The sequence below is a fragment of the Tasmannia lanceolata genome, unplaced genomic scaffold (genome assembly GCF_043159265.1).
Source record: "Tasmannia lanceolata isolate RefF3 unplaced genomic scaffold, GAP_Taslan_0.1 ptg000023l, whole genome shotgun sequence".
Classification (NCBI taxonomy): Eukaryota; Viridiplantae; Streptophyta; class Magnoliopsida; order Canellales; family Winteraceae; genus Tasmannia; species Tasmannia lanceolata.
The window spans coordinates 36736854-36808942 of record NW_027518700.1 but is presented as its reverse complement, the minus strand read 5'-3'; the positions used below and the strand labels follow the sequence as shown (position 1 = coordinate 36808942).

At 40.6% G+C, this 72089-nt stretch overlaps 1 long non-coding RNA gene across 1 annotated transcript; it reads right to left on the bottom strand.

Moving 5' to 3' along the window:
• Positions 1-39463: 39463 nt before the first annotated feature.
• LOC143856454 (uncharacterized) lies at positions 39464-43987 on the bottom strand. Its single transcript, XR_013238209.1, has 2 exons — positions 43342-43987; positions 39464-39861 (listed from the first exon to the last, which is right to left on the bottom strand). It is a non-coding gene; the product is annotated as an uncharacterized LOC143856454 (long non-coding RNA).
• Between the last annotated feature and the right edge of the window lie 28102 nt (positions 43988-72089).

The following is a 72089-nucleotide window of genomic DNA, read 5'->3' as shown; positions in this document are numbered from 1 at the left end:
CCCAATTTTCACCAATACCGATTAAATCACACAAAAATTAAGCTAGTTAATATTTAACCACCCCACAAAACTACTAATATTCATAAAAATATGATAAAAATATTTTTTTAACATGTAAGAAATTAGTATAACAAATTTTGTGCGAAAACGAAATCATTTGATTAAGAAAATAGCAAAACATTCATGTACCGGGGACAACCGGATAGCATAATCATCTGATTAATCTAAGTGAGAGAGGATTATTCGGATGACTAATTAATGTTATGATCATTCTATAATCATACCAAATCAATGTTTGAAAGGTGTACACTGGTCTATAAACTTTTCAAACAAGTTTGGGATGAAATGGAAAACATCCGTTCATTCCCAAAATTAAAAAAACTGCATAATTGACACAACTTGAGCAATTTACATCTCCCAATCCGCTTATCGGATTTTGATGATTTTTATTGTGTTGGACTTGTATTCGAGTCTACTTGCTAACCATCTGAAGAAATCAGATCAAAAAAATCCATTAAGTAGATTGTTTCCGCAGATCTTTAGAGAAGCCTATTGAACCCACAATAGGCTAGAAACCTCGGATAGCATCTGGGCTCACAACGGATGATCTATCCTTAGTTAGCCCCCTAAAATATTCCCTAGTTAGCTCTGATACCACTTGTTAGAAGGGTTTTAACCCCTAGGCAAAATTGCCATGCACAGTCGAACTAGAAATCACATAGTTTTAAATTTTAAAAAAAAATTTGCTTGTAACCCAGGAACCTAGGGTCTAGATGATCCGATGGTGATGAAAATAAATACACAAAGATCAGAACATTACCTTTTTACTTACTGAAGCTTAAATCCTCTGCTTGATCTACTCGTCGAACATGCTCAATCATTCTAAACACTGCGAACCCGCAAGTTGAACCGATGGATTCATTTTGTTGCACTAAGGGATATGGAATAAAAATTATTCCAAGATGGTACTGGTCTATATCAGTACTTTATAAAAATAAGAAGTAATTATTTTTTGGAGCCTTTTGTGTTCATGAAGTAGAATTAGTATTCGAAGAACATGAGGGAGAACAAGAGAGAAAGTGGACAAATTTTTTTTGGAGAAGGGTGGGGGAATTTTTCAGCTCTTATAGCTAGAAATTTCGTTCTCCCGTTATTATATAGACTACAGTATTTTGCATTTTTTATTTACGATTATTTCTCCTTCAGATTTTATCACAATTGGAAACCTAGTTGAATTGGGAGTCCAAAACAAGTGGGAGTGGTGGTGGATCAACTTGGACGTTTTCCCCTAGTAGGGAAACACATTTTTGGAACCTAATATGTCTCCCTTTCCATTTTTTAAACGAGTTTTTTTTGTGCATTCCAATTCCTATAATAACTCCTACTTTATCTCCTATTTTTTCTTCTACTCTGTCTCTAACTTTATCCACAGGTATTTCTGCTTCTATTCCAACTTGAAAACCACTAAAAGAAAACCTCTTGGGAGTCCTCACACAAGGGTGTGAGTGTGGTGGGGCCATCACACATTTTTTATTTGTTGGGAGACTTCCCACAACTTCTCCTTTATTTAATATTTATTTCTATAATTTATTTGAATTACAAAAAGCACAACAATGGTTGGACAAAATTTATGTATGTATGTGTCTCACCAAAAGCTTTAAATATAAAATTTGTAATTCAAATAAAAATATTTAATTCCCCAATAAAATAATTTAATCACTCCCATCCAATGGGAATTAAGGCTCCAATAAAATTTTAAAAATTCTCTATGTATTAATTGTTAGTTAACAGTCAACTAACATTAAATACATAGCATTATACAAATATATCTATATATTTATATATGTATATAATAATTATATCCCTTTATGATTAATCCAACGGATTAAATCTGTTTGTGCAATCCAATAAGCACCCCAATCCAAAATGATGTACTCGGGTCATTCGAGTTGTGAGTGGGATCATTGCAGGGATCCGACGGTCGATCCTACATAACCTATGGTGGGCCCCACTGCGATCTCGCTCCTTCACATTGGGTCAGCAGCCTCCATCAAGACATAATCCTGAAAAATGACTGTCAGATCATCATACCCGTAACCACGTCTAATATGTGCAATTCCTTTCTCACCTCTACGTCTACCGAGTTGAGTCCTACGGGGGTGGACTCCTCTTACCCCTTGGGCCCACTCATGGTATACAATTTCAGTCAAGTAGTTTAGGGCTCGCACATGCATTTGTAAAATCATTTATAAAACTCGCTAGTGTTTCGAAAAACCTTTGATAAACCGTTTACCAAATCTGCCCAGCCATGCTATTTAATAGGCTTACCGCTCTGACCGAAATCATAGATGTCTTTCCCTAAAATTTGGGGTGGAGATTTCCATGTTGGGTATCCCTATTGGCGTTGAGGGTTTGTCACAGGATCTAGCGTTATTCGAATGCGACTCTAAACAAGAACCACTATAAGATAGACCAAAACCCTAGAACGGGCCCACGGACCAATATGACCCCTCAGGTCAAAGGACATGTAAAGGGTTCTGTCTGGTAGAACAACCTTATCTCGACTTGTCCACGGGTTGCTCAAATGTCATCTTGTTCAGTGCGCGATCCGATTGTTACACCCACTCTTTTTTCTTAGGGTCCTCTACCCAGATGACTGAGATAAGTCACCTCATGACTCGTGCATGTAGGCAAGCATGGTGCTGGTTGTAAACAGGAAGACGTTGGAAACAATCCATGTTCTGGAGAAATTCGTTGCTATATTTATTAATGTTAAATGAAAAACAAGAAATGACACGTTTCCACTATGTCATGAATACAATATTATAACTTTCTCTCATCTCCCTTTTCTCTCTCTTAATTCTAGCTCCTATCTAAATGAATCAAATTAAAAACAATAATAGAAATTCATCAACTTGTAAATATCTCCTGTTGTTCTTCGAATACCTTCAATGTTCCCTTGCGTCGCTTCAGCTCCATGATTTTGACCATCAGGAACCTGTTCATTGCCAAGGGATATAGAGGAAGAGATGGGATCTCCAGAGGGATCCATTAGCACAATTATATATGAAATAAACTGAAACAAGAAAGTAAGACAAGATTGGATAACAATAATATGAGAATTCCTTGAATCAAATAGGTCCATTTACCAAACCAAATATGCATGAAAGCACCCTCTACGAATCATCCACAAGAGATTCACCTGCTCCGCTAACTTTGGAAGAGCTTGTGTAGGCGTCGCCGGTGAAACACGCAGGAGAGGATCAGAAGCTTAGTTGTCTCTCCAAAGCTTGAGCACCAAGTCTGCCTACGAAGCTTTAAGGGACAAGGGACTTAACTTGCTTGAGAAAACTAAAAAAAAACTCTTTTAAAAAACCTTGCTTGGAATCACTCAAGAACACTTAAAGAGAGAGTACCCGAGAGAGCACATGAAAACTTGTCTCAAATGAGACTTCGGGTGTGCTATTTATAGAGTTCCAATGTTTCTCTTGAGTTAAGAAACTATAAAGAAACTATAAATCCAATAAGTTAAGGGTAAAGAGAATGAACCATGCATATGTTCATGTATGCAATAAGTGCATTCAAATTTTCAACATGCACATGCATGCAATCAATGCACACATTGAACCAAATTTGCAACATGCGCATGTATGCAATAGATGCATACATTGAACATGAAACGCAATACATGGTTCACATGTGCCTAATTCTCCCAAAATAAATGCCATTGGTCAATTACCCTTTTACCCTTAACTTTTGTCATTTTTGCCCCTTATCTTGATTCTAATTCCCAAGTTTGCCCTCTTTATTAATTTTTGAAAAATTCAAACATGTTTGACTTTAAGAATATTAAATTATATATATACCATAATTCTAATCTTATATACTTTATATATATATATATATATATATATATATATATATATATAATCTTTTATATGAGGGCAACTTAGGATAAAATAAACATTTTTTAAATCAAATATTTTTTCAAAAATATGACTTTAATAACCATGGTCCCAGGACTTCTCAAGCTTGTCCGGTCCTATCCCAAAGTTCTTCACTAAGTCTTACTCATAGCATGCACACGGGGGTGCATCAAAAGCATGACAGCATCCTGATTCACACATGGGCTGCACTGACCTGTCACTAGCCACTAAGGGAGCTAACCCTATCACTCCCATAGGCCTGAGCTCATTTAGGACTATACCTAGTGTGTCCACATTTTGTCTTAGGATCTCTATCCTAGTGTGGACTCTAGTGTTTATTCCAATTTAAGATGATTATGAAATCAATTCTAACCAAGCATGAAAATGCTTGATGACAATAGAATCAAGTGTGTGTGTGTGTGTGTGTGTGTGTGTGTGTGTGTGTGTGCTACTTACCCTTGGAACACCTACCACAGGTCATGCATGTGTGTGTGCTACTTACCCTTGGAACACCTACCACAGAATTATCTATGACCTAGGGCTAATCCAATATCAGATAATTCTTATATCAATTCTCTTTAGGATTTGGATGTTTTTTTTCTTTTTACCCATCCCCAGGTCATGCATGTTTAGGTAGACGTTTTCTCGGGGATAATCGTTCCCATTTCACATATTTTTGCCCAAAACTCTTCAGGATTAATAAATAAATGGCACAAGAGACCGAGTGCTTGCACTCGGGCGGACGGATGGGGGTGCTCTTCAGACCTTCCTCATTCGTAATCAGGCACAGACCCATATATATTTTTGGTTATCCATTGCACAAAGGATTTATTTTTTGGGTTCCATGGCCTATCCATGGATTGCGACTCTGAGTTATTTTAGGTACGTCTTGGTTTCGAGCCTTGTCTCCGGATCAAGAGGTATCTCATTTATCGCCATAGGGCATTTTATTTCGAGAGTTCCTTGGTGGAGCTCTCTTTCATGTGGAGATCTTAAAGGACCGACGGGGACTCGTTCTCTCGCCGCTTCCTCAGGATCGGGGTCCACAGGCTAGAGACTCTGCTAGGGATCTTTCAAATCTATGCCTAACTCTGTTAAAAATGCCATTTTTATTAATTTTGAAGAAATTTGGGCTAAAATCATGTAAAATGGGAACCATTTTTATTAGAATCCAGGGACACCAAATAGGTGCGTAATAAAACAAGTGATCACTGTAGACACCCCATTTTGACTGAACCCTAATAGCGTCATTAGGATAGAAACCCTATCAAACTAGTGTTTTAGCGTCCCCAATTTGTTCCTAGAGTAGGTTAGGGTCTCATTTAAGTCCCCATCAAAATTTCATCTGAATTCGTAGTGATTTGCCTGGTAAACGGATGAATTTTGTAGTGTAGTGTAGTGTAGGAATAAGGGTGGTGATTTAGCCAGAAAAGGGGGTGTGCTGGATCCCGCAAAGCCAGTTCAAATTTACTGCGGTGGGGCTGTCCAGGAAGATATATAGGTGTGTAGATTAATGTGTAGCATAATTATGGGGTGCATTATCCGGGAGCAGGGCAGTTTAGTAAATAGAGAAGATTATTTTCTTCATTTTCAAGTGACAATTAGGCCTAATCATGAGCTAATGATGTTTAAGGCTAAGGTTAGTTAGGAAAGAATATTAGGAAGCTTCCTTGGAAGCTTCCTAGGAGGTTTAGAAGCTTTGGATCTCAGCCCTCTATTCATAAAGGTAATTTGAAGGGTTGGGATCAAAAGAGAGAAAGATATTTTGCAAAGTTTTTTTCCCCCTTGTTTTCTAATTGGACCCCCCTATAGGTTAGAAAATGTACAAAATGCATAGATAGGGGCTGTTCAAAGGAGAGGAAAAAGGCAGAATATATCATTTTTCTTAAGATTATTTCTTACCTGGGCCCCCCTATGTGTTAAAAAGGTATTTGCAATAAACTAGAGGTGGTTGTCCAAGGGAGGTTTGGGGGGTTAAATATGTCATCTCCATTAAAAAACGAGGAGGGTTTTCCTTTTTAGCGAAAAAAAAATGGTTCAAGAGGAGAAAAGGGAAGAGAGAAAATTGCAGAGGACAAGAAGAAGAAGGAGAATAACCTCTTCTTCGGCCTCATTACCCGCCGGAAATCCAACCAAACCTCCCCAAAAATCCGAAACCCTATCCTCATTCCTTTAGCCACTTCTTCTTCTCCAGACCCACCACCATGCCTTTGACCCAAACCCTTTTTCTAGCACTAACCTCCATTGATTCCGACGAGAACCTTGCCGGAATCTGTGGGACATGATCCCGCGAGAGGGGTGGGGCGCGAGCCGCCATGCACTCTCTCTTGGTCTCTCGTACCCACGCGATTGGCGTGTGCATTTTATTATTGATTCGTCTTTCCTGTGAACTTGGGATCACTAAGGCAATCCGAATTCCACACGAAAGAGACTGACAGAGTCGCCACCTAGATGTGGGATCTAGGACCCATAATTAACCAGAAATCTAGACTCGCTACCTGGTTACGAGAATGGAAGGTATGGGGAGTTATCCACCACATGCACCATTCTTGTCCGATAATCGGTCTTCGATTCCAAAAGCTAACTCTTTTAAATTTATTTTAAATGGCTCATTCAACTCTATGTTAATGTGCGAACTAAGTGACATGCATCCTAGAATCTAATTTCAATGTGAATCCTAGATGTGTATCTTGATTTATTAATTTGTCTGGATTCATTCTAAGTGAAAGTTCTCCTAGAATTCTAATTTCATGGAAAACCCTAACTGATTTGATTAAGTATTTACAAGAAAATTAATATACAAAACACCACAATTTGTTGTGGTGCCGACTCGCGGGTGGTATGCCGTCAGACATCCAAGCTGCCTACGTACCCAAGCCTCACTGGGATCAGAGTCGACGTAGTTCGGTGCACCTAAGCTAAGCTACATATGCCTAACTCAACTAGGACACCGACCTAGACAGAATTGACTGTTTCAACAGTTTTGAGAGAAGTTATTTAATTCAAGTTGAGGATTTTATTATCTTAGGATTTCATCTGAGATGCTATATGATTCTTATCTAAATGCAAATTGTTCCTTAGACTAATGCAGGTTTGCCTACATCCTAGGTTACTAGGCTCGTCTTAAGGAAAGATTGGGTGACTAGTGTGACTAGACCTATGGCACGGTTGTTATACATAACAAACGTCCGTGATGAGGCTGGACTCCTAACTCTAGGACTCCCTAAAACTTAGGACACGACACAACACTAGTGTTCCTAAATTGGGCTCTAATGGTTCTTAGATTGGAAACCATAATCCAATGGTTCCGGAAGACTCGAGACAAATCAATTCAAATTCTTGAAGTTAATTAATTTCAGATTTCATGGATTTTTGATTTATGGACACTTGAGGATTACCAATGGTTCTAGGGTTCACCAATTTCGGCCCAGAATAGCATCCAAGGAAGGGAATCGTGCGTTCTTTCCTTGCGCAATTTAATACTTAGGTTATAACATCTTATTGCCTGGCATATCTCAGGATTTCCGTGGACAGTAACCTCGGAGCCAACAACATGCTATAGCTTAAGTATTCAAATTGTCAAAGATCGGTTGCAATTGGGATACGATTATGGATGCACTGACCATTTTTCCAGGGAATTCTAATGATCCTAAGATTTCTGTTTCAATGGATTAAGGAGTTAATGTGTGACAGAGATTTAAGGTTCTTTAGAAATTTTCAGATGATTTTCAATTAATTTCGGATTTTCAATGAATTTTATCAATTTTAAACATATGAGTGATTTTACAAGTGAAATTGTAGCAAACGAATTCGAAATGAGTTGAAATTTCTACAGCAGCAAGATATGATGAAATGTAGCTTACGGAAAGAGTTTTACAGATTTTTACATTAAGTTCATATTTAATTTCGATTTAACAATTGATTGACCAGATTGCACAAATAACACAGAAACCACTAGAAATATGAATCTAAATTCAATGAAATTTCTACATTAATAAGATATAAGTAAAAATAATATACTCAGAAATTTTCATGAATTTTGGAAACCATTTACTATCAGTTTCAGATTTTTTAATTTTCAGACCAGATTATGAATTAACTCTACATCCCATATGAAAACAGATCCAAATCACTTGAAACTTTTACAGTAACTAGAAATGTGAGATTGAAGACTACTGTAAAAATTTTAAGAATTTTAGTTGTGATCGGATGTCAGTAACAATCCCTCCAAAAGCTGGTAAATTTCAAAGAAAGCATAAAATAATATACCAAACAAATTCTCAAAATTCTCAAAATTTCATGGTAAAATGTACTGGTATCATATTAGTTTCCCACGAAATTTCATTAATTTTGGAATTCATTTAGTATATATTTTATTTTCGAAACACTCATGGAGATCATGATTTTGAGCATACATATTTAATTTTCAACTAAATCCAATTAAATACTAAAAATCATGCAAATATACCAAATAATTCTAGAAAAATCTAAAAATTAAGTACCTACCTGTGATCGAAATCCTCGCCGAATCCGAGAGCCGAAAAATTCGAAAATCGCACCGCCGCTTGATCCGCTTCCGCTTTCTTTCTCTTTTTCTTTGTTTTATTTTCTTTTATATTTTTTTTTATATGGAACAAGGGAGAGAGATGGGGAGAAACAAATAAGGAGAGAAAGTAGATAATGATAGTGTGAGAGTGAGAGAGTGAGAGATATTGAGGGAGGGAGATATTGAGGGAGAGAAAGAGAAAACTATCCAAAAACAATGTGTTGTTTTTCTCCTTCTTTCTTCCTCTCATCACCTCTCTTTATATAGTGAAAAACTTAGTGGAGAGGTGGAAATAAAAAATGAGAATGGTGGGTGTGGTGGAGAATAATGGAATATATAATGGTAATGGTGGGAATGGTGGTGGGAATAATGGAATATATAATGGTAATGGTGGGAATGGTGGTGGGAATAATGGAATATATAATGGTAATGGTGGGAATGGTGGTGGGGATAATGGAATATATAATGGTAATGGTGGGAATGGTGGTGGGGATAATGGAATATATAATGGTAATGGAGATAATGGTGGTGGGGATAATGGAATATATAATGGTAATGGAGATAATGGTGTTATTTTAAAGGGAAAAATGAAGTTAGTGGAAATGGTAGAGAAAGTTAAGTCATGCTAATGGTGAGTCCCACTTTGTGGGTTCCGCACAAGCGGGCCCCACATCAGCGGGCCCTACACAAGCGGGTCCCACATCAGCGGGTCCCACACAAACGGGTCCCACATCAGCGGGTCCCACACAAACGGGTCCCACACTAGCAGGTCCCACACTAGCAGGTCCCACACCAGCGGGTCCCACACAAACGGGTCCCACACCAGCGGGTCCCACATTCTCTTTTGCTCGGATTCTCATGAATAACCCTTCTCAATACTCAACGGAAAAAAAAATCAGAACATTGCAGGAATGACCAGAAAGATTTGAGAAAGCGTAAGGGATGAACACGGGAATGGAAAATACTGAAAAATTGACAGCGAAACCCTAATTTCTTTGTTGATCAAAGCAGAGCAAAATGGGGGTGTCTACAGATGCCCCTCTTTGGTAAAGATGACGTAGTCATCAAATACCAAAGTTAAAATGACAGAACCATTTTGCGTAGCTTTAATCGACAAAAGACTCTACACAAAACGGAACTTAGACGCAAACATTTACTACCTAATGCAAGACCCTAAACGAAGTCCTAGAATTGGAATGCAATAATAATAAAAAACAAAATCCCGCTGCGGTGCCGCTCGACATCACATTTATATGATGTTCAAAGAGAAAAGACCATTTTTGAATGGACTCAGAATGAAATACCATATTTTTACGGTTTCCAAGGAAATGAAACATCACATTTGTATGATGCTCAAAGAGAGTAAGAAACCATAGTTGTATGGATTTGAAGAGAATGGAATACCGTATTTTTACGGAGTTCCAAGCAAATGAGGTATCATATTTGTATGATGCTCAAAGAGAATAAGAGAACGTAGTTGTATGGACTCGAAGAGAATGGAACACCGTATTTTTACGGAGTTCCAAGGAAATGAGGTATCATATTTGTATGATGCTCAAAGGGAATAAGAGAACATTTTTGAATGGACTCAGAATGAAATACCGTATTTTTACGGCTTCAATCTTCGGTTGAGATGAATTAATGAATTTGACAATGAAGAATTTGGAGATTTTTTCATGAATTTGAATTTGACGTAGAATTGGATTTGATGAATTTGGGGAATTTGAATTTGACGTAGAATTGGATTTGATGAATTTTGGGAATTTGAATTTGACGTAGAATTGGACTTGATGAATTTTGGGAATTTGAATTTAACGTAGAATTGGACTTGATGAATTTTGGGAATTTGAATTTGACGTAGAATTGGACTTGATGAATTTTGGGAATTTGAATTTAACGTAGAATTGGATTTGATGAATTACGGAATTCCAAGGAAATGAGGTATCATATTTGTATGATGCTCAAAGAGAACATTTTTGAATGGACTCAGAAGGGAATGGAATACCGTATTTTTATGGAGTTCCAAGGAAATGAGGTATCATATTTGTATGATGCTCAAAGAGAATAAGAGAACATTTTTGAATGGACTCAGAAGATAATGGAATACCGTATTTTTACGGAGTTCCAAGGAAATGAGGTATCCTATTTGTATGATGCTCAAAGAGAATAAGAGAACATTTTTGAATGGACTCAGAATGAATGAAATAACATATTTATACGGATTTCAAACAAATGAGACACCATATTTATATGATGCTCAAAGTTAACTCAAGGACAATGGACTATCGTATTTATACGAATTCCAAGAAATGAGACATCACATTTATATGATGCTTAAAGAGAAGAGACCATTTTCAAATGAATTCAGAGATAATTTGAGCTTTGACATAGATTATCAGAGAAAAGGAACTGAAATCTCTAATTAACAACTTTGGAAGCAAATGATTCCATACCACCATGCAGCAAAGGTCTTTCAAGGCTTGAACATGAGATGCCACTTCATTAGCAACCTGCCCCAGTTTAAGGCCTTCTAACCTTCTTCTATTCATTGACCAGAGATCATTCTTGCAACGATTTTTCACCATTCATGACAGTCGCACCTTTTCCAAGTTTCTCGGAATCTGTTAATGAACCTGCCTTCAGAGTGATTGCACCCTACAACAATTCTTTAAAATAGCATTTGTAAATTTTTCTAAAAATAGAACCACAGACATTGGTAATAAAAAGACAAAATAAGAAAGATTACTCAAGTGATCTCGTGATGCTTCTGACTTATCGGTATTTTCTTTTGGGTTAGGTTAGCCTCTTTTAAAGAATGTTTCTCCACTGATAAACATCTTAACTTATTTTTTAAGACAGTGATACTTCATATATCCTTCTATCAACTTTCGGATTGTTTTGAAATTAATGCCCTTAGTTTCGGGAATCATTGTTATTTTTGCCTGACCTACTGAGAGTTCAGAGGTCGATGTAATTCTTCTGGCGTGAACCCCATCTTACCACGACCAAGTATTCCTTTTTAGATTTTCAACTTGGCGGACCGTTCAACCTTAACTTTTGCCTGAATCGTCTTTTTAGGTTTTCGACTCAGCAGGCCACCCCTTAACTTTTGCCTAAGCCGCCTTTTCAGGTTTTCAACTTAGCAGGGGAATGATCCTAAATTCTGCCTAGATTGCCTTTTCAGGTTTTCAATCTAGCGGATCTTCAAGCTCCATTTTCTTTTTCTTTTTCTTTTTTTTTTTTACTTGAACACCAAAAGGACTTTAAGGTGAGGTAGGGCTTTTCAAAGAATGGCTTAAGGTTTTGCAAGAGTTTCGACCGAACCTGTGAACAGGTTGCCTACGTATCCCAGTGTAGGAATCAGGTCATGCGTAGTTTAGGGCGAATGCCCCTAGTATATTGGGTTTTGAAAGAAAATTTTATTTAGGCTCAAAAGGGTTTGCAAAATGTTATAAATTTTTTGATTTTAGGTTATGAATTTGGGATTTATTTGGCCAAAAGAAGGCCTTCTGGTGTTCAAGCATAGAACCTCTTGAGTTGATCAAGGTTTGTTGGTTCTGGTAATATTTCTCCATTTAAATTACGGAGCTTGACGGCTTTTCCGGGTAAGATTTGGTCCACAATGTATGGTCCTGACCAATTTGGTTTGAACTTGCCCCTTGGGTCAAACACTGGTGCTCGATTCTCTTTCAGAACCAGATTGCCTTCTTCTAAATCTCTGACCTTAACCTTTTTATTAAAAGCCCGGGCTATTCTGCGCTGGTAACCCTGTACATGGTAAAGTGCTTTTAACCTCTTTTCATCTAGCATGTTCAGCTCTTTATATCTGGCGTCTGCCCATTCATTTTCTGGCAACTTGACTTCAGTCAATACTCGGAGCGAAGGTACACGGATCTCCACAGGTAGCACTGCTTCCATACCATAAACAAGAGAGTAAGGGGTTGCCCCAGTTGAAGCTCTAATTGATGTTCTGTAAGCCCACAATGCGTACGGCAACTTATTCGACCAATCCTTATAAGTTTCTGACATCTTGCTAATGATAGTCTTGACATTTTTGTTTGCAGCTTCCACCGCTCCATTTGTCTGCGGCCGATAAGGTGAAGATTTATGATGCTTAATCTTGAACTCTTCGCAAAGAGTGATAACTTCTTTCTTGAAATGAGATCCGTTATCTGAGATAAGTTCATGGGGAATTCCATATCTGCATATGATGTTGGTTCGTATGAATTTAGCAACTGATGCGGATGTAAGCTTTGCATAAGAAGCGGCCTCAACCCACTTAGTGAAGTAGTCAATTGCAACGAGTATGTACTCGTGACCACTAGATGACTTAGGGGAAATCTTGCCAATTATGTCAATTCCCCATACCGAAAACGGCCAAGGAGAAGTAAGAGAATGCAATTCGGTAGGTGGTACATGAATGAGATTCGCATGTATCTGACATTTATAGCATTTCTTCACAAATGTGTGACAATCTGCTTCCAATGTTGGCCAATAGTACCCCAGACGTAGGATCTTCTTTGACAACATCCTCCCATTCATATGAGGTCCACACACCCCTTCATGAACATCTGCGAGAATTTCTTCTGCCTGATCTTCAGTGACACATAAGAGTTGGATTCCGTCGAAGGACCGTCGATACAGCTCTCCTCCACAAATGACAAAGTTAACTGCCAATCTCTGCAAAGTCCTTATCTCCTTATTCGACGCCTCATTGGGATGCCCCTGGCCCGAGATGTAGTTCTTTATGTCCGTATACCATGGTTTACCATCGGGACATCTTGCAGCTATCTCTATAGCATCAACATATGCAGGAGCCCATTGCTCTTGAACCGTGATGGGCCTCATCTTCATATTGTGAGGTATGTCAATCATAGAAGCTAACGTCGCTAAGGCATCGGCGAATCTATTCTTCAACCTTGGCAAATAACTGAAAGTGATGTGCTGGAATTGCTTAGCGAGAACATCCAAGTATTCATGATATGGCAGCAACTTTTCTTCTTTGGTTCTCCATTCTCCTTGGGTTTGGCAAATGATTAACATTGAATCTCCATATACGTCAAGATTCTCTATGCCTAAGGCCAACGCAGCCTCAAGCCCAACAATGCATGCTTCATACTCTGCCATATTGTTGGTGCAATTGAATTGTAACTTAACGGCAAGGGGAACATGCTCATTTCGAGGTGACACAAGCAATGCCCCTACTCCCTGTCCTGTTTGATTTGCTGCTCCATCAAAATAGAGGGTCCAACCAGTTTCTGGATATTCATCTTCTACCATCATGATCTCTTCATCTGGGAACATCGTCTTGAAAGGCTGATTTTCTTCTTGGGGTGCTTCTGCCAATTGTTCAGCAATGGCTCGGCCCTTTACTGATTTTTGGGTTACATGGGTGATGTCAAATTCAGACAACAATAACAACCATCTGGCAGTCCTACCTGTCAGGGCTGGTTTTTCAAAGAGATATTTCAGAGGATCCATCCTTGATAGGAGCAAGACCTTATGTGATAAAAGGTAATGCCTGAGTCGCTGAGTAGCCCAAACCAAAGCTAAGCAGGTTTTTTCTAGGACAGTATACTTCTGTTCGTACTCCAACATCTTCTTACTAAGATAGTATACAGCCTTTTCATGCTTGGTTTCTGGATCTTGCTGTGCTAACATACAGCCCATTGTGGTTTCTGTTACTGACAAGTAAAGCAGCAATGGATGCCCCGGTATTACTGGTGCTACTATCGGTGGTTCAGACAAACTTTGCTTTATTTTCTCGAAGGCCTGTTGACATTCCGCCGTCCACTCTTTGGAAGAGTTCTTCTTTAAGAGCTTAAAGATAGGTTCACAAGTTGATGTCAGATGAGCGATGAATCGCCTTAGGAACTGTATCCTTCCTAGGAATCCCCGAATTTCCTTCTCGGTTCTAGGCGGCGGCATCTCCTGGATAGCCTTAATCTTCTGAGGATCCACCTCTATACCCCTTTGACTCACCATGAATCCTAACAACTTACCAGAGGTAACCCCGAATACACACTTGCTAGGATTCAGGCGAAGCTGGTATTTGAGTATTCTTTCAAAGAACTTCTTGAGGTTCGGGATGTGATCCCTCCTTTCCCTAGCTTTTACAATCATATCATCGACATAAACTTCGACTTCTCTATGTATCATGTCATGGAGTAAGGCTGTAGCTGCTCTTTGATACGTCGCACCAGCATTCTTAAGACCAAATGGCATTACCCGATAGCAATATGTCCCCCATTGTGTAATGAACGAGGTCTTAGCCATGTCCTCGGGTGCCATCTTAATTTGATTGTAGCCCGAGAAACCATCCATGAAAGATAGTAATTCATGCCCGGCCGTATTGTCCACCAAGATATCGATATGTGGTAGAGGGAAATCATCTTTTGGACTTGCCTTGTTCAAATCCCTAAAATCTACACACATTCTCACCTTTCCATCTTTCTTCGGTACAGGTACTATATTTGCGAGCCATTCTGGATATTCCACCACTTGCAGAAATCCAGCATTCAACTGCTTAGTAACCTCTTCTTCTACTTTCAGGACCCACTCAGGCTTCATTCTCCTTAGCTTCTGCTTTTTAGGTTTAATCCCAGGCAACAAAGGTAGCTTGTGTTGAACAATGTCTTCGCTCAACCCGGGCATATCTTTGTAGGACCAGGCAAAAACTTCTTTATGTTCCTTAAGTAGGTTTATTAATTCATCGCGCTCTTCAGATGATAGAGTATTTCCAATTCGTATTTCCTGTATTAAATCTTCTGTTCCGATGTTTATAATTTCGATTTCATCTTTAAGAGGCTGGGCTCGGCGCTCCTCCTCTTGTTTGAGCATATGCTGTAATTCAAAGGGAGTTTCGTCGATCCCCTCTTCCTCGTCTGAGGAGGGAGTGTTATCATTATTATTAAAGTCAGAAGCAAACACAGAGACATACTGAGAATCAGATTTCATTGAATTGAAAGAAGTTACATCATTATCATTGGACTCATCCTGAACAGGCTCAGGATTCACATAGTAAATAAACTCAGAAAATGACTCGCCTGGACTAGGCACTGACACCGATTCACTCGACTTGACTAGACTTGACTTAGCAATATAATAAGGTGGAAAAACATCAGAACTCCAGTTTGAAAGATTTTCTGTTGCAGGTGCAATCTGACTCTGAGGTTCAGTAAAGGTATCATTACTCTGAATAACTGCCACCAGCACATCTTCACAGTCAGTCTCTTCTTGCTTTTTAGAATGATCTAAAACGGGCAACTCCTGACAAACAACATCAGGCACATCTTCTTCGAACAAAGACCCCAACATATCTGGCTCAAGGCAGACTATCCAATCCTCAACAGTTTTTTGAACACAATATACCGGCGGTTCTGTTTCTGGGAGAGCAAGGCCACTGAATATTTCAAAACCCGGTATCATGATCCCTGTTACTGAGTCATACCATGGTTCAGAAAACCCATAGTATGGAGAAGTCTCACCTTCTTTGATAAAGTGACCATTCATTGATAAGGAATATGGAGTCATCGGGAGTATCCTTCCAGTGCGGCGGATTTCTTCCTTCAATTTCAACAATTCTTTCATGGATTCCTCCTCCTCCTCAGTAGGTATATACCCAAGACCGAAAGCTCCAGAGTTTGCTTTGATTGGGCGCCAGTGAGACGCTTTGCTTGGATCACGGCCTAAATTCATACCCGGAAAGTAGTTCATTTTTCTCATCATCTTGGCAACCACAGGACTGATGGCAAAAGGCAAATACAACTCCTCCCGAGAGGCATCTTCATAGGAAATAGCAGTAACATTGAATGCGAAACCATTCAAGTTGTAATCATCTGCTTTTGTAACTGGAAGAATCCGAGTTTCTCCTGTTATCTGCCCTATTTCTGGCTCTTCGTCGCCTCTGACAGTGATCAATTTTCCTTCTTTAATGAACTTCAGTTTTTGATGAAGGGTTGAGGCAACAACACCTTCCTTATGCAACCAGGGTCGTCCCAGAAGTATATTGAACGAGGCTTTGATATCAATAACTTGAAATTCCACCTCAAATTCTTGACCGCCTATAACGATCCTGGTGGTAAGGACTCCGACCACATTTCTGCGGGTATTGTCATATGCGAGGATACCAAGGGTTGATTCGGCAAAATCAGTGGGACCGAAACCCAAGGTAATGGCAGTTCTTAATGGACATACATTCAACGCGGATCCATTATCTACCAGCACAGACGGTACTTTCTTGCCTTCGCAAACAACAGTGACATGAAGAGCTCTAGCATGATTCCGACCTTGAGGAGGCAGCTCCTGGTCTGAGAAACTAATGGCCCTGGTGGCGTGTGTCAGAGCGACAACTTCAGCTAGTTGCTCTGGAGATATTTCTGAGGACACCTGTGTGGTATTCAGTTCTTTCAACACAGCCTCTCTGTGTTTCTTCGATGCTATCAACAACCCCCAAACAGATATGACAGCCTGAGTTTTCTTCAACTGCTGAACAACTTCATCATCTGGGTCCTTCACGTATTGCGGCTCCTCTCCTCGAGCCAATGCCCCTGGATTTTCGACTCTTAATTCAGCAGGTTTGAAAATTCTTCCACCCCTTGTCACATGTCTGACTTCATCCAATTCTGGCTCACCATAGGTGATAATTTGAGGGACTTGTGGCTCATAGGTGATTACCAAGGGAGGTACAGACTCCCTCAGGTATGATTCATCACAGAAGATGATTTCGGGTTCAGAAATGGGTTCTAAAGCACATATGAGGGTGAGAGGGTCAAACTCAGGATCTCCTATGGTTATGGCATTAACGGCAGCGGGAGGATTAGCATGACCAGGTAGCGGGTTTTGGGTGACATTGGGTCTTGGTTGGAATGCAATGACTTTCTCATCAATAAGTTTCTGGATTCTGAATTTCAAGGCGATGCAATTGTCTGTAAGATGACCAGGACCCCTGTGATACTCACAGTGTAGGTCGGCTCGCCAATTGGCAGGTAAAGGATTGGGGGGAGGCCGGGTGGCAGGTAGGGTTATGCGACCTGAAGCCAGACACTGCTTAAGCACCTCCGAAGATGGAATGGGAAGAGGAGTAAATTCTACCCGGGCTTGTTGCCGAGGTGCGGTCGCAGGTTGAGCATAGTCCATTACTAGAGGTTCCTGGGATTTAGAGGATTGAGCATTGGAATGGGAGATACTACTGACTTGGGCTGGTGGGGATTTTTTGAAATCTCTAGGATTTGGGTTGCTACGGTTGAATACACCTTGAGCCATAGCCTCCTCTATCTGGGTGCCAGCCACAATGAAGTGTTTGAAGTCTGGATAGTATTGCAATGACATGTGATACTGGAGCTGGGGGGAAATATTTTTCATGATTATCTGGACTTGCTCCTCCTCAGACGGGCGCTCCATCATCTGAGCTGCTATTCTCCTCCATCTTTTCACAAAAATCAGAAAGGATTCTCTCGAGTCTTGTTTTGTTCTCTCTAAATCCTTTCTGGTGATTTCTGTCCCATCATCATATTTGAACTGCCTGATGAATTGCTCGCCGATATCCTTCCATGTCCTGTAACGAGTCTTGTCCAAGACCATGAACCATCTCCTAGCAACCTTGGTTAGGGAAACTGGGAACAATTGAGCCATTTGCTCAGGAGATAAGCCTTGAGGCTGACACATGATGGTGAACATTTGTAAATGTGTGATTGGACAACCCACACCATCATATTTGTCGAAATCGGGCATTTGAAAATTAGCAGGAAGGCGGATTTCGGGAAATAGAGTAAGATCACTGGGATTGAAACTACCCTGGTCTTGAAACTGAATGTCTTGAACTTTTCTGGTAAGAGTCTCTAATTTCTCCATAACAGACTTATCAACCATGGACTGAGAAGGTCTACTGCGATTCTCGCTATACTGCTCTTTTTCCAAATCTTCTTCGGTTTTATCATGGATATTGATGAACACTGGCTGGACAGGTGCTGCTGAAGTAGCTGCTTGGTGCACAGGCCCTTTATCCTTGGACAACGATTGTCCGAACTTCTCAGAAAGTTGAGCCTTGATAACTTGGTTCTCTTCCTTGAGTTCTTGAAGCTGCCGGAGAATCAAGGTAAGAGTATCGGTGATAGCAGCGAGTGGAGGACTGTCCTGGTTTTCTGCCATTGGTGAGGATGAGGACGGGAAAGAATGAGATGCTGGGGTTCTCAGAGAAGGTGGCGGGGATACAGATTTCCTCTGTAATCGAGAAGAGACCCGAACCCAAGGAGTATTAGGGTTAGCTATGGTGTCTACGGCCCTGTAATATTTGAAAGACATATTTAAAATCAGAAAGAAGTAGACACTGATGTATGCATAGACGAAGATACTGAAAGAAAAAGGTGAACTTTTATTGATAGATCATTAAAGCTTGAGTACATGGTTCGATCTTTCAAAGATAGACTGATAAGAGAAAACATGACATTAAGCACTCTTTCTAGACTTCTTCTTTGGACGACTATCTTCCTCAACTGACTCCTTGAAAGATTTGATGACTCGAACATCCCAAGCAGATGAAACGGCTTTGACAATCTTGGGCTTGAGATCCTCAGGCGGATAGAAATGACGAAGGGGAGGCACAATGGATTGCTCCCTTCCATACTGACGCTGAATCCTGGCAGGAATATAAAAGGAAGTCTTTTTGAGGCCAAGAAGGCGAACGTAGTTAGCTTCTCCAGTATTGAAGACAGCTTCTTGGATTCCAGGGATTTGCCAATAAATCTGATCTTCATGGCGAGAACTCAACCACTCAGCCCAATCGCCTTTATGATTGAAAGAAACATCATGACGCCATTCACTGAAGGTGTATAACGTATGATCAAAATGCACAGGAGCTGCAATTTTTAGCTTGTGGCATAACCACACGTGAAGTAATGCAGGACATCCTGAGAAGGACCCAACAAAAGATCGAACATAAGAGCCTGGACCTGAGCTGGCACGAAGACGAGCCATCTCATCCAATCCATTGAAGGTTTCTGCAAGCATAGTAGGAATTGGATTGGCGCCACGATCCATCTGATCAACGAGGTCCAAGAGAACAGCTGACGCACAGCGAGAAGGCTGGACAGTGAGGAACCTAGCAAAGGAGCAGAATCTCAGAGCGCGACCTCGGGCTTTTTGAATATCCACAGCACCAATATGCCCAACAGGAGGGTAAATGTCAATCAGTTGTTGCATGGACACTTCCTGGTCTTTGATGAAAGAGTTCATGGATTCATCTGGATTATTCATCAAGCGAAGGAACAAAGGACGATAATCCGACACGTAAGATGGCTTCACCAGAGGGCCATCTACAGGATATTCCAATAAGGCACACCATTCTTCAAAGGTGGGACACATTTCTTGGTTGCCAAAACGGAAGACATGATGATCGGGATCCCAACACTCTGATGCAGCATAGAGTAATCCCCAATCGAGCTTGATGGCGGCCACGTAACCGAAGAGATTTTTCTCTTGCTCACTTATGGCATAGATATGGGATTCTCTTAATGTACCACGGATCCAATCAAGAATTGTACGAGTAGACATGGTGTCTGTAAGCCAGGAGAAAGGATACAGGGATAATCAGGATTACATGAACATGAGATTAGGATGAGTTCCTACCAATATAAAGGAAGTATGGATACTCGATCGAATCAGATAATATAAGATTAAAAATCGTACGATCGAGATGAGATGAGATAGCATAAGATTGCTTTCAACGGATGGATCATGAATGACTAATCCTATGAGATCTTTGGAAATGAATGGGATTTAAATCCTAACCCCAAAGGGAAAGTTTTTTAATCTTTGCACATTTTATCAGTGTTACCTGAAGGCATCAACCCTAATCCTAATCTAGCGGAGTGGAGAGAGGATCTCGACTCATGACTTTGTTTGTGTACCTAGGACCGATCGTAGCCATTAGAAGATGGTCTACGGCCTAATCTAGACACAAATAGGTAGGATATCCTAAACTAGGCTCACACACGTGATGCACATGTGTTCGTATACTACATGCATGTGTGGGTTAATCTAGGGGTAAGGCCAAGAGTTCCCTTAGCGCGAATCCCTGTTCGATATACTGTACCAGTGTCCGGCGTATCAGTACGTGAACAAGAGATCCGTTTACGTACCATAAAGGTACTAGGCTAAGGGTGGAATGCTTCTCTAGCACAGAGGCACCAGGTGATGAAATCCCAGTCAACCATGCTAGATAACACTCCGGGTTCCTAAAATAGGACGTGTGTGCATGTGAGATGCAGGGGTTTAGATGAAAGTGATGTAAGTGTGTGCAATAAGTTCGCGCAATATATGATGCCTTCAGGTTTTGTTAGATTAAGTTTGAGTATATGTGATGAGAAAATAAAGCATACAAACTAATCTAACAAGCATAAAAGAGATAGAGTTTTCATGAGCCAGTTAAAATAGATTCAAATGAGTTATCCTTTGGAATTGTAATGAAGTTAGGTGGTCCCCAGCAGAGTCGCCAGACTGTGGGACATGATCCCGCGAGAGGGGTGGGGCGCGAGCCGCCATGCACTCTCTCTTGGTCTCTCGTACCCACGCGATTGGCGTGTGCATTTTATTATTGATTCGTCTTTCCTGTGAACTTGGGATCACTAAGGCAATCCGAATTCCACACGAAAGAGACTGACAGAGTCGCCACCTAGATGTGGGATCTAGGACCCATAATTAACCAGAAATCTAGACTCGCTACCTGGTTACGAGAATGGAAGGTATGGGGAGTTATCCACCACATGCACCATTCTTGTCCGATAATCGGTCTTCGATTCCAAAAGCTAACTCTTTTAAATTTATTTTAAATGGCTCATTCAACTCTATGTTAATGTGCGAACTAAGTGACATGCATCCTAGAATCTAATTTCAATGTGAATCCTAGATGTGTATCTTGATTTATTAATTTGTCTGGATTCATTCTAAGTGAAAGTTCTCCTAGAATTCTAATTTCATGGAAAACCCTAACTGATTTGATTAAGTATTTACAAGAAAATTAATATACAAAACACCACAATTTGTTGTGGTGCCGACTCGCGGGTGGTATGCCGTCAGACATCCAAGCTGCCTACGTACCCAAGCCTCACTGGGATCAGAGTCGACGTAGTTCGGTGCACCTAAGCTAAGCTACATATGCCTAACTCAACTAGGACACCGACCTAGACAGAATTGACTGTTTCAACAGTTTTGAGAGAAGTTATTTAATTCAAGTTGAGGATTTTATTATCTTAGGATTTCATCTGAGATGCTATATGATTCTTATCTAAATGCAAATTGTTCCTTAGACTAATGCAGGTTTGCCTACATCCTAGGTTACTAGGCTCGTCTTAAGGAAAGATTGGGTGACTAGTGTGACTAGACCTATGGCACGGTTGTTATACATAACAAACGTCCGTGATGAGGCTGGACTCCTAACTCTAGGACTCCCTAAAACTTAGGACACGACACAACACTAGTGTTCCTAAATTGGGCTCTAATGGTTCTTAGATTGGAAACCATAATCCAATGGTTCCGGAAGACTCGAGACAAATCAATTCAAATTCTTGAAGTTAATTAATTTCAGATTTCATGGATTTTTGATTTATGGACACTTGAGGATTACCAATGGTTCTAGGGTTCACCAATTTCGGCCCAGAATAGCATCCAAGGAAGGGAATCGTGCGTTCTTTCCTTGCGCAATTTAATACTTAGGTTATAACATCTTATTGCCTGGCATATCTCAGGATTTCCGTGGACAGTAACCTCGGAGCCAACAACATGCTATAGCTTAAGTATTCAAATTGTCAAAGATCGGTTGCAATTGGGATACGATTATGGATGCACTGACCATTTTTCCAGGGAATTCTAATGATCCTAAGATTTCTGTTTCAATGGATTAAGGAGTTAATGTGTGACAGAGATTTAAGGTTCTTTAGAAATTTTCAGATGATTTTCAATTAATTTCGGATTTTCAATGAATTTTATCAATTTTAAACATATGAGTGATTTTACAAGTGAAATTGTAGCAAACGAATTCGAAATGAGTTGAAATTTCTACAGCAGCAAGATATGATGAAATGTAGCTTACGGAAAGAGTTTTACAGATTTTTACATTAAGTTCATATTTAATTTCGATTTAACAATTGATTGACCAGATTGCACAAATAACACAGAAACCACTAGAAATATGAATCTAAATTCAATGAAATTTCTACATTAATAAGATATAAGTAAAAATAATATACTCAGAAATTTTCATGAATTTTGGAAACCATTTACTATCAGTTTCAGATTTTTTAATTTTCAGACCAGATTATGAATTAACTCTACATCCCATATGAAAACAGATCCAAATCACTTGAAACTTTTACAGTAACTAGAAATGTGAGATTGAAGACTACTGTAAAAATTTTAAGAATTTTAGTTGTGATCGGATGTCAGTAACAATCCCTCCAAAAGCTGGTAAATTTCAAAGAAAGCATAAAATAATATACCAAACAAATTCTCAAAATTCTCAAAATTTCATGGTAAAATGTACTGGTATCATATTAGTTTCCCACGAAATTTCATTAATTTTGGAATTCATTTAGTATATATTTTATTTTCGAAACACTCATGGAGATCATGATTTTGAGCATACATATTTAATTTTCAACTAAATCCAATTAAATACTAAAAATCATGCAAATATACCAAATAATTCTAGAAAAATCTAAAAATTAAGTACCTACCTGTGATCGAAATCCTCGCCGAATCCGAGAGCCGAAAAATTCGAAAATCGCACCGCCGCTTGATCCGCTTCCGCTTTCTTTCTCTTTTTCTTTGTTTTATTTTCTTTTATATTTTTTTTTATATGGAACAAGGGAGAGAGATGGGGAGAAACAAATAAGGAGAGAAAGTAGATAATGATAGTGTGAGAGTGAGAGAGTGAGAGATATTGAGGGAGGGAGATATTGAGAGAGAGAAAGAGAAAACTATCCAAAAACAATGTGTTGTTTTTCTCCTTCTTTCTTCCTCTCATCACCTCTCTTTATATAGTGAAAAACTTAGTGGAGAGGTGGAAATAAAAAATGAGAATGGTGGGTGTGGTGGAGAATAATGGAATATATAATGGTAATGGTGGGAATGGTGGTGGGAATAATGGAATATATAATGGTAATGGTGGGAATGGTGGTGGGAATAATGGAATATATAATGGTAATGGTGGGAATGGTGGTGGGGATAATGGAATATATAATGGTAATGGTGGGAATGGTGGTGGGGATAATGGAATATATAATGGTAATGGAGATAATGGTGTTATTTTAAAGGGAAAAATGAAGTTAGTGGAAATGGTAGAGAAAGTTAAGTCATGCTAATGGTGAGTCCCACTTTGTGGGTTCCGCACAAGCGGGCCCCACATCAGCGGGCCCTACACAAGCGGGTCCCACATCAGCGGGTCCCACACAAACGGGTCCCACATCAGCGGGTCCCACACAAACGGGTCCCACACTAGCAGGTCCCACACTAGCAGGTCCCACACCAGCGGGTCCCACACAAACGGGTCCCACACCAGCGGGTCCCACATTCTCTTTTGCTCGGATTCTCATGAATAACCCTTCTCAATACTCAACGGAAAAAAAAATCAGAACATTGCAGGAATGACCAGAAAGATTTGAGAAAGCGTAAGGGATGAACACGGGAATGGAAAATACTGAAAAATTGACAGCGAAACCCTAATTTCTTTGTTGATCAAAGCAGAGCAAAATGGGGGTGTCTACAGAATCTGACCGTCACACCTCAATTCTTTCATCAATCCCACCATACACCATCATACCTTGTTTTCTTCAACCAAAACCCACTTCATTTTCACTTTTGCAATCTTCCACCACCGAACCCTATTTTCCATTAAAATCTAGAGCCACCATCTTCACCCTCCTCAATCCTTCTGCCATCCTCTTTCTCATTTTTTCTTCCTCAAACCTTAGATCAAAATCCATCCCTATCTTCCCCATCTCATCTATACTAACCACTATTCTTCCCTCTGCCATTGATTCTGGCAATCTTGCCGGAATCCGACAAAACCCCATTGATTCATCCTCATTTTCCCTTACCATCAAACCCTCGAAAACCCATTTCCACCCAACACCACCTCCTCTTATCTTTGAAACCCTAATTTCCCAACCTTTTTTCCTTTCTTATCACAATCTGACCATTCCCCACAAGATCCGGCCCATTTCTACCTTTCTTCTTCTCCTTTTTTACCTCCATTTTAAGCCACCTACACCTCCATCGTTTGTTACACAGAGCATATCAATAGCTGGAAAAAAGAAAAAAACAAAGTAGAGGGAGGTAGCAGAGAGAGAGAGAGAGAGAGAGCGGGGGGAGGAGCCACCATCCCCAACATCGTCCCCATCACCTTCTCGTCCTCGGTCCAGCTCCACCACCATCTTCTTCTCCACCGGATCTAGATCCCATCCACCAAACCCTTCTCCATTTACCCATTCACCCACCTTCATTTCCTATCTATACAAACCCTTGAAATCCATCTCATCACCATCATTTTCCTCCCAGCTAATTCCGGCCAGCCACCATTTCTTCTCTGATTTAATCTAGGGATAGTGAAGAGAGGAAAGCGGCGGGCTCAAATACGTATATTGCATCCATCAGGTACCTGTTTTTCTTTCTCTGCTTAATTTTAAAAGGTTAGTATGAGTAAGGAATTTCTGAATGATTCTTCTTCGGTTTTGCAAATTTTACTTCATGTATGATAATCTGGTGATGATTTTCTGAGACAGTGGACCTCATGCCCTTGATTTGATTTGTTTTGAGATTGAGATATTAATTGCCTTTGAAATGTTAAAAATCTGATCACACACTCCTTGTTCATTGTTTTCGAAATGTAATATATATATATATATATATATATATATATATAGCAGTTTGAAGATCTGATTACATGGTTGAGCTACAATATCTTTCACTATATTGTCGGTCTTCCCTAAGATATGTGAATTGATCTTGTGATTTACTTAGTCTCCTTGTTTGTAGGGTTACGCTTTTTCAGAATGCGGCAGAGACCTCTTGGCTGGATGTATGACCCTATTTTAATTTTGACAATCTCTTTGAGTAGTTCCTTTTAAGGTGTAGTATGAATCAATGTTTGAATCTAAAACCTGGTGGTAATTTCAATGATCCTTGCACAGTGATACCTCTTGAAATAAGTTGATTCATTTGGGGTTTAACCTCGTATGTTTTTATGTGATCTATTGCACGCCATAAATGGTGCTAATCTCTTGTGAGGGATTCCATGACTTTAGTGCTATCAGCGGAAATATTGAAGGTACTGTTAGCCATAGGAATAGACTTTGAATGGACTAGTTTGCCTTCAATGGTAATGTGATATGAATTTGTCGTGTTGGAATGGTTCTTTTAAAATCCATGGTTATTTGGCTTTTGTGCCTTTGTTCTGTAATGTTTGCCTTATCTTGAACTTGAAATTTCCATTGCTTCGATTTCAGGCATCAGGCTTTTATTTGTTGTTTAATAAATTCCAAAGGATTTGTAAAGAATGTGTTTTTATTATTATAAACTTCAGTTCCTCATTCCATGCTAGAAGGAAATAGCAATAACTGTGCTACTTTGAGACTTTGTGTTCATGCGATCACTTGAGATAGAAATCAGATGTAAATGAGGAGTTGTCTTGCATTCTCAAAGAACTAATTGGAATACTACCAACGGTGAATAGATTAAAAAGTCATAGAGTAGACCTAATGGATTCATGAAAGGGGAATGCCAGGGCCACCTTTGTCCAGGTAGTGAATGCCGTGTGAATTGAATTCATAATCTTGCTTGCTTCATTTCTTTCACTAAGCTGTGGCATTTCCAAGAGGATAATTGCATGCCCAACTACTACTTTGATGAGGGAAATGTGTTGAGATAGCATGGAGGTATATGTACAGATGTGGGGAATGCTGTTTTGTTAGAAAATTTGTTTCGTCTCCTTCAAGGTTGGAATTGCTCTTTTAATTGACTTTATTTAGTGTGGGAATTTGAAGGTGTATATTTGACAGACTTGTTGGACTTTCTCTTTCAAAATTAGTAGGTTGTACAATACTCTTTCCATTCATTACAAAAGGTTAAAAGGATACATTGGTTGCTCTTTAATTCTTATCTGCATAAGCAAAAGAAAGGTCATGCCATTTAGTCATGCTAATGTTAGGTCACAAAAGCAAAAAAAAAAAAAAACCTTTCTATAATTCTGTTTGAAATAGTGATTGGGTAGTCAAATGTTTGTCTTCACAAGACTCTACTGTTTGATAGTTTGGTTTGGTGCCATATAATTTGGAAAGGGATTATTCAAAATAAAAAAGTTCTTGGCTGTTTGCATTTGCTAAATAGCTGGTAAAAATCATGATGTTTCATTAGTATCTTGATTGATGTTTGCAAACTTGGGATTGATTGATATTGATAAATCTTTTTAAATTTGTTAAAGTTTCAAGTTGTTGAACCTGTAATTTTGATTTAGAGTCTTGCATTCCATATATCAATGAAACCAAACGTTTTATATGAAGATGATGCTTGCTTCACAATTGCATTGATATGTGTGGTATCCATTGCTGCATCATTGGTCATTACAGGTCGAGATTTATTTATTTTTTACCAAAGCATGGTAAGGCAAATGTTGGTAGTTCAGATTAGTTCTTTTCTGTGTTTACTTGTTGATCATTTTCTTTCGTGAGAAACAATACACAATTTATTGGTTGGTGTTCAATTCAGAATCCTATCATCCTTCTTTCAGTGTTGAAACAAGGGCCTTCGTGATAGTTTAATATTTGTCCATAGTTATGACTATGATGGAACTGCTCAGAGCCCTTCTTTATGGTTTCTTCTTTCTTGCTTTCATAGACTTAGGTTAGTGATTAGGATCCATGTTGGGTTTTAGGAATATTTCCATGATTAGGATTCATTAAAATTGGGATTATCATTAGTGTTTACCTTATCCATTGATTTACAGGATTTTTCCTTAAGGAATCAGGCGATGAGGGCGCTAGCAGGAGCCTCCCTTTTTAGGAGACATATTCTTGTCTCATTAGATTTTCCCCTTTTAAGAGACATATTCTTGTCTCATTAGATTTTTCCCTTTTAGGAGACAAGCTATGTCTCTATAGAAGGAGCTCATCCTTAGGGGACTTGTTCAGTCCGAGTAGTGCTCCCCTCTTTATTTAGTAGACTAACATAGTCTTTTAGATATCTTTTAGATAATTGAACCCTTCTCATTGCACGGGCAATGAAAGAGTCATCTAGAACCCCTTTTAGGAGACAAGCTATGTCTCAATAAAAAGTTCCCATCTTTAGGAGAAACGCTGTGTCTCATTAGAAAAGTTCTATCATTAGGAGACACACTCTGTCTCATTAGGCAGTTCTCCTTTGGAGATAAGCCTCATTTAGAGCCTTCCCCGAGTCTACTTTAGTTTAGTAGAGAGTCCGCCCATAGGAGACAGGCTTTGTCTCATTTAGAGAGTTTTTCCTTTAGGAGGCTTACCCAGCCTCATGTTAGAGCCCCCTCTTCTAGCGAGTCTTTGGCTTATGTACTCCTCTCATTTGGGTAGTGTTATTAGAGAGTCTCGGACTCATTTGTGCTCCCTCTCTAGTGTTATTAGTTAGGGGTTTTTCCATTAGAGACTAACTCAGTCTTATTAGAGCTTACCGGCTTGGGATCTTAGATCATTTCCATCGTTCTTGGGACACTTGTTTACTTGTTCGTGGTTTGTTACATTTTGTTTTGGGATGCTAATTAGTTAGCTTGGGGTTTTCCCTTTACCCTAAGGGCTTTACCCTGGGGTGTTTGTTTTGTGTGTTCCCTTTGGCCTTTGACCAAAAGGGTGAAGGTATTTGATTTTTTTTTAAATTCATAAACATTGAAATCATTTACAACCGCAAGAACATTAGAATCATTTAAAGCTCCAAAAATATTAGAAATTTAAAAAACATTTGAAAACCGAAAACACTCAAAAAGCGTATGGTAGTCTTTGGTTTCGAACTACGTTGGCATGATCCTCTTCCACGAGATACGTAGTGCAGCTTGGGATCTTTATCCCAAGTCTAGCCAAACTTTGTAAATAGACTTTGTAAATTTTTCAAAAATCATTCAAACAATTTTAAAATCTTGTTTTCAAAAAGCTCTTCCTCTAAAGTTAGGAGTTTGTCCTAGATAGAGGGTTTTAGAGTTAGGAGTTTATCCTTGATTTGTTATGTGTTTATTGTGTGTTTGTGTTAGAGTTAGGAGTTTGTCCTAGCTAGGAGTATGACGCCTCCGTCCAGTCAGTTGGCGATTCACATCGCTGACTGATGACTAGGTCTAGGATGCGTTAGTGATCCCATTATTTTCCTTAGGACGCACAGCCTAGTTACACATAGGTTGTAGGAACCACCTGCATTAGCTTAGGGCTAACCTGCATTTAGTTAGGACATATAGGGTGTCCTAGAATCCACAATCCATTGGAATTTAAATAATCACACAAGAAGCTTTAATAACTAGTCAAGTCTTTTAGGTCGAGTCTAAGATAGAGGTCTAGATGTCTTAGGCATCATAGCCTAGAATAGGCGTGAAGAACTACGTGACTATGATTCTTGTGGAGGTGGGGATACGTAGGCTTCTTTGGATGAACATCAGATCATCTAAAGACTCGGGTTTAGGCCTTAGAGTCTTAGGATTTGTTGTTAGTACTTTAGGGTTTGTGTTTGTATTTTGATGGTAATTTTTGCATAGGATTTCGATAGTGGGCGTTCATTTCTTTGATTACTTACATGTTTAGCTGTAATATTTACCTGTTTGTTTACCTTGATCATATGTTTAGTTGTATCTCATTTATCTTGTTTATTGTATTTGATATATCTTGTGCAGACCTTATACCTATAGTTGTAGCATGCATGTGTCTGTCCACCAGAACTTAGACACCCATGAGGCATGTCACCCATAACCTGGCAATGCTTAGGTAACACTTCTTTCATTTATTTTGTGTGTGCTTATTATTTCATCCCCGAGTCATGCATGATTAGATAAACGTCTTCTCGGGGATATTTCGTTCTCATTTTACATGATTTTCGCCCAAAACTCTTCAAGGTTAATAAATAAATGGCATAAGAGACCAAGTGTTCGCACTCGGGCGCATTGGGGGTGCTCTTCGGACCTTCTCCATTCGTCACCAGGTATGAACCTTTTGTATCTCTGGTTATCCATTCAACAGAGCATTTGTTTTTGGTCCCATGGCATATCCATGGATGGCGACTCTGAGTTTGTTTTAGGAACATCTTGGTTTGTGGTTTTTCTTGGATCAAGAGGTATCTTATTTATCGATAGTCGTGCTATGCTATGAGAGTGGCACTTTTTTTTAGAGTTCCTTGGTAGAGTTCTCCTTTACATGTGGAGATCTTTGAGGATTGCATGGGATCTTGTGTCTTCGATACCTTTCCTCTCAGGATTGGGGTCCACAGGCTGACGACTCTGGTGGGGAGTTCTTGAAATATTGCCTAACTCTGTAAATATGCCATTTTTACTAATTTTGAAGAAATTTGGGCCAAAATCAAGTTAAATGGGAACTCTTTCGGTTAGAATCCAGGGGCGCCAGATAGGTGCGTAAATAAAACAAGGGAATCACACATTGCACAACTTGCATTATCTTATTCTTTATTTCTTTCATTGTTTTTCATTATTATTGGTTCCACGGGATAGATTCAATGCATACCAGATGGGATGTCATTACCCTGATGGTGTTGCTGTATCTATTTCCAAGCTATGCGCCGGTGCTGCAGCCGTAGACATTGGGCGTACTTTTGTCTACAGCAGCCGATGAGCAATGAAGCATACTATGTATAACATTGGGCGTACTTTTGTTATACATATTAAGTATGGTTCATACGCATAGTACCCGATAAATTGAGTCTGGAGCCCTACTTTGTTTTATATATTATGTATATACTTACTGACTTAGTGAAATCCAACTAGGAAGTACCCGTGTTTATATATGTATATATTGCATTCATTTAGGGGTGAACATGTGTTGCTTATACATGTGGAGTCTAGAGATTAGGAGCCTTGTTCCAATTGTAGACTAGGGTAGCTCACCTTGCGTGGCTACAACACGGTCCTAGTACACTCACTAGTCTGTCTCGTGTCGAAACTTTCTTGACTCTGCTAGATTAGATTAGGGCTGGTGCCCCTGGTTGTGGACCCCGATCCAGAGGACGAATGAGCGAGGGACGCGAGATCCCCCGTCAGCCCTCTAAGATCTCCACAATGTGAAGGAGAGCTCTACCAAGGAACTCTCGAAATGGTGCCACACAAAGCATGGGTGGCGATATAAATGAGATACCTCTCGATTCAAGGACTAGCCCGGAACCAAGATGTACCTATAACAAAGAAGAGTCGTCATCCAAGGAAGTAGGCCCTGGATCCCATGAAATACTCTGTTGCAACGGATAACCAGAGATACAAAAGTCCGTGCCTGATGACGAATGGGAAAGGTGTTAAGCGCCCCCAATTCGCCCAAGTACATGCACCTGGTCTCTTATGCCATTTTAAATTAATTTTGAAGAGTTTTGGGCTAAAATCATGTGAAATGGGAACGAGTATCCCCGAGAAAACGTCTATCTAAGCATGCATGACCCGGGGATGGGCAAAAGAAAATAAACATCCAAATCCTAACTCACCGCATCTAATCCTAACCCATCACATCTAGGAAAGCAGTAACATCCACACGCATAGCTACAGCTAAGCAGATAATCAAGATAAGATGAATAAATGCTACGACTAAGGAAGTGAGATGACAGATAAGCACAACAGTAAACTACAAAGCAATAGAATAAACACACTAGCATGCTGTGGGACATGATCCCGCGAGAGGGGTGGGGCGCGAGCCGCCGCGCTCTCTCTCTTGGTCTCTCGTACCCACGCGATTGGCGTGTGCATTTTAATGTTGATTTGAATTAATCTTTCCTGTGAACTTGGGATCACTAAGGCAATCCGAATTCCACACGAAAGAGACTGACAGAGTCGCCACCTAGATGTGGGATCTAGGACCCGTAATTAACCAGAAATCTAGACTCGCTACCTGGTTACGAGAATGGAAGGTATGGGGAGTTATCCGCCACATGCACCATTCCTGCCCGATAATCGGTCTTCGATTCCAAAAGCTAATTCTTTTAAATTTATTTTAAATGGCTCATTCAACTCTATGTTAATGTGCGAACTAAGTGACATGCATCCTATGATCTAATTTTAATGTGAATCCTAGATGTGTATCTTGATTTATTAATTTGTCTGGATTCATTCTAAGTGAAAGTTCTCCTAGAATTCTAATTTCATGGAAAATCCTAAGTGATTTGATTAAGCATTTACAAGAAAATTAATATACAAAACACCACAATTTGTTTGTGGTGCCGACTCGCGGGTGGTATGCCATCAGACATCCAAGCTGCCTACGTACCCAAGCCTTACTGGGATCAGAGTCGACGTAGTTCGGTGCACCTAAGCTAAGCTACTTATGCCTAACTCAACTAGGACACCGACCTAGACGGGATTGACTGTTTCAACAGTTTTAGGAGAAGTTATTTAATTCAAGTTGAGGATTTTATTATCTTAAGATTTCATCTAAGATGCTATATGATTCTCATCTAAATGCAAATGGTCCCTTAGACTAATGCAGGTTTGCCTACATCCTAGTTTACTAGGCTTGTCCTAGGGAAAGATTGGGTGACTAGTGTAACTAGACCTATGGCACGGTTGCTATACATAGCAAACGTCCGTGATGAGGCTGGACTCCTAACTCTAGGACTCCCTAAAACCTAAGACTCCCTAAAACTTAGGACACGACACGACACCGGTGTTCCTAAATTGGGCTCTAAGGGTCCTTACGACGGAAACCGTAATCCAACGGTTCCGAGAGACACGAGGTGAATCGATTTCAGTTCTTGAGGTTAGTGAAAAAAAGGGATGGAAGAGATGATGAAATAGTGTGAGGGAATAAGAAAGATAGAGAAAGGTGCGACTGAACTTGGGAGTGCCAAATTGCCTACGTACCCCGCGATGGGGATCAAGCCACACGTAGTTCCGCTGGGGAGGTTACTTGGATTTTGGAAAACAGAATTGGTATTTGGATCAGGAATCGGGTTTGTATTTGAGCATTGGACTTGAGATTCAGAAACATTGATTTAGCAATGGGATTTTGGAATTGGGAATTTGCATCAAAGAATTGAGCATATAGGAATCATCAAGGGTTTGAATTTTGGGAATTCAAAATGGGCGGGCTTATGAGATTCGGCCAAATGGATTCAGACATGCGACTCAGATTGTGTTGGGATATGACTTGGTTAGGTAAAAGGGAGGAAGTTCTATTAGGTGTAAACGGGCATTAGTAGAATAGGGGAATGACTCGGTTGTGACATGGAAGGCCGCCACTTGGTCGAATGCGACTCGGTTGCATTGGGATGGGTTGATTAAGGAATTGGATTGAGTCAACTAAGGGGAGAGTCCAATCGGTTAAAGAGGTTGAGCATACTCGACTAGAGAGTTGGGTCAACTCGACTAGGGAGGTTGGCTAGAGTTGACTCAGTTGAGCTGGGTTGGGATCCCACTTGGTTGGATTGTATTGGGGCGATTTGACTTAAGCTGCAGGTGGCCTGGCTGGGTTAGATTTAATGTAACCAGATTTATGGATAAATGGTGTGCCTCAGTGAGTGGACAAAGGTATGGCTTGGGTTGATGTGACTCGGTTATAGGGTTTAAGGCTTATGGGTATGGGGTTTAGTGAGTTGGGTCTAAGTTAGGAGCAAACCCGAGACTAGCCATGGTCTAACCAGGAGGAAGCAGGGTACAAACCAGGGTGCGGACCAGGGTGCACCAGGGTGCGAACCAGCAGGGAACCAGGGTGCGAACCAGCAGGGGAACCAGGGTGCAACCAGCAGGGAACCTGGGTGCAACCAGCAGCGAACCTGGGTGCAACCAGGGTCTAACCAGAGTGCGAACCAGCAGGGAACCAGGGTGCGAACCAGTATCGAACCTGGGTGCAACCAGCAACGAACCTGGGTGCAACCAGGGTCTAACCAGAGGCTAACCAGGGGGAACCAGGGTGTGAACCAGGGTACGAACCAGAGTACAACCAGGGGCTGGCCAGGGTGCGAACCAGGGTGCGAATTAGTAGGGAACCAGAGTGCGAACCAGCAGGGAACCAGGGTGCGAATCAGTAGGGAACCAGGGTGCAACCAGCATCGAACCTGGGTGCAACCAGCAGCGAACCTGGGTGCAACCAGGGTCTAACCAGAGGCTAACCAGGGGGAAAACAGACCCTACATGCTTCCTAACATGGTTTTTCTTTTAAAGTAAAAGATATGTATGAAAACAGACCCTACATAGAATTGAAATAAATGCCTACCTCTTTGGAAACCCACTTTGTGTTTGATTTTTCTTTGATGTTAATTCTTTGAAGATGATTCCTTGCTTGATAATGACTGCTTTTGATATATATCACCCAACGTATAAAATCACCCGATCTGGCAAGGATGGCCGAACCCTTGAAGAGATGAGGGAGAGGGATGAATTTTCTAAGAGAGGGGTTCTTTTTCTTCTCCTCTTGGATGGTGGGATGAGAGGGTATTTATAGGAGAATGGGATAGGAGGTTAGGTGAGGTTAGGTGGTTTTGGATGGTTAGGATGAGAGGATGAGGTTAGGTAAGGTTAGGTGGGGTTAGGTAAGGTTAGGTGAGGTTAGGTGAGGTTAGGTGAGGTTTGGATGGTTAGGATGAGAGGAGAGGTTAGGTGAGGTTAGGTGAGGTTTGGATGGTTAGGATGAGAGGAGAGGTTAGGTGGTTTTGGATGGTTAGACCCAGGTCAAGATCTGCCATTGATCTAACGATTTACGGAAATCGGGTCTCGGAATGGAATCAGGGTCCGGGCTATGAAGTGACCCTAGCTTATTTTGTCCCGATTGATGATCCGTAAAGTCAGATCAAGATATTAATGACCTAAAACATATAAATCAATGATAGAGGGGGTTCTCACATGGATTTAACACACTAATTTATTTGTTGATTAAAACAAAACAAAATGGGGTGTCTACAGATGCCCCTCTTTGGTAGAGATGACGTAGTCATTGAATACCAAAGTTAAAAATGACAGAACCATTTTGCGTAGCTTTAATCGACAAAGGACTCTCTAGACACAACGCACCTTAACATAATGCAAAACCTTAGATGAAATCCTGGAATTTGGAATGCAAAAAAAAAAATCCCGCTGCGGTGCCGCTCACAAACGGGCAACGAGAGAAGATGAGACCATTCACAAATGGATTCAGAAAATGAGATACCGTTCAGAAACGGGCTCAAAGAGGATAGGAGGCCATTCACAAATGGATTCGGACAATGAGGTATCGTTCACAAACGGCCTCAAGGAGGATAAGAGACCATTCACAAATGGACTCGAGAAATGAGGCACCGTTCACAAACGGGCTCCAGGAGGACATGAGACCATTCCCAAATGGACTCAGAAAACGAGACACCGTTCACAAACGGGTTCAAGGAGAAGACGAAACCATTCACAAATGAACTCGAGAAATGAGGCGCCGTTCACAAACGGGCTCAAGGAGAACACGAGACCATTCACAAATGAACTCGAGAAATGAGGCGCCGTTCACAAACGGGCTCAAGGAGAAGACAAGACCATTCACAAATGGACTCGAGAAATGAGGCACCGTTCACAAACGGGCTCAAGGAGAAGACAAGACCATTCACAAATGGACTCGAGAAATGAGGCACCGTTCACAAACGGGCTCAAGGAGGACGATACCATTCACAAATGGATTCGAGAAAAGAGGCACCATTCACAAACGGACTCAAGGATAAGACAAGACCATTCACAAATGGACTCGAGAAATGGGGCACCATTCACAAACGGGCTCAAGGAGAAGACGAGACCATTCACAAATGGACTCGAGAAATGAGGCACCGTTCACAAACGGGCTCAAGGAGAACATGAGACCATTCACAAATGGACTCAGAAAATGAGACACCGTTCACAAACGGGTTCAAGGAGAAGACGAGACCATTCACCAATGGACTAGAGAAATGAGGCACCATTCAAAAACGGGCTCAAGGAGGACATGAGACCATTCACAAATGGACTCAAAAAATGAGACACCGTTCACAAACGGGTTCAAGAAGAAGACGAGACCATTCACAAATGGACTCGAGAAATGAGGCGGCCCCGTTCACAAACGGGCTCGAAGAATTTAGAGATTTTTTATGAACTTGAATTTGACGTAGGATTGGATTTTTTATTTTTTATTTAATTAAGGATTTGGATTTGATAATTTTTTTTATTTTTGGAAAATGAGGTACCGTCCGCAAATGGGCTCAAGGAGAAGATGAGACCATTCACAAATGGCCTCGAGAAAAGAGGCACCGTTCACAAACGGGCTCAAAGAGGACATGAGACCATTCACAAATGGACTCAGAGAATGAGAAACCTGTTCACAAACGGGTTCAAGGAGAAGACGAGACCATTCACAAATGGACTCGAGAAATGATGCACCTTTCACAAAAGGGCTCAAAGAGGACATGAGATTTTTCATGAACTTGAATTTGACGTAAGATTGGATTTGTTTGAATCGGGGATTGGATTTGATGAATTTTTTTTATTTTTGAGAAATGAGGTACCGTCCGCAAACGGGCTCAAGGAAAAGACGAGACCATTCACAAATGGCCTCGAGAAAAGAGGCACCGTTCACAAACGGGCTCAAAGAATTTAGAGGTTTTCATGAATTTGAATTCGACGTAGAATTGGATTTTTTTTTAATTAAGGATTTGGATTTGATAAATTTTTTTTTTTTATTTTTGGAAAATGAGGTACCGTCCGCAAACGGGCTCAAGGAGAAGATGAGACCATTCACAAATGGCCTCGAGAAAAGAGGCACCGTTCACAAACGGGCTCAAAGAGGACATGAGACCATTCACAAATGGACTCAGAGAATGAGAAACCTGTTCACAAACGGGTTCAGGGAGAAGACGAGACCATTCACAAATGGACTCGAGAAATGAGGCACCTTTCACAAAAGGGCTCAAAGAGGACATGAGATTTTTCATGAACTTGAATTTGACGTAAGATTGGATTTGTTTGAATCAGGGATTGGATTTGATGAATTTTTATTTTTGGGAAATGAGGTACCGTCGGCAAACGGGCTCAAGGAGAAGACGAGACCATTCACAAATGGCCTCGAGAAAAGAGGCGCCGTTCACAAACGGGCTCAAAGAGGACATGAGATTTTTCGTAGGATTTGAATTTGACGTAAGATTGGACTTGTTTTTTTTTTTTTTGAATTGGGATTTGATTTGGTGAATTTTTATTATTTTTATTTATTTATTTTGTATTTTTGGGAAATGTGGCACCGTCCGCAAACGGGCTCATGGAGAAGATGAGACCATTCACAAATGGCCTCGAGAAAAGAGGCACCGTTCACAAATGGGCTCGAAGAATTTAGAGGTTTTCATGAATTTGAATTTGACGTAGAATTGGATTTGATGAATTTTAGATTTTTTTTTTTTGAACTCAATGAAATCGGGGACATTATAGATCGTGCCCAGTAAAGATATTGGAAACCAAGACTTTGACGAATGATGAGACGACCAACCTTATGAACGAAGAACCATTAGTAACAAGAATGGATTAGGAACACTTTTATGAAACTTCAACAAGATTTTTCTCAATGAGACTGTTGGTCTTGTCTTCTGGGGATTTTGATAACTGAAACCTTGAACAAGACAGTTGAGATTGGTAATTTAGAACAATGGCTCTCTTGGATATAATCATGGAAAAGTGGGATTTGCCTCTTGACAGGTGTTTAGATAAACATTTCTTGACCAGGATAGTATTTAACAACTGGAAGGAGATTCCGAATTTTAATGGTTCATCTTTCTGAGAAATTGGCTCAACCACCATTGCATCTGGGGCTCTTCCAAGCTTAAGGTGCCTTCCTGGGGTATGATCTTTTTACGAAAGTTGGGCTTTCTGATGTTTCTACTTCTGAACTCTTCTGAGTTGATCTTCTTTGAAATGTAGCTGTTTGACTAGATTCTCGAACTCCTTCATACGATCGCAGGGAGCTGACGAGGCTGGGCCTTCTTCACCGAGACAGTTGCATCATTTGGACACCAGGACGACGATTGACTCTTTCTAAAGAGAAAACTTAGATAAAATGCACTACTCAAAAGATTGAGCAGCTCTGAAGGAGTGAACATAGAATGACAAAGATTGACTGACTACACTGATAGACACAGTAATACTTCTGACTTAGTTAATATTTTATTTGGTAAGTCTATCCTTTCAAGGAATGTTTTTTTTCAATTGGTGCACATGGGACTTCTTCCTTGAAACAGTAATGCCTCAAGGATTTAATTACGCCCCTTAAGATTGCTTAGCTTCAATGCCCCCAGTTTTGAGGATAACACTTGAATTTGCTTGAATTTCAGTTGATCTTCAGTCTTGATACCGGCTGTAGCCTTCTTATACTGATTCTCTTACCGTGACCAAGTTACCTCTTCAGGGTTTTTAACTTGGCGGACCGCGCTAGCCTTAACTTTTGCCTGAACCACCTTTCTAGGTTTTCGATCCAGCAGGCTATCCCCTTAGCTTTTGCCTAAGCCGCCCTTTCGGGTTTTCAACTTAGCAGGGAAATGATCTTAAATTTTGCCTAGACCGCCCTTTCAGGTTTTCAGTCTAGCAGATCTTCAAACTCCGTTCTTTTTTTTTTCTTTTTGTGTTTCGGGACCTAGATCATTAAATCTGAACACCGGAGGGACTTTATAGGTAGGATAGGGCTTTACAAAGAATGGCTTAAGGCTCAACAAAGATTTCGACCAAACCTGTGAACAGGTTGCCTCCATATCCCCATGTAGGAATTAGGACGTGTGTAGTTCAGGGCAAATGCCCCTAGTTTGAAAATAAATTGTTTGAAGGTTAATTGATTTTTCTTTTTTTCTTTTCTTTCTGGAATAATTATCTTCTCTTCTTTTGGAACTTGTCCCTCTTTTTTTTTTGGAACGATTGATTTTTCTTTTTCTTTTTCTTTTGAATCGACCGAACTCGGTTTAACCGAGCTGCCTACGTACCCCAGTGTAGGGATCAGGTCTCGCGTAGTTCGGGGCGAATGCCCCGAGTTTGATGGGTTTTCAAGAAAATTTGATTTAGGCTCGAAGGGTTTGCAAATCGGTATTCTTTTGACATTGGGTTTTGATTTTGGGATTTAATCGGCCAAAGGAGGCCTTTCGATGTTCAGATTGGGAATCGATCTAGGTTACTAGAGTCTGTCTGGTACTGATTATTTATTTCTTTTTTTTTCTCTTTTTTTTTTTTTTCACGGAGTTTGACGGCATTTCCAGGTAAGATAATGGATTTTCTTCTTTCAAGATTCTAATGCGTGCTTTCGGCTTTCATAGAGCGAAACTTGTTCTTCGACATCCTCCATCTATGGATTTGTAACTCTTGATATCTGATGATCACTTTTCAATGCTTGCTCTTGAACTTCTTATCTCGAATTTGATGGCTTCATGTTATGAATTTGAGAACCAAGGTCATCGATTGGAAATATGAAAGTTGTTTCTACTCCATGCCCCTTGCATAGCATATGATATTCACTTCATTCATTTTCTTTGAGCTTTCCATCTATGTCTTGCCCCTGGTATCGGTTGTAGCTTTTCTAGACAATCTTCTTATTCTTGAAATAATTTTATCAATTCTTCACACTCTTTAGAGGGTAATGTATTTTCAATCGGCATTCACTGAATCAAAGTTTCAGTGCCAGTGTTTATCATTTCAATTTCATCTTTGAAAGGTTGGGATTGGCGCTCCTCCTCTCGTTCAAGTAATTGTTGTGACTCAAGTGGAGTTTCGTCAATTTTGTCCTCATTTGAAGAGGGAGTCTTATTTTAAGATCAGAAGCACACTTAAGAACAGACACAAGTGAACTTTTTGGAACTGACCGAAATTTTATTTAAAGAAAAGCTATTACATCAGACGACCTATCCTGAACATGCTCAGGATTCACAACTCTAAATAAGAAAGGGAAACAGAAGATAACTTGCCTGGACTAGGCATTGACCTTTAACTGTAAGACCGGACTCAACAATTATACTGACCATGATGACTGACTCAACATAAAATAGTAAGTGACTAAAACTTTAACTGCTGCAACTGTTTGGCGTTGAAGGCTCGGCGAAGGCTTGTTCGTTCTGAACATCATCATGGCTGATACTTTCAATTTTGGACAATGATGACTGATTCGCATAGGGAAATGCCCCTAGCTCAAGGATTCTGAGAGTAAACTCTGAAGGATTTAGCAGAAATATTCTTGAAAAAGGTAGCCCCTAGAGGAGGAAGAGATCAAGGGTACAGGCAAGATTGGATCATCAAGATTGCACGATCAAATGATTGAGACACAATTTCCGCCAATGAAGACACAATCGAATCCCACAAAAGACGAATGATAGACACATGATCAAAAGATGAGATTGCATAGGATTACTTTCAACGGATAGATCATGAATGACTAATCCTATGAGATCTTTGGAAATGATGGGATTTATATCCTAACCCCAAAGGGAAAGTTTTTATTCTTCACACATTTTATCAGTGTTACCTGAAGGCATCAACCCTAATCCTAATCTAGCGGAGTGGAGATAGGATCTCAACTCATGACTTTGTTTGTGTACCTAGGACCGATCGTAGCCATTGGAAGATGGACTACGGTCTAATCTAGACACAAATGGGTAGGATATCCTAAACTAGGCTCACACATGTGATGCACATGTGTTCGTATACTACATGCATGTGTGGGTTAATCTAGGGGTAAGGCCAAGAGTTCCCTTAGCGCGAATCCATGTTCGATATACTGTACCAGTGTCCGGCGTATCAGTACGTGAACAATAGATCCGTTTACGCACCATAAAGGTACTAGGCTAAGGGTGGAATGCTTCTCTAGCACAGAGGCACCAGGTGATGAAATCCCAGTCAACCATGCTAGATAACACTCCGGGTTCCTAAAATAGGACGTGTGTGAATGTGAGATGCAAGGGTTTAGATGCAAGTGATGTAAGTGTGTGCAATAAGTTCGCGCAATCTATGATGCCTTCAGGTTTTGTTAAATTAAGTTCGAGTAAAATGTGATGAGAGAAAATAAAACAAGACAAACTAATCTAACAAGTATAGAGTTTTTATGAGCCAGTTAAATTAAATTCAAATGAATTATCTTTTGAAATTTTAATGAAGTTAGGTGGTCCCCAGCAGAGTCGCCAGACTGTGGGACATGATCCCGCGAGAGGGGTGGGGCGCGAGCCGCCGCGCTCTCTCTCTTGGTCTCTCGTACCCACGCGATTGGCGTGTGCATTTTAATGTTGATTTGAATTAATCTTTCCTGTGAACTTGGGATCACTAAGGCAATCCGAATTCCACACGAAAGAGACTGACAGAGTCGCCACCTAGATGTGGGATCTAGGACCCGTAATTAACCAGAAATCTAGACTCGCTACCTGGTTACGAGAATGGAAGGTATGGGGAGTTATCCGCCACATGCACCATTCCTGCCCGATAATCGGTCTTCGATTCCAAAAGCTAATTCTTTTAAATTTATTTTAAATGGCTCATTCAACTCTATGTTAATGTGCGAACTAAGTGACATGCATCCTATGATCTAATTTTAATGTGAATCCTAGATGTGTATCTTGATTTATTAATTTGTCTGGATTCATTCTAAGTGAAAGTTCTCCTAGAATTCTAATTTCATGGAAAATCCTAAGTGATTTGATTAAGCATTTACAAGAAAATTAATATACAAAACACCACAATTTGTTTGTGGTGCCGACTCGCGGGTGGTATGCCATCAGACATCCAAGCTGCCTACGTACCCAAGCCTTACTGGGATCAGAGTCGACGTAGTTCGGTGCACCTAAGCTAAGCTACTTATGCCTAACTCAACTAGGACACCGACCTAGACGGGATTGACTGTTTCAACAGTTTTAGGAGAAGTTATTTAATTCAAGTTGAGGATTTTATTATCTTAAGATTTCATCTAAGATGCTATATGATTCTCATCTAAATGCAAATGGTCCCTTAGACTAATGCAGGTTTGCCTACATCCTAGTTTACTAGGCTTGTCCTAGGGAAAGATTGGGTGACTAGTGTAACTAGACCTATGGCACGGTTGCTATACATAGCAAACGTCCGTGATGAGGCTGGACTCCTAACTCTAGGACTCCCTAAAACCTAAGACTCCCTAAAACTTAGGACACGACACGACACCGGTGTTCCTAAATTGGGCTCTAAGGGTCCTTACGACGGAAACCGTAATCCAACGGTTCCGAGAGACACGAGGTGAATCGATTTCAGTTCTTGAGGTTAGTGAAAAAAAGGGATGGAAGAGATGATGAAATAGTGTGAGGGAATAAGAAAGATAGAGAAAGGTGCGACTGAACTTGGGAGTGCCAAATTGCCTACGTACCCCGCGATGGGGATCAAGCCACACGTAGTTCCGCTGGGGAGGTTACTTGGATTTTGGAAAACAGAATTGGTATTTGGATCAGGAATCGGGTTTGTATTTGAGCATTGGACTTGAGATTCAGAAACATTGATTTAGCAATGGGATTTTGGAATTGGGAATTTGCATCAAAGAATTGAGCATATAGGAATCATCAAGGGTTTGAATTTTGGGAATTCAAAATGGGCGGGCTTATGAGATTCGGCCAAATGGATTCAGACATGCGACTCAGATTGTGTTGGGATATGACTTGGTTAGGTAAAAGGGAGGAAGTTCTATTAGGTGTAAACGGGCATTAGTAGAATAGGGGAATGACTCGGTTGTGACATGGAAGGCCGCCACTTGGTCGAATGCGACTCGGTTGCATTGGGATGGGTTGATTAAGGAATTGGATTGAGTCAACTAAGGGGAGAGTCCAATCGGTTAAAGAGGTTGAGCATACTCGACTAGAGAGTTGGGTCAACTCGACTAGGGAGGTTGGCTAGAGTTGACTCAGTTGAGCTGGGTTGGGATCCCACTTGGTTGGATTGTATTGGGGCGATTTGACTTAAGCTGCAGGTGGCCTGGCTGGGTTAGATTTAATGTAACCAGATTTATGGATAAATGGTGTGCCTCAGTGAGTGGACAAAGGTATGGCTTGGGTTGATGTGACTCGGTTATAGGGTTTAAGGCTTATGGGTATGGGGTTTAGTGAGTTGGGTCTAAGTTAGGAGCAAACCCGAGACTAGCCATGGTCTAACCAGGAGGAAGCAGGGTACAAACCAGGGTGCGGACCAGGGTGCACCAGGGTGCGAACCAGCAGGGAACCAGGGTGCGAACCAGCAGGGGAACCAGGGTGCAACCAGCAGGGAACCTGGGTGCAACCAGCAGCGAACCTGGGTGCAACCAGGGTCTAACCAGAGTGCGAACCAGCAGGGAACCAGGGTGCGAACCAGTATCGAACCTGGGTGCAACCAGCAACGAACCTGGGTGCAACCAGGGTCTAACCAGAGGCTAACCAGGGGGAACCAGGGTGTGAACCAGGGTACGAACCAGAGTACAACCAGGGGCTGGCCAGGGTGCGAACCAGGGTGCGAATTAGTAGGGAACCAGAGTGCGAACCAGCAGGGAACCAGGGTGCGAATCAGTAGGGAACCAGGGTGCAACCAGCATCGAACCTGGGTGCAACCAGCAGCGAACCTGGGTGCAACCAGGGTCTAACCAGAGGCTAACCAGGGGGAAAACAGACCCTACATGCTTCCTAACATGGTTTTTCTTTTAAAGTAAAAGATATGTATGAAAACAGACCCTACATAGAATTGAAATAAATGCCTACCTCTTTGGAAACCCACTTTGTGTTTGATTTTTCTTTGATGTTAATTCTTTGAAGATGATTCCTTGCTTGATAATGACTGCTTTTGATATATATCACCCAACGTATAAAATCACCCGATCTGGCAAGGATGGCCGAACCCTTGAAGAGATGAGGGAGAGGGATGAATTTTCTAAGAGAGGGGTTCTTTTTCTTCTCCTCTTGGATGGTGGGATGAGAGGGTATTTATAGGAGAATGGGATAGGAGGTTAGGTGAGGTTAGGTGGTTTTGGATGGTTAGGATGAGAGGATGAGGTTAGGTAAGGTTAGGTGGGGTTAGGTAAGGTTAGGTGAGGTTAGGTGAGGTTAGGTGAGGTTTGGATGGTTAGGATGAGAGGAGAGGTTAGGTGAGGTTAGGTGAGGTTTGGATGGTTAGGATGAGAGGAGAGGTTAGGTGGTTTTGGATGGTTAGACCCAGGTCAAGATCTGCCATTGATCTAACGATTTACGGAAATCGGGTCTCGGAATGGAATCAGGGTCCGGGCTATGAAGTGACCCTAGCTTATTTTGTCCCGATTGATGATCCGTAAAGTCAGATCAAGATATTAATGACCTAAAACATATAAATCAATGATAGAGGGGGTTCTCACATGGATTTAACACACTAATTTATTTGTTGATTAAAACAAAACAAAATGGGGTGTCTACACATGCGAGCCTACGTACGAGATAATGCTAAGAAAATAATACTCAATCTCATGCTAGGAAAGTAAGCAAGCTAACAGTAGCACATAAGAAGTCAAAGATAAACACACAATGAGCTAACAGATATAGGGAAAGAAATGAATCGAAAAATCAACGGTACATGAGAACCAAGAATGGCAGGAAAAGAAAAGGGAGCGTATGATAGGCTCAGAGAGCGATTCTAAATGAATCAAGCTCAGTGATCCTGATCCGCTAAAGATCGGATAAGTCTCACGATCGTCATAGCCTATCGTTGGGCTCAGCGAGGACAATCCCTGTGAAGGGGCCACGCTACGTCATCGCCCGTCCTAATACCCGATAAAACGTCGGAAAACCGATAAAACCGGAAAACCACGATCGAAATCGGAAATGAAATGAAAGGAAGGCTCCGAGTGACCTGGTAATCATTCATCCTTGCCCATTTTGATTTTGAGTGTGAAAGGTTTGAAAGATTTTTTAGAAAATGCTTGAATGATTTTTTTGAAGGGTTTAAATGATTTTATTGAAAAGTTTAAATGATTTTATTGAAAAGTTTAACTGAACTTGGGACGAGAATCCCAAGCTGCCTACGTACCCTGTGGAAAGGGATCAAGCCAACGTAGTTTGAAACAGCTTTTCGAAAAATGCTTTTGTTGTTTTTTGAATGTTTTTGGATTTTTGTTATTTGATTTTTATGTATTTTTATCCCTTTTGATTGAAAGGGGGTTTTGGCTCAAGAGGTTGCCGTCCGTCATCGCCTAAACCCGACGAGAGTGTTCCTGTAATCGAGGGAATCCCGAAACTTGAAAAGGATCCCGAGGAACGTGAAGAACGAACCCGAAAGAGAAGAAAGGAGTAAACCCCAAACCATGTAGAAGGTGATAAATATAAGAAAAGATGGAACCCTTGAGCCCATGAGAAGTGACGAGATAAGAAAATAGACATGAAAGGCAAAGGGGGTATACTAAGCCAAGCCGAATGAGGAAATTTGGGTATTTTCACGGATTTTCAACTAATCCTGACGAGTGCTCTCACTAACAACCTAGCATAATCAAAATAATGAAACTTATAAACTCTGGTGCCAATTTTCACTTGATTTCTCCTTCAACAGATGTAGATAACTTCATAATTTGACTGTGTTCAATGAAGAATCACTCAAACCCGTTTGTTTCACCATGGACAAATCGATTTGATTTGGATGAGGGTGGAGACCTGTTCCACCGATTCAGCCAACACGGCCCATCATATATGTGCATTACTAAACTCAGGAAGAACCTAAAGGATGGCTAAAAGGAAAACCCATTGACATGAGAATATGGTATCAACACCCTTACATCCTGATATTCATTGAACACAATTCCCATGGGCTCTTGAAATCGAATTAAGAAGAGGAGACCAATGGGATTTAAAATCGAGAGAAGCAAACCAATCAGACAAAACTCAGAAAACATATGCCTCTTCCGATGAGAAACACAAGGTGATCAAATTTCAGCAAATTACAAAGGGATTAGGAAAAATGGATACACCAATGAGAAAATTAAGGCTATTGAAAATCACAAATCAAAGGGCCCAAAAATCAGCCAGGTAACAAGAAACCAAAAAGCCACATGAGCATGAGACATTAAAAAAAAGGAATTATTAGGGAAAATGAGATGGGTTTTACCTTCTTGCAAAAGTTTCTCCAAATGGGTGAAGATGAAGATCAAACCCCTTTGCTGCAACTTCTCTACTTCTCCCTAAAATTTACACAGACCTTCCCTCTCTCCCTCTTTCTCCCTCTGCCTTTTTTTTTTGTTGCTGCAAATGAGCTCTCTGTCAAGATAAGAGAATGGAGAAAATGCCGGGTTGACAAGAATCAATGGCAAGGGAAGGAATTTGCTAGAAATTGATGGTGGAGGTAAAAATCAAAGAGGGTTTTCTGGGTTTGAGAGGTCCATTCAATGGAAATGGAGGTGGAATGGGTTTGGGCTAAATCCAGTCGGAGGTTGGAGATGGTGGTCGGTCGGAGCTCGAGCTGATCGGAGAAGGAGACTCACATCTCCTCACACCCTCTCTCCCTTTGCTCTCATCTCTGCTACCCCTCTTTTTCCCTCCTGCGCTCTCTGCTTTTCTCCTCTCTTTTTTTCTTGTTTTCTGGTTTTTAGATGAAAAACCAAAATGCGTTTGATGGTGGTTGGATGGAGGAGAAGAGATGGTGGGGGCAATGGAGGGGTCGGTTGGAGGAGGAGTGGCCGGAGAAAAAGGGTTGGTCGGAGATGGTGGACGGAGGTGGCGAGTCCGGATGGGTTTTGAAAAAGGGTTTTGGGTGGAAATGGTGATGGCGTTGAACAAGGTGGGTGTGGGTCATGGGTTTTGGGGTAGGAAAATGGTGGGGGATTTCAATGGAGGTGGAGGTGGTGGTGCCGGAATCCGGTGGTCGGATTCCGGTGGGAATGGTCGGATTACGGGTTGAAGGTGGTGGGTTTTGGTGTTGGGAATAAGGTGGATTGCTTGGCTGGAGATGGTGGCTCGGCGAAGGTGAAGGAGTGGCCGGAGAAGAGGGGTTGGTCGAAGATGGGTTTCGGTTTTGGGAGGATCCAGATGGGTTTTGAGGTAAGAAAATGGTGGTTTTTTATGGTGGTTCAATGGTGGGTTTTGATTTGGGTTAGGAAATAGAATAAGAAGATGAGGTATGCCGAGGGTTGGTATCGGATTCCAGTGGCCGGATTCGATGGCGGAAGAGGCTCCTCCCTCTCCTTCTCCTCCCTTGCGGCTGAAGATCCTCCCTTGCGGCTCCCCCTAAAATGAAGAAGACTGCCTTCTTTTTTAAGCCCTAGTCGATCCTCTCTAAAGAGGAAGTGACGTTTTTGCCCCTATCTTCTCCATGGACAGCCCCTTTGTAGATGAATTTATGACTATTCTTTCACCCTATAGGGGTGGTCTGGGTAAAAAATGGGGGGGTTAACATTTAGCTCTTATTTGTTTACTGCCCATGGGGTTGGTATTAGCACACCTATATTGGATATTTCACCTCCCTCCTGCTTGATTTTGAGATTAAAAAAAAATGGATTAGAGTGCAACTTGGGTTAAATTTTCTCAGAGTCGGGTTGGGCTATTAACTTCGGATCATGTCGGGTTCGGATATTTTGGGAAACTTTAAATTTGGTTCCGGACCTTAGGTTTCGGGAACTTGAGACTTGATTCGGGAAGACAGTGAATCCGATTTCGGGACCTAGATTTCGGGATTTATTCAATTTTTTTGGGAAATTGGGGCTAGGTCAAAATGGGGTATCTACACTGGTCAGGATGTATATATGTGTGTGTGTGTATATATATATATATATATATATATATATATATATATATATATCTGTGTGTGTGTGTGTGTGTATAGTGTATTATTCTTAGATTAAGACATATCTTCTCAAATAGGTTTCTGTATCTATTTCAGTCATGCCATTCTCTCAGACCTAGTCGATGACCCTTGCTCTTGCTTGGTCATCATCCCGATCATGGTCTATCCTGTCATCTTTATCATATGATTCCGGTATCTCTGATTTATATCTGTGTTGTCGACCGTCATATCGGGGCCTACTTTCTACTGAGGTTTCTGGTCTATTATCACTGATTAGAGTCTTTCCACTGTTTCAGTTTTGGATCTGGCTTATGGTTCTTGTTCACCACGTTTTATGACCATGGTTCATTTCTTGATTCCTCGTTATCCGCTTCACTTAAAAATCTGTGAACCTAATCACTCCTTATGATAGCTATTAGACCAGGACTTGTCCATCAGTAAAATTTTCGGGTCTAACTATTAGTTATATTCTTTCACCTCCAGTCCTCTAACCTGGTCAGTAAATTTCCCTGGCCGTTATCTTGACCATGGTCTATGATCTGCTTCTTGAGTGTACAGTTGTGTCATTCCTTTGTACATGTCTTATTTGCTGAGTCGATATACAATTTTGTCATCTTCTTGTACATACCCTATTTGTTGAGTCAATCGTTTAGATTATGACCCATTTTCAGTGGGTATTCCTGGTCTAATTCATCCTATTCGCATTCTTTCGATACGATTGGTGGCATTTCTTTTGCCATTGTTGTGACCATAACCTATCTTTTTGTTCTCGAGTTATACAGTTCTTTTGTATATCCTTTTTTGTCGGTTGATTAGACTAGAACCCATTTCTAGTGGGGGATTTCTGGTTCAATCAATCGTATTTGCATTCTTTTAAATTCATTTGATTGATGGCCTGTGCTTGTCACTCACATGACCATAGTCTATTTATTCCCCTTTGGATTATATATCCATTCTTTTGTTGTGTCATAGATTCATGCTATGTATATGTTACTCTCCGATTGTGTACCCATCCTATTGTCGTGTCATATATCCATATTGTGTATATTACCCATTAGGTTAGACTCTGGCTTGTTTGTCTGCCTTGTCTTAAATCTGGTCGATGATTTGCCCACTGTCTTTATGGCCATGGTCTGTAATTACTGATCTCTCTGATCATACAGTTGTTGGAATCCATCGTCAGATTTAGAGCTGGTCTATGACCTACTTCTGTCATTTTGTGGCCATGGTCTACCTTTCTGATCTACTGATCATCTTTGATCATTGATGAAAAATTCATTGTCGCAGATTGTATCATTTTCATATAATTGATTGCCAAGTTAACCTTGTCATTTATCTATGCAAAGTTATCCCATTCCCTCTTGATCTTTGTCCTATCTGAATGTTAGGTCTGATCATGGCGAACAATTTATTAGACAAATGGATAGCTGAGACTATTAAATCTTTTCAGCTAAGGTGTGAAGAAAGGAGTACGGCTGAGCATTTCATTTGTTCATTTACCCATCTGAATAGTCGCGGTATAGGTTGGAAGTTTCTTCAAGCAGCTGCTAGACTTTGGGATCCTATTTCCCATGTCTTTCGATTTGGGTCTTTTGAACTTTGTCCTATATTTGAAGATTGGTGTGCCATGTTAGAGCTCCCTCCTGAAGGACTTTGAATCCAACCTTCAAGCATAGACTCCCCTCATGATCTTTTTTGCAAATTATTTGAAAATAAGGTTGTAAAAACTCTGCCATGCTTAACAGAGAAAAACATGCAATTTTAAGCCTTCATTGAACTTTTTTCCAAAAATGTTGATCCTGCTAACTCTTGTTTTTAGGAATATCGACTTAATGCCTTAATCTTTGCTGTCTTTGCACGTCATGGCATTCGTGGAGACTCTAGTGCTGCCCCTTTCACCATGTTGAAAATAGTAGATCAAATAAATGAGGGGAGAAATCATGTTTCTACAATGCTAGCAGAAATCTTTTATGGCTTAGACCTTATTGCTAGTAAAAATGTTCAGGATCATTTTTTCGGGTGTGCTAAGCTGTTATACGTGTGGCTTTGTGAAAAACTCACTATCCTTCAGCCACAAAACCGCATTGAGTACACCCTTAAGAGTTTTCATTCCTGGAAAACAAAGATTAAGCAATCTCAGCTTAGTGAATGGCACCATTGGTTTCAGAATGTAGAAGAAAACCAATTTCGTTGGGTAAGTCATTCATGTCTACAAATTATCACCAGCACCTACCCATACTCATTTGTCTATCTTATGGATTTAGAAAAATCTTCTTTCTATGCACCTTTGTGTTTCTCTCGTTAGATTACTGGACTCTTGTGTCCTCCCGAGGTTATTACACCACCTCATTGTGAAGACCTTACTCCTGATCTCATTAAGTCTATAGTAGCTACTTGGAGAAATAAGGTCGTGGAGAAGAGATTTGCCTTAACATCTAAGGTCCGATGTGGGGAATTGCCGGGAAAGTTGCGGGCAAGAGAGCTCGGATTGGAGAGCCTTGAAGATTCTTTTTCATGAAATTGTCATTGTTAATTTCTTCAAATTTCATTATAAACAGTTATTTTCATCCAATTGTAATCAGAAGTTAAAATTTTGGCAGTTATACCCACAGTTTAATTTGAATTAATGAAATGTGTCTGAGTTTCATCTTGTCTCTATTTGATCAGAATATTTTATTCCAATTATCAATGTTTTAATCTAGTTTATACTTCCATCTCAGGATTCTAAAGGCGAGCAGTCATAGCTCCCAAGAAAACCACCATTCCAAAACCAACCTGGTCCCATCAGTCTTCTGATTCCAGGCTAAGTAGAGAATCTTTGTCGCCCGTTTCATTTACTTCTCCAATATTACCTTTGTCAAATTTTCAAGGAAGTGTCGAGATATAGAAGGACTGAAAGATGAGGTGACTCATCTGAAAAATCAGAATATTGAAAAGGTCTCTACTTCTAGAGATCCTGCCATCCAGCCTCCTTCGGCCGTATTTCCTAACCTCGCTAGACCTGTCATCCCTCCCGTAGAGATCTTTTTGGACGAGGAGCAATATGCCGAGGAATATTATGTCCCTCAGATAAATAAGGAAAAAGAGTTGTTTGATATGTATGAGAAGATGGCTCGTGACATTGAGAGCATGAAGGTTCAAGGTGTAGACACCCCATTTTGCTCTACCTTAATCGATAAAGAAATTAGGGTTTGTTTTCCGTCGGTTTTCCAATGTCTTTCTTTCCCGCATCCGTTTGTTACATTTCTAAATATTTTTGGTCATTTCCGTCGTGTTTCGCATTTTCCCGCTAAATGTTGAGAAGGATTATTCAGAAAATCTAAACTAGGGAGAATTTGTACCCGTTTGTGTGGGACCCGCTGGTGTGGGACCTGCTAGTGTGGGACCTGCTAGTGTGGGACCCGTTTGTGTGGGACCCGCTGATGTGGGACCCGTTTGTGTGGGACCCGCTGATGTGGGACCCGCTTGTGTAGGGCCCGCTGATGTGGGACCCGCTTGTGCGGAACCCGCTGATGTGGGACTCACCATTAGCATGACTTAACTTTCTCTACCATTTCCACTAACTTCATTTTTCCCTTTAAAATAACACCATTATCTCCATTACCATTATATATTCCATTATCCCCACCACCATTCCCACCATTACCATTATATATTCCATTATCCCCACCACCATTCCCACCATTACCATTACATATTCCATTATTCCCACCACCATTCCCACCATTACCATTATATATTCCATTATCCCCACCACCATTCCCACCATTACCATTATATATTCCATTATTCCCACCACCATTCCCACCATTACCATTATATATTCCATTATTCCCACCACCATTCCCACAATTACCATTGTTTATTTCCATTATTCTCCACCACACCCACCATTCACATTATATATTCCATTATTCCCCACCACAATTCCCACCATTACCATTATATATTCCATTATTCTCCACCACACCCACCATTCTCATTTTTTATTTCCACCTCTCCACTAAGTTTTTCACTATATAAAGAGAGGTGATGAGAGGAAAAAAAAAAAAGAAAAACAACACATTGTTTTTGGATAGTTTTCTCTTTCTCTCCCTCAATATCTCTCACTCTCTCACTCTCACACTATCATTATCTACTTTCTCTCCTTATTTGTTTCTCCCCATCTCTCTCCCTTGTTCCATATAAAAAAAAATATAAAAGAAAATAAAACAAAGAAAAAGAGAAAGAAAGCGGAAGCGGATCAAGCGGCGGTGCGATTTTCGAATTTTTCGGCTCTCGGATTCGGCGAGGATTTCGATTACAGGTAGGTACTTAATTTTTAGATTTTTCTAGAATTATTTGGTATATTTGCATGATTTTTAGTATTTAATTGGATTTAGTTGAAAATTAAATATGTATGCTCAAAATCATGATCTCCATGAGTGTTTCGAAAATAAAATATATACTAAATGAATTCCAAAATTAATGAAATTTCGTGGGAAACTAATATGATACCAGTACATTCTACCATGAAATTTTGAGAATTTTGAGAATTTGTTTGGTATATTATTTTATGCTTTCTTTGAAATTTACCAGCTTTTGGAGGAATTGTTACTGACATCAGATCACAACTAAAATTCTTAAAATTTTTACAGTAGTCTTCAATCTCACATTTCTAGTTACTGTAAAAGTTTCAAGTGATTTGGATCTATTTTCATATGGGATGTAGGGTTAATTCATAATCTGGTCTGAAAATTAAAAAATCTGAAACTGATAGTAAATGGTTTCCAAAATTCATGAAAATTTCTCAGTATGTTATTTTTACTTATATCTTATTAATGTAGAAATTTCATTGAATTTAGATTCATATTTTTAGTGGTTTCTGTGTTATTTGTGCAATCTGGTCAATCAATTGTTAAATCGAAATTAAATATGAGCTTAATGTAAAAATCTGTAAAACTCTTTCCGTAAGCTACATTTCATCATATCTTGCTGCTGTAGAAATTTCAACTCATTTCGAATTCGTTTGCTACAATTTCACTTGTAAAATCACTCATATGTTTAAAATTGATAAAATTCATTGAAAATCCGAAATTAATTGAAAATCATCTGAATATTTCTAAAGAACCTTAAATCTCTGTCACACATTAACTCCTTAATCCATTGAAACAGAAATCTTAGGATCATTAGAATTCCCTGGAAAAATGGTCAGTGCATCCATAATCGTATCCCAATTGCAACCGATCTTTGACAATTTGAATACTTAAGCTATAGCATGTTGTTGGCTCCGAGGTTACTGTCCACGGAAATCCTGAGATATGCCAGGCAATAAGATGTTATAACCTAAGTATTAAATTGCGCAAGGAAAGAACGCACGATTCCCTTCCTTGGATGCTATTCTGGGCCGAAATTGGTGAACCCTAGAACCATTGGTAATCCTCAAGTGTCCATAAATCGAAAATCCATGAAATCTGAAATTAATTAACTTCAAGAATTTGAATTGATTTGTCTCGAGTCTTCCGGAACCATTGGATTATGGTTTCCAATCTAAGAACCATTAGAGCCCAATTTAGGAACACTAGTGTTGTGTCGTGTCCTAAGTTTTAGGGAGTCCTAGAGTTAGGAGTCCAGCCTCATCACGGACGTTTGTTATGTATAACAACCGTGCCATAGGTCTAGTCACACTAGTCACCCAATCTTTCCTTAAGACGAGCCTAGTAACCTAGGATGTAGGCAAACCTGCATTAGTCTAAGGAACAATTTGCATTTAGATAAGAATCATATAGCATCTCAGATGAAATCCTAAGATAATAAAATCCTCAACTTGAATTAAATAACTTCTCTCAAAACTGTTGAAACAGTCAATTCTGTCTAGGTCGGTGTCCTAGTTGAGTTAGGCATAAGTAGCTTGGCTTAGGTGCACCGAACTACGTCGACTCTGATCCCAGTGAGGCTTGGGTACGTAGGCAGCTTGGATGTCTGACGGCATACCACCCGCGAGTCGGCACCACAACAAATTGTGGTGTTTTGGATATTAATTTTCTTGTAAATGCTTAATCAAATCATTTAGGGCTTTCCATGAAATTAGAATTCTAGGAGAACTTTCACTTAGAATGAATCCAGACAAATTAATAAATCAAGATACACATCTAGGATTCACATTGAAATTAGATTCTAGGATGCATGTCACTTAGTTCGCACATTAACATAGAGTTGAATGAGCCATTTAAAATAAATTTAAAAGAGTTAGCTTTTGGAATCGAAGACCGATTATCGGACAAGAATGGTGCATGTGGTGGATAACTCCCCATACCTTCCATTCTCGTAACCAGGTAGCGAGTCTAGATTTCTGGTTAATTATGGGTCCTAGATCCCACATCTAGGTGGCGACTCTGTCAGTCTCTTTCGTGTGGAATTCGGATCGCCTTAGTGATCCCAAGTCCACAGGAAAGACGAATTCAAATCAATATTAAAATGCACACGCCAATCGCGTGGGAACGAGAGACCAAAGGAGAGCGCGCGGCGGCTCGCGCCCCACGCCCCTCTCGCGGGATCATGTCCCACAGTCTGGCGACTCTGCTGGGGACCACCTAACTTCATTAAAATTTCAAAAGATAATTCATTTGAATTTAATTTAACTGGCTCATAAAAACTCTATACTTGTTAGATTAGTTTGTCTCGTTTTATTTTCTCATCACATTTTACTCGAACTTAATTTAACAAAACCTGAAGGCATCATAGATTGCGCGAACTTATTGCACACACTTACATCACTTGCATCTAAACCCTTGCATTTCACATGCACACACGTCCTATTTTAGGAACCCGGAGTGTTATCTAGCATGGTTGACTGGGATTTCATCACCTGGTGCCTCTGTGCTAGAGAAGCATTCCACCCTTAGCCTAGTACCTTTATGGTGCGTAAACGGATCTCTTGTTCACGTACTGATACGCCGGACACTGGTACAGTATATCGAACATGGATTCGCGCTAAGGGGACTCTTGGCCTTACCCCTAGATTAACCCACACATGCATGCAGTATACGAACACATGTGCACCACATGTGTGAGCCTAGTTTAGGATATCTTACCCATTTGTGTCTAGATTAGGCCGTAGTCCATCTTCCAATGGCTACGATCGGTCCTAGGTATACAAACAAAGTCATGAGTCGAGATCCTCTCTCCACTCCGCTAGATTAGGATTAGGGTTGATGCCTTCAGGTAACACTGTTAAAATGTGCGAAGACTAAAAACTTTTCCTTTGGGGTTAAGATATAAATCCCATCATTTCCAAAGATCTCATAGGATTAGTTATTCTTGATCTACCCGTTGAAAGTAATCCTATGCAATCTCACATTTTGATCATGTGTCTATCATTCGTCTCTTGTGGGATTCGATTGTGTCTTCATTGGCGGAAATTGTGTCTCAATCATTTGATCGTGCAATCTTGATGATCCAATCTTGCCTGTACCCTTGATCTCTTCCTCCTCTAGGGGCTACCTTTTTCAAGAATATTTCTGCTAAATCCTTCAGAGTTTACTCTCATAATCCTTGAACTAAGGGCATTCCCCTCATCATTTGGATTCATTCTATTGTCCCAATTACTTGCTTAAATGTGTAATATTTTTCAGTCATTGAGAAGAAACACTCCATGAATGCCAAGCTCATATACCTCGTGTTCATTATTTCCATGACAGGGCACTAAACACCATAGCTAACCCTACTATTCCTTGGGTTCGGATCTCTTCTCGATTGCAGAGGAAATCTGTCTCCCCGCCACCTTCTCTGAGGACCCCAGCATCTCCTTCTTTCCCATCCTCATCCTCCCCAATGGCAGAAAACCAGAACAGTAGTCTTCCACCCGCTGCTATTACCGATACTCTCACCTTGATTCTCCGGCAGCTTCAAGAACTCAAAGAAGAGAACCAAGTTATCAAGGCCCAGCTTTCTGAAAAGTTGGGGCCATCGTTGTCCAAAGATAAAGGGTCCATGCACCATACAGTTACTTCAGCCGCACCTGCCCAGCCAGTGTTCATTCCTATCCCTGACAAAACTGAAGAAGATTTTGAAAAAGAGCAGTACAGCGAAGATCGCAGCAGGCCTTCTCAGTCCATGGTTGATAAAGTAGTTATGGAGAAATTAGAAAGTCTTACCAGGAAGGTTCAGGACATTCAGTTTCAGGACCAGGGTGGTTTCAATCCAAGTGACCTCACACTGTTCCCAGAAATCCGTCTCCCAGCCAATTTTCAAATGCCGGACTTTGATAAATATGATGGTGTGGGTTGTCCAATCACACATTTGCAAATGTTCACCATCATGTGTCAACCTCAAGGCTTATCTTCTGAGCAAATGGCTCAATTGTTCCCGGTTTCCCTAACCAAGGTTGCCAGGAGGTGGTTCATGGTCTTGGACAAGACTCGTTACAGGACATGGAAGGATATCGGCGAGCAGTTCATCAGGCAATTCAAATATGATGACGGGACAGAAATCACCAGAAAGGATTTGGAAAGGACAAAGCAAGACTTGAGGGAATCCTTTCTGACCTTTGTGAAAAGATGGAGGAGAATAGCAGCTCAGATGATGGAGCGCCCTTCTGAGGAAGAGCAGGTCCAAATAATCATGAAAAATATTTCCCCCCAGCTCCAGTATCACATGTCGTTGCAGTATTATCCGGACTTCAAACACTTTATCGTGGCAGGCACCCAAATAGAGGAGGCTATGGCTCAAGGTGTGTTCAACCGAAGTAACCCGAATACCAAAGAATTCAGGAAGCCTCCATCAGCTGAAATTAATAACCTTTCCCGCTCCAAGCCTCAGCCTTCAAAACCTCAGAACCCCATGGTGATGGATTATACCCAACCTGCTGTCGCACCTCGGTCACAGGCCCAGACAGAATTTACCCCTCTCCCTCTTCCACCATCTGTGATACTCAAGGAGTGTCTAGCCTCAGGTCGCATAATCCTGCCCGACATTAGGGCTCTTCCTAATCCTTTACCAGCAAATTGGCGAACAGATCAACACTGCGAATACCATAGAAATTCTGGCCATCTCACTGATAATTGCATTGCCCTAAAATTCAGAATCCAGAGGTTGCTCGACAATAAAAGCCTTGTGTTTGAGCCAAGTCCCGTTGCTACCAATAACCCATTATCAAATCATGCAGTACTGCCGCCAGCCGTTCGCAATGCTTAAATAACTGAAGGTTCAAAGGGGCACAGGTCCGGTTGCAATGAAAAGAATCAGAAGTTGAAAGTACCATTTATGAGCCAGCTTTCGCCGAGCCTCCGAAGCTAGACAGTTGCGGCAGTTAAAGTTTTAGTCGTTTATTATTTTATTTTGAGTCAGCCATCATGGTCAGTACAATTGTTGAGTCCGGTTCTACAGTTCAAGGTTAATGCCTAGTCCAGGCAAGTTATCTTTTGCTTTTCTTTTAGAGTTGTGAATCCTGAACATGTTCAGGATAGGTTGTCAGATGTAAGAACTTTCTCTTTAAATAAAATTTGAGTCCCAATAATTCACTTGTGTCCGTTTCTTAAGTGTGCTTCTGATCTTAAAATAAGACTCCCTCCTCAAATGAGGACAAAATTGATGAAACTTCACTTGGGTCACAACAATTACTTGAACAAGAGGAGGAGCGCCAATCCCAGCCTTTCAAAGATGAAATTGAAGTGGTAAACACTGGCACTGAAACCTTGATCCAGTAAATGCCGATTGAAAATACATTACCCTCTGAAGAGTGTGAAAAATTGGTAAACCCATTTTGAGGATAAAAAGATGGTCCGGTAAGCGTTACCATTAATGCCAGGAGAAAGACCCAGATAGAAGGTTCAAGAAAGAATGAAGTGAATATCATATGCTATGCAAGAGGCATGGAGTGGAAACAACTTTCATATTTCCAATGAATGACCTTGGTTCTCAAATTCATAACATGAAGCCATCAAATTCGAGATAAGAAGTTCAAGAGCAAGCATTGAAAAGTGATCATCAGATATCAAGAGTTACAAATCCATAGATGGAGGATGTCGAAGAACAAGTTTCGCTCTATGAAAGTCGAAGGCGCGTTTTAGAATCTTGAAAGAAGAAGATCTATTATCTCTTACCTGGAAATGCCGTCAAACTCCGTAAAAAAAAAATAAAAATAAAATAAATAATCAGTACCAGAGGGACTCTAGTAAACTAGATCGACTCCCAATCTAAACATCGGAAGGCCTTCTTTGGCCGAATAAATCCCAAAATCAGAACCCAATGTCAAAACAAATACATGTTTGCAAACCCTTTTGAGCCTGAATGAAATTTTCTTGAAAACCCATCAAACTAGGGGCATTCGCCCCGAACTACGCGAGACCTGATCCCTACACTAGGGTACGTAGGCAGCTCGGTTAAACCGAGTTCGGTCGATTCAAAAAAAAAGAAAAAAGGAAAAGAAATGTAATCGTTCTAAAAAAAAAAAGGGGACAAGTTCCTAAAGAAGAGAAGTCAATTATTCCAGAAAGAAAAAAAAAAAAAGAAAAATCAATAAACTTTCGAACAATTTATCTTCAAACTAGGGGCATTCGCCCTGAACTACACACGGCCTGATTCCTATCTTGGGATATGTAGGCAACCTATTCATAGGTTCGGTCGAAATCTTTGTCGAGCCTTAAGCCATTCTTTGAAAAACCCTATCCTACCTATAAAGTCCTTCCGGTGTTCAGAACTAATGATCTAGGTCCCGAAACACAAAAAGAAAAAAAAAATGATGATGAATAAAAAAAAAATGGAGTTTGAAGATCTGCTAGACTGAAAACCTGAAAGGGCGGTTTAGGCAAAATTTAAGATCATTCCCCTGCTAAGTTGAAAACCCGAAAGGGCGACTTAGGCAAAAGCTAAGGGGATAGCCTGCTGGATCGAAAACCTAGAAAGGTGGTTCAGGCAAAAGTTAAGGCTAGCGCGGTCCGCCAAGTCAAAAACCCTGAAGAGGTGACTTGGTCACGGTAAGAGAATCGATATAAGAAGGCTACAGCCGGTTTCAAGACTGAAGATCAACTGAAGTTCAAGCAAATGCAAGTGATATCCTCAAAACTGGGGGCATTGAAGCTAAGCAATCTTAGGGGTCATAATTAAATTCTTGAGGCATTACTGTTTCAAGGAAGAAGTCCAGTGTTTACGATTTCAAAAAAAAAAAAAAGAAAAAAAAGAAAAAGAAAAAGCATTCTTCGAAAGGATAGACTTACCAAATAAAACGTTAACTAAGTCAGAAGCATTACTGTGTCTGTCAGTGTCGTTAGTCATTCTTTGTCATTCTAAGTTCACTCCTTCAGAGCTGCTCAATCCTTTGAGTAGTGCCTTTCATCTAAGTTTTCTCTTTAGAAAGAGCCAATCGTCGTTCCTATGTCCAAAATGATGCAACTGTCTCGGTGAAGGAGGCCCGGCTTCGTCAGCTCCCTTCGATTGTACCTGAAAGAGCTTGAGAATCCAGTCAAACAGCTTCATTTCAAAGATGATCAACTCAGAAGAGTTCAGAAGTAGAAACATCAGAAAGCCCAGCTTCCGTAAAAAGATCATACCTCAAAAAGGCATCTTAAGCTTGGAAGAGCCTCAGATGCAATGATGGTCGAGCCAATTTCTCAGAAAGATGAACCGTTAAAATTCAGAATTTCCTTCCAGTTAGTTAAATACTATCCTGGTCAAGAAATGTTTATCTAAACACCTATCAGGAGGCAAGTCCCACTTTTCCATGATTATATCCAAGAGAGCCGTTGTTCTAGATTACCAATTTTAAGTGTCTTGTTCAAGGTTTCAGTTATCCAAATCCCCAAAGACAAGACCAGCAGTCTCTTTGAGAAAAATCTTGTTGAAGTTTAATAAAAGTGTTTCTAATCCATTCTGGTTACTAATGGTTCTTCGTTCATAAGGTTGGTCGTCTCATCATTCGTCAAAGTCTTGGTTTCCAATATCTTTACTGGGCACGATCTATAATGTCCCCGATTTCATTAAGTTCAAATCCAAAATTCATCAAATCCAATTCTACGTCAAATTCAAATTCATGAAAACCTCTAAATTCCTTGAGCCCGTTTGTGAACGGTGTCTCATTCTCTGAGTCCATTTGTGAATGGTCTCATCTTCTCCTTGAGCCCGTTTGTGAACGGTGCCTCATTTTCTGAGTCCATTTGTGAATGGTCTCGTGTCCTCTTTGAGCCCGTTTGTGAATGGTGCCTCATTTCTCGAGTCCATTTGTGAATGGTCTCATCTTCTCCTTGAGCCCGTTTGCGGACGGTACCTCATTTTCCAAAAATAAAAAAATTTATCAAATCCAAATCCTTAATTAAAAAAAAAAAAAAATCCAATCCTACGTCAAATTCAAGTTCATAAAAAATATCTAAATTCTTCGAGCCCGTTTGTGAACGGGGCCTCATTTCTCGAGTCCATTTGTGAATGGTCTCGTCTTCTCCTTGAACCCGTTTGTGAACGGTGTCTCATTCTCTGAGTCCATTTGTGAATGGTCTCATCTTCTCCTTGAGCCCGTTTGTGAACGGTGCCTCATTTTCTGAGTCCATTTGTGAATGGTCTCTTATTCTCCTTGAGCCCGTTTGTGAACGGTGCCTCATTTCTCGAGTCCATTTGTGAATGGTCTCGTCTTCTCCTTAAGCCCGTTTGTGAACGGTGCCTCGTTTCTCGAGTCCATTTGTGAATGGTCTCATCTTCTCCTTGAGCCCGTTTGTGAACGGTACATCATTTTCCATCATTTTCTGAGTCCATTTGTGAATGGTCTTTTATTCTCCTTGAGCCCGTTTGTGAACGGTGCCTCATTTCTCGAGTCCATTTGTGAATGGTCTCGTCTTCTCCTTGAGCCCGTTTGTGAACGGTACCTCATTTTCTGAGTCCATTTGTGAATGGTCTCTTATTCTCCTTGAGCCCGTTTGTGAACGGTGCCTCGTTTCTCGAGTCCATTTGTGAATGGTCTCGTCTTCTCCTTAAGCCCGTTTGTGAACAGTACCTCATTTTCTGAGTCTATTTGTGAATGGTCTCATGTTCTCCTTGAGCACGTTTGTGAACGGTGCCTCGTTTCTCGAGTCCATTTGTGAATGGTCTCATCTTCTCCTTGAGCCCGTTTGTGAACAGTACCTCATTTTCTGAGTCCATTTGTGAATGGTCTCGTCCTCTCCTTAAGCCCGTTTGTGAACGGTACCTCATTTTCTGAGTCCATTTGTAAATGGTCTCATCTTCTTCTTAAGCCCGTTTGTGAACGGTACCTCATTTTCTGAGTCCATTTGTGAATGGTCTCATATCCTCCTTGAGGCCGTTTGTGAATGGTACCTCATTGTCTGAGTCCATTTGTGAATGGTCTCTTATCCTCCTTGAGCCCGCTTGTGAAAGATGTCTCATTTTCTTTTTTTTTAAAAAAAAAAAAAAAAAAAACCGCTTGAGAACGATCTTTGTTCTTTCTGTTCGGAATCCATTCGAAAGTGGTATCTCATTCTCTCGTTGCTCGTTTGTAAACGGCACCGCATCAGGATTTCTTATTATGTTCTAATTCTAGGATTTCATTTAGGGCCTTGCATTAGGTAGTAAATGTTTGCGTCTAAGTTCCGTTTTGTGCAGAGTCTTTTGTCGATTAAAGCTACGCAAAATGGCTCTGTCATTTTGACTTTGGTATTCGATGACTACGTCATCTCTACCAAAGAGGGGCATCTGTAGACACCCCATTTTGCTCTACCTTAATCGATAAAGAAATTAGGGTTTGTTTTCCGTCGGTTTTCCAATGTCTTTCTTTCCCGCATCCGTTTGTTACATTTCTAAATATTTTTGGTCATTTCCGTCGTGTTTCGCATTTTCCCGCTAAATGTTGAGAAGGATTATTCAGAAAATCTAAACTAGGGAGAATTTGTACCCGTTTGTGTGGGACCCGCTGGTGTGGGACCTGCTAGTGTGGGACCTGCTAGTGTGGGACCCGTTTGTGTGGGACCCGCTGATGTGGGACCCGTTTGTGTGGGACCCGCTGATGTGGGACCCGCTTGTGTAGGGCCCGCTGATGTGGGACCCGCTTGTGCGGAACCCGCTGATGTGGGACTCACCATTAGCATGACTTAACTTTCTCTACCATTTCCACTAACTTCATTTTTCCCTTTAAAATAACACCATTATCTCCATTACCATTATATATTCCATTATCCCCACCACCATTCCCACCATTACCATTATATATTCCATTATCCCCACCACCATTCCCACCATTACCATTACATATTCCATTATTCCCACCACCATTCCCACCATTACCATTATATATTCCATTATCCCCACCACCATTCCCACCATTACCATTATATATTCCATTATTCCCACCACCATTCCCACCATTACCATTATATATTCCATTATTCCCACCACCATTCCCACAATTACCATTGTTTATTTCCATTATTCTCCACCACACCCACCATTCACATTATATATTCCATTATTCCCCACCACAATTCCCACCATTACCATTATATATTCCATTATTCTCCACCACACCCACCATTCTCATTTTTTATTTCCACCTCTCCACTAAGTTTTTCACTATATAAAGAGAGGTGATGAGAGGAAAAAAAAAAAAGAAAAACAACACATTGTTTTTGGATAGTTTTCTCTTTCTCTCCCTCAATATCTCTCACTCTCTCACTCTCACACTATCATTATCTACTTTCTCTCCTTATTTGTTTCTCCCCATCTCTCTCCCTTGTTCCATATAAAAAAAAATATAAAAGAAAATAAAACAAAGAAAAAGAGAAAGAAAGCGGAAGCGGATCAAGCGGCGGTGCGATTTTCGAATTTTTCGGCTCTCGGATTCGGCGAGGATTTCGATTACAGGTAGGTACTTAATTTTTAGATTTTTCTAGAATTATTTGGTATATTTGCATGATTTTTAGTATTTAATTGGATTTAGTTGAAAATTAAATATGTATGCTCAAAATCATGATCTCCATGAGTGTTTCGAAAATAAAATATATACTAAATGAATTCCAAAATTAATGAAATTTCGTGGGAAACTAATATGATACCAGTACATTCTACCATGAAATTTTGAGAATTTTGAGAATTTGTTTGGTATATTATTTTATGCTTTCTTTGAAATTTACCAGCTTTTGGAGGAATTGTTACTGACATCAGATCACAACTAAAATTCTTAAAATTTTTACAGTAGTCTTCAATCTCACATTTCTAGTTACTGTAAAAGTTTCAAGTGATTTGGATCTGTTTTCATATGGGATGTAGGGTTAATTCATAATCTGGTCTGAAAATTAAAAAATCTGAAACTGATAGTAAATGGTTTCCAAAATTCATGAAAATTTCTCAGTATGTTATTTTTACTTATATCTTATTAATGTAGAAATTTCATTGAATTTAGATTCATATTTTTAGTGGTTTCTGTGTTATTTGTGCAATCTGGTCAATCAATTGTTAAATCGAAATTAAATATGAGCTTAATGTAAAAATCTGTAAAACTCTTTCCGTAAGCTACATTTCATCATATCTTGCTGCTGTAGAAATTTCAACTCATTTCGAATTCGTTTGCTACAATTTCACTTGTAAAATCACTCATATGTTTAAAATTGATAAAATTCATTGAAAATCCGAAATTAATTGAAAATCATCTGAATATTTCTAAAGAACCTTAAATCTCTGTCACACATTAACTCCTTAATCCATTGAAACAGAAATCTTAGGATCATTAGAATTCCCTGGAAAAATGGTCAGTGCATCCATAATCGTATCCCAATTGCAACCGATCTTTGACAATTTGAATACTTAAGCTATAGCATGTTGTTGGCTCCGAGGTTACTGTCCACGGAAATCCTGAGATATGCCAGGCAATAAGATGTTATAACCTAAGTATTAAATTGCGCAAGGAAAGAACGCACGATTCCCTTCCTTGGATGCTATTCTGGGCCGAAATTGGTGAACCCTAGAACCATTGGTAATCCTCAAGTGTCCATAAATCGAAAATCCATGAAATCTGAAATTAATTAACTTCAAGAATTTGAATTGATTTGTCTCGAGTCTTCCGGAACCATTGGATTATGGTTTCCAATCTAAGAACCATTAGAGCCCAATTTAGGAACACTAGTGTTGTGTCGTGTCCTAAGTTTTAGGGAGTCCTAGAGTTAGGAGTCCAGCCTCATCACGGACGTTTGTTATGTATAACAACCGTGCCATAGGTCTAGTCACACTAGTCACCCAATCTTTCCTTAAGACGAGCCTAGTAACCTAGGATGTAGGCAAACCTGCATTAGTCTAAGGAACAATTTGCATTTAGATAAGAATCATATAGCATCTCAGATGAAATCCTAAGATAATAAAATCCTCAACTTGAATTAAATAACTTCTCTCAAAACTGTTGAAACAGTCAATTCTGTCTAGGTCGGTGTCCTAGTTGAGTTAGGCATAAGTAGCTTGGCTTAGGTGCACCGAACTACGTCGACTCTGATCCCAGTGAGGCTTGGGTACGTAGGCAGCTTGGATGTCTGACGGCATACCACCCGCGAGTCGGCACCACAACAAATTGTGGTGTTTTGGATATTAATTTTCTTGTAAATGCTTAATCAAATCATTTAGGGCTTTCCATGAAATTAGAATTCTAGGAGAACTTTCACTTAGAATGAATCCAGACAAATTAATAAATCAAGATACACATCTAGGATTCACATTGAAATTAGATTCTAGGATGCATGTCACTTAGTTCGCACATTAACATAGAGTTGAATGAGCCATTTAAAATAAATTTAAAAGAGTTAGCTTTTGGAATCGAAGACCGATTATCGGACAAGAATGGTGCATGTGGTGGATAACTCCCCATACCTTCCATTCTCGTAACCAGGTAGCGAGTCTAGATTTCTGGTTAATTATGGGTCCTAGATCCCACATCTAGGTGGCGACTCTGTCAGTCTCTTTCGTGTGGAATTCGGATCGCCTTAGTGATCCCAAGTCCACAGGAAAGACGAATTCAAATCAATATTAAAATGCACACGCCAATCGCGTGGGAACGAGAGACCAAAGGAGAGCGCGCGGCGGCTCGCGCCCCACGCCCCTCTCGCGGGATCATGTCCCACACAAGGGTCCAAGGGGTTCTATATTTCTGAATTCCTGATATCCCCTGGTGCTATATTCCCACCTAAGTTCAAGGCACCAGACTATGACAAGTATGATGGAACTGGGTGTCCAAGAAACCATGTCAGGTGGTTCATCACTCTTTCTCAGTAGCATGGCCTAAATCGAGAGCAGATGGCCCAGTTGTTTCCCTTATCTCTTACAGGGGTGGCAAAAAGGTGGTTTTTGAAGTTGAAACCCGAAGATATCAGGACACTGGAAGATATCTCTAACCGGTTTGTTGAGCAATTTTCTATGGAAGAAGGGATCGAGGTTACTAAAAGAGATCTGAAGCAGTTGAAGTAGAATCCTCAAGAGACTTTCACATCATTCATCAGGCGCTGGAGGCTCAAGTCTGCCCAACTGAGCCAGAGAATGTCAAAAGATAACCAGATAAAGTTAGTCCTCAAGAGCTTGTCTCCACAGTACTTTCACGTCATGGCACCGCAGCACTACTAGAATTTTGATCATTTGATCAAGACTGGCACCCAGACCGAGGATGCTATTGTCAGGGGCCTTAGAGCCAAGAATCTGTCTGACACCCGAGAAGGGAAGAGGCCTATGATCCAACCAAGGGAAGTTCATACAGTCAATTATACCAGACCAATGGCCATACCTGTTGCGGAAGTTGTTAGACCAGTGGTAAAGAAGCAGTTCAGACAGTTTGACCCATTACCGTATCCACTGCCCATGATACTTAAGAAATTGATCAGAGACAAGGAGATCAGACTTCCAGATATCAAAGCTGCACCTAGTCCACTGCCTGCAAGCTGGAGAAGGAATCAATACTGCGAATATCACAGAGGCCCGGGACATCTGACTGAGAACTGTTTGGCTTTGAAGCACGCGATTCAAAACATGATCGATAAGGATCAACTTGCAGTTGAAAGGCTGAATATCACTCAGAATCCTCTTCCCAACCATTGTGTTGTTGCTCCTCCTGCTACTAATGCCATCTTTGTAGATGATCCCATCCTTGATCCCTCTGCTCTCATTTGCACTATCACGTCAGACAAAACATATGTTTTGAAGTTTGACGAGGAGGAACTCAAAGAATTCAAAGAAAAGGGGCCTTATGTGCTGTCGTTTGACGACACTGAACTTGCTGAGTCATCTTCGTCCCAGTCTTATGCACTTCAGAATGTTGGTATGGAAAAAACAAAGAAAGCTACCTATGTTTTAAGGATGGAGGACTTTGAAGAGGAAAATGTCAGTAATGAACCATATGTTTTCAGAATGGAGGAAGATGAATTGTTGTTGCTAGACGATCAGTGTGACGAGATGCGTCACATGACCAGAGGTGGGCGAGTGTTCAAACCTCCGGAATTGAGTGTAGAAAACCCGGCAGAGGTTGCAAGAAACACAGAAAATCTGAGGAAGAATAAGATGAGCACAGACGAAGAAGATGAGAGCTTGTTTCAACAGTTGAAAAATACTCAGGCTAATATCTCAGTATGGGGTTTACTCATGGCCTCATCAAAGCATAGAAAGCTAGTCCTTTGAGAACTTAATACGGCACAAGTCTCTGTTAACACCACATCTGACGAGCTTGTCAGTCTCGTAGCCATGGCTAGAGCAGCAAAGACTTTGTCATTTACTGATGACGATTTACCTCCTGAGGGCCGAAACCATACCAGACCTCTTAAAATTACAATCATTTGTAATAAGAAGAAGGTGCCAGAGGTGTTGGTTGACAACGGCTCGGCACTAAATGTTTGCTCGTTAAGCACCGCAACAACCCTAGGGTCGGTCCTGAGAGCTTTAATCCATCTGAGCAGGGTATTCTGGCATATGATGGTACTCGCAGAGATGTAATCGGAACTCTGGTCACTGAGATACAGATCGGAGGAGAGGACTTTGAGATAGAATTCCAAGTCTTGGATATTAAGGCTTCATTCCTACTGTTACTTGGTCATCCGTGGATGCACAAGGTCAGGGTTGTTCCATCCACTCTTCACCAAAAGCTGAAGTTTGTCTGCAGGAACAGAGTGATAACTGTAAAGGGGGATCCAGATCTTGAGATAGGGCAGATTACTCCAGACTTGACTGAGGGAAAGGCCGAAGATATAAGTTTGACTGGGTTTTCATTAGAAGTGACTGCAATCACTGTTGAAGAAGCTATGAATGAGGAAATTTGTTTCCTAACCAACACGAATTCGAATGTCATCAAGATGATCCACCGACAGGGGTATATACCAGGTGCCAGGTTAGGCAAATATCATCAGGGTCTGACTGAGTTTCCAGTGTTCGAAACATTCAACAGTCTATTCGGGTTGGGGTACAAACCCACAAAGAAAAAAGTCAAAGAGATGAAGCAGTTAATGCTGAAATGCGCAAAAAACACTCGTCGTGGCTTAGGATTACCAATGGCACCAATTGATTTGACAATATACGGCCAATTCCGAAAAGAAGGCGCGGCCTTTCCTTTCTATAGCTTTACTGAGATTTGCTTGGATGAGAATACAGGACAGATGCTTCCGGGGTTCGAGATTTTCTTTGATCTTGAGCTAGACGATGAGCCAATGGGTATGCAGATCATAGAAATTGAGTCGGACACTGATTGGGCAGAGCACATAGAGCCGAGCCTTCTGAGTTCACTATTTCACAAGGAGTCATAGACTGTGGAAATAATTGACAGGAGCCCGCTGATACTAAACCCAGCTCGCCTTATCACCCCGGCTGAGTAACCTTTGACTAACTGGACTTCTCAAGTCCTACCCCAGGTTATTTTCCAGTGCAATCATAACCCTTCAAAAGAGTCAGTTGCCCGTAAGTATGTGGCAGTCTCTGAGTTTGATTCAGAGTCTATTTCTTCTAATGAGTCTTTTGATGCAGGTACCGTAGAGGATGATTCTCCTGAGGTCGGTGACGGTTCTTCTTTTTCGGGCGAGATTGAGTTGGAGATTGTTTCTAATAAAGCATCTGATGTTATTTTCTCACATAGTTCTGAGTCAATTGACACTAGTGTCAACATATCCATTGAGTATGTAAAAATGAGTCCAAAGTTCATTGTAAACCCCGATGAGGGTAATTCATCTTCTGATGTACTTGGTTCAAATTTCAATGAAATAAAAGATTCTTCTTCTGTGTACATTCTTGTCTCTATATCTATTTCATCTACTGAATCTGCTTTAAAATTTGATAATCTTAATAATAACAATCAAGACTCCCCCTTTGACGAGGATGCTGACGAAACTCCCACTGAAATCAGACATATGATTCAACAGGAGAGAGTCGCTGAGCAAAACCGCTTGAAGAGAAAATTAAGACTGTGAATATTGGTGATGAAACCTCAATTCGAAAAATAAAGATTGGTAAAACTTTATCTCCTGAGGAGCGCGAGGAATTGATCACCGTGCTTAAAGAGTTCAAGGAAATTTTTGCTTGGTCTTACGATGATATGTCGGGATTAAGTGAGGAAATTGTCCAGCACAGATTACCCTTAATCCCTTGTGCTAAACCAAAGAAGCAAAAACTCTGAAAGCTCAAAACAGAATGGGAGTTGAAAGTCTATGAAGAAGTGAAGAAATTGTTAGAAGTAAAATTCATCCAAGTGGTGGAATATCCTGAATGGCTCGTAAACATAGTACTGGTGCCCAAGAAGGACGGGAACGTCAGAAAGTGTGTTGATTTTCGAGACCTGAACAAGGCAAGTCCTAAAGATGACTTTCTTCTTCAAAACATTGATCTCCTGGTGGATAACACTGCTGAACATGCTCTTTTATCCTTTATAGATGGGTTTTAAGTAAACAATCAGATTAAGATAGATCTGAAGACATGATGACGATACCGTTCATTACTCAGTGGGGGACTTATTACTATAGGGTGATACCGTTTGGTTTGAAAAATGCTGGTGCTACATATCAGAGAGCCGCTACGACTCTTCTTCATGATATGATTCACAAAGAGTCGAGGTTTACGTAGATGACATGATCGTAAAGGGGAAGACTCGGCCTGAACACATTGTTGCCCTAAGAAAGTTCTTTGAGCGGATCAGAAAGTATCAGCTTCGCCTGAACTCGAGTAAATGTGTATTTGGCGTTACATCGGGAAAACTCTTGGGGTTTATGGTCAGCGAAAGAGGAATAGAGGTAGACCCACAAAAGATCAAGGCGATCCAAGAAATACAGCCGCCTAAGACCGAAAAGCAGATCCGAGGTTTCCATGGAAAAGTTCAGTATCTGAGACGGTTCATAGCACATCTGACGATGACGTGTGAACCCATTTTTAAGCTTCTGAAGAAGAATTCCTCGAAGACGTGGAATGCAGAATGTCAGGAGGCCCCCTGTTCTATCACCTGTCATTCAAGGCCAGCCGCTGTTGTTGTACTTGTCTATCACGGATACAGCGATGGGTTGCATGCTCGCTCAGCAAGATCCAGAAGCTAAAAAGGAGAGGCCTATCTACTACATTTGTAAGAAGATGCTAGAGTATGAACTAAAGTACACTATCTTGGAGAAGACTTGTCTAGCATTAGTTTGGGCAACTCAGAGGCTTAAACATTATTTGCTGTCAAACAAGGTTCTGTTGCTATCACGGATGGATCCATTAAAATACTTGTTTGAGAAACCCGCCCTTACAGGAAGAACTGCAAGGTGGTTGTTATTGTTGTCTGAGTTTGACATCACTTATGTCACTCAGAAATCAGTTAAGGGGCGGGTTATAGCTGAGCAATTGGCTGATGCGCCTGTTGAAGAGAATGTTTTTCTTAAGGCAGAATTTCCTGACGAAGAGATCATGGATATTGAAGAAGAGACTCCGAATACTAAGTGGCTTATGTACTTTGATGGAGCTGTCAATAATCAAGGACAGGGAGTAGGAGTTGTGCTTGTATCCCCTCAGAAGGAGTACATTCCTATCTCTATCAAGTTGCAGTTTGAGTGCACCAACAACTGGCAGAGTATGAAGCTTGTATTACCGGACTCGAGGCAGCCTTAGCTTTGTAGATTCAAGACATTGATGTGTTTGGGGATTCCATCTTGATCATTTGCCAAATTAATGGACAATGAAAAACACAAGAAGATAGATTGATCCCTTATAATACGTATTTGGAATCTCTGGTCAAGAGATTCAAGAGTGTCACATTTACTCACTTGTCAAGGACCAGAAATTATTTTGCTGATGCTTTGGCTACTTTGGCCTCGATGTTAGATATTTCTGCTACAATGGAAGTTCAACCGCTAACCATCCGACTACAGTGGGCCCCTGCGCATGTGAATGTTATAGAAATTTCAGCCAAATGTCCAGATGGGAAACTTTGGTACACAGATATTGAGAACCTCATTTCGGGCAAGAGACATCCTCCAGAAGCTTCAAGAAAAGAAAGGAAGACTCTTCAGAAGTTAGCTGCTAATTTCATCCTTTGCGGTGAAGATCTGTACAGAAGGTTATTTGATGGCATATAACTCTTTTTTGTTGATGAAGATAAAGCTGCAGAACTCATTGAGCAGAATCATGAAGGTGTTTGTGGACCTCATATGAACGGGAAGATGCTATCTAAAATGATCCTTAGACTTGGATTCTATTGGCCTACAATGGAAGCAGATTGCTTCGCATTTATGAAGAAATGCCATAAGTGTCAAGTCTATGCGAATCTTATTCACGTCCCTCCTTCAGAGTTGCACTCTTTGACTTCGCCATGGCCGTTTTTAGTATGGGGAATACACATCATTGGGAAGATTTATCCGAGATCCTCGAGCGGACATGAGTACATTCTGGTAGCCAATGATTATTTCACGAAGTGGATAGAGGCTGCATCTTATGCTTCAATTACTTCAAACACAGTTGCGAAGTTCATCCGTACCATTATAATTTGCAGATACGAAGTACCTCACGAGTTGATTTCAGATAATGGGTCGCATTTCAAAAAGGAGGTTTTACACCTGTGTGAAGAATTTAAAATCAAGCACCATAAGTCATCTCCTTACAGACCTCAAACAAACGGGGCTGTAGAGGCTGCAAATAAGAATATTAAAGTCATTATCAGTAAGATGACTGAGACTTACAAGGACTGGTCAAACAAACTTCCTTATGCCTTGTGAGCTTATAGGACATCGATCAGGTCTTCAACAGGTGTGACTCCGTATTCTTTGGTATACGGAATGGAGGCAGTTTTACCAGTTAAATTGAGAATCCCGTCTTTGAGGGTGATGATGGAGGCTAACCTGCCAGAGTCAGAATGGGCGAAAGCCAGACATGATGAGTTGCAGATGATAAATGAGAAGAGGCTGAAAGCCTTATACCATATTCAGGGATATCAGAGGCGGATTGAGAGAGCTTTCAACAAAAAAGTTCGTGTCCGAGATTTGAAGCCTGGAGATCTGGTTTTGAAGTCCTACAGGGCACCGGTATTTGACCCAAGAGGAAAGTTCAGGCCAAACTGGTCTGGTCCTTACATTGTTGATGAAGTCCTGCCTGAAAAAGCCGTAAGACTCCTCGATGAAAATGGAGAAAAATTAAATGAACCTACAAACCTGGATCAGTTAAAGAAATATTATGCTTAAATACTCCAGAAGGCCTTCCTTGGATGATTTGAGATTTCAAGCCAACAACCTAAATGTTTTGAACCATTTGCAAACCCTTTGGGCCTGAAAAAAAAAAAAACTTATTTTCTTTCATACCCGCAAACTAGGGGCATTTTAGTTTTTATTTTTTATTCTTTATTTTGAACTATGTTATGACCTGATCCCTTTTTAAGGGTACATAAGGAACTTGATCACTTCAGGTTCGATCGTCACCTTTTTACAACCTTTTGCCATCTTTCGCAACTTTTGCAACCTTTTAGAAAAACAAAAATCTTTGAAACCCAAAGGGGCGAACTACGCGGATCTGATTCCCATTTCTTCAGGGATACGTAGGCAGTCTGGAGGGTCCAGATTCGGTCCAAATACGTGCAAACATACCAAAGTCTAACCTGTTTGAACCAAAGCCTACCTAAAAGTCCTTCTAGTGTATTTTGGGCCCAGGTTTGTAAAGAAACAGAAAGAAAGAAAAATGATGGAGTCTTAGACCTACTAGACTGAAAACCCGCAAGGGAAGTCTAGGCAAAAGGTAGGGTCATTCACTCGCTAAGCTGAAAACCCGAAAAGGCGGCTTAGGCAAAAATCAGAGTGTTGAGCCGGCTGGATGGAAAATCTGCAAGGGCAGACAGTCCAGGCAAAATATAAGACATGCGGTCCGCCGAATCAAAAACCTGAAAAGGCGATTTGGTCATGGCAGAGAGTCCATGAAGAGAGGGCAGAGCTTCAAAGAGCCTGCTAAACTTTCTTTTTCTTTAGCACCTTCTCAAAGTCTGAGTAAGCGCCATCAAGACTTCTTTTGGTACTCTTTGAGTTAGGGAGGTCGAAACTAGGCAATCCGAAGGAATAATAACCATGACGGAAATACCGAAAAGGAGAATAAAACACCTTTAAGCGCAGTATTCAAAAGACTCTAAGAGTGGTGGATTTTTAACCATTTTAAAATACTTATCAGACTAAGAAGCAGATTTCAGTCTCTCTTAGTGTTCGAGTCATGTGTTCGTCATTGTCTCGTTTGTTGTTTGTCAAAGTCTTTCCTTTGATTAAGTCGGTGTCAGTTTTCAGAGTCTTATCTAGTTAATATTCCTCCAAAAGCCGGGGTG